The sequence below is a fragment of the Mchenga conophoros genome, linkage group LG1 (genome assembly GCF_057382185.1).
Source record: "Mchenga conophoros isolate Kocher_MC1m ecotype Shallow Benthic linkage group LG1, M_conophoros_male_GT1.1, whole genome shotgun sequence".
NCBI lineage: Eukaryota > Metazoa > Chordata > Actinopteri > Cichliformes > Cichlidae > Mchenga > Mchenga conophoros.
In genome coordinates, this window is record NC_140526.1 from 42701321 (window position 1) to 42770830 (window position 69510).

General features: G+C 43.4%; 7 protein-coding genes across 10 annotated transcripts in view; 3 read left to right on the plus strand and 4 right to left on the minus strand.

Annotated features, from left to right (window-relative positions):
* Positions 1 to 11626, minus strand: part of LOC146583913 (anoctamin-9-like) — a 21293-nt gene extending 9667 nt beyond the window's left edge. Inside the window, exons 1-13 of one of the 2 annotated variants that reach the window (XM_085279051.1) lie at positions 11440 to 11626; positions 9777 to 9836; positions 5938 to 6054; positions 5697 to 5836; positions 4318 to 4367; positions 4165 to 4223; positions 3575 to 3654; positions 2430 to 2564; positions 2191 to 2284; positions 1864 to 1924; positions 1689 to 1771; positions 1043 to 1147; positions 530 to 694 (exon numbers count right to left, since the gene is read on the minus strand). In XM_085279051.1, the coding sequence (XP_085135177.1) occupies positions 530 to 694; positions 1043 to 1147; positions 1689 to 1771; positions 1864 to 1924; positions 2191 to 2284; positions 2430 to 2564; positions 3575 to 3654; positions 4165 to 4223; positions 4318 to 4367; positions 5697 to 5836; positions 5938 to 6054; positions 9777 to 9836; positions 11440 to 11460 (1170 nt within the window). In that variant the 5' untranslated portion in view covers positions 11461 to 11626. The remainder of the gene's footprint in view (positions 1 to 529; positions 695 to 1042; positions 1148 to 1688; positions 1772 to 1863; positions 1925 to 2190; positions 2285 to 2429; positions 2565 to 3574; positions 3655 to 4164; positions 4224 to 4317; positions 4368 to 5696; positions 5837 to 5937; positions 6055 to 9776; positions 9837 to 11439) is intronic. The other variant, XM_085279061.1, reaches the window with a different exon arrangement.
* Positions 11627 to 15884: 4258 nt separating this feature from the next.
* Positions 15885 to 18755, minus strand: tssc4 (tumor suppressing subtransferable candidate 4). Of its 3 annotated transcripts, none has more exons than XM_085279090.1 (2): positions 18649 to 18755; positions 15885 to 17306 (listed from the first exon to the last, which is right to left on the minus strand). In XM_085279090.1, exon 2 carries the CDS (start codon positions 17278 to 17280, stop codon positions 16405 to 16407), a length of 876 nt encoding a protein of 291 aa, XP_085135216.1. In that variant the 5' UTR covers positions 17281 to 17306; positions 18649 to 18755; the 3' UTR covers positions 15885 to 16404. The 3 variants fall into 3 exon arrangements, with proteins under 3 accessions (XP_085135216.1, XP_085135210.1, XP_085135227.1); XM_085279084.1 differs by having other exon boundaries at positions 18480 to 18683; XM_085279101.1 differs by having other exon boundaries at positions 18381 to 18683.
* A 2840-nt stretch (positions 18756 to 21595) lies between these two features.
* On the plus strand, positions 21596 to 33400 carry shcbp1 (SHC SH2-domain binding protein 1). Its single transcript, XM_085279116.1, has 13 exons — positions 21596 to 21866; positions 22433 to 22639; positions 22724 to 22839; positions 24832 to 25040; positions 25123 to 25218; positions 25298 to 25528; positions 26551 to 26728; positions 27183 to 27303; positions 28071 to 28202; positions 30663 to 30781; positions 32037 to 32123; positions 32347 to 32485; positions 32562 to 33400. Exons 1-13 carry the CDS (start codon positions 21728 to 21730, stop codon positions 32891 to 32893), a joined length of 2106 nt encoding a protein of 701 aa, XP_085135242.1. The 5' UTR covers positions 21596 to 21727; the 3' UTR covers positions 32894 to 33400.
* Positions 33401 to 35453: 2053 nt separating this feature from the next.
* Positions 35454 to 49308, minus strand: spg21 (SPG21 abhydrolase domain containing, maspardin). Its single transcript, XM_085279144.1, has 9 exons — positions 49103 to 49308; positions 48900 to 48962; positions 43326 to 43487; positions 39513 to 39593; positions 37117 to 37262; positions 36931 to 37039; positions 36382 to 36489; positions 36151 to 36291; positions 35454 to 35944 (listed from the first exon to the last, which is right to left on the minus strand). Exons 2-9 carry the CDS (start codon positions 48960 to 48962, stop codon positions 35834 to 35836), a joined length of 921 nt encoding a protein of 306 aa, XP_085135270.1. The 5' UTR covers positions 49103 to 49308; the 3' UTR covers positions 35454 to 35833.
* pdcd7 (programmed cell death 7) lies at positions 49226 to 57073 on the plus strand. Its single transcript, XM_085279128.1, has 5 exons — positions 49226 to 51270; positions 51641 to 51779; positions 54138 to 54368; positions 54456 to 54543; positions 56643 to 57073. Exons 1-5 carry the CDS (start codon positions 50407 to 50409, stop codon positions 56785 to 56787), a joined length of 1467 nt encoding a protein of 488 aa, XP_085135254.1. The 5' UTR covers positions 49226 to 50406; the 3' UTR covers positions 56788 to 57073.
* Positions 57074 to 58261: 1188 nt separating this feature from the next.
* ubap1lb (ubiquitin associated protein 1-like b) lies at positions 58262 to 65642 on the plus strand. Its single transcript, XM_085279156.1, has 6 exons — positions 58262 to 58314; positions 59845 to 59965; positions 61265 to 61786; positions 62485 to 62691; positions 65018 to 65119; positions 65224 to 65642. The coding sequence occupies exons 1-6, from the start codon at positions 58262 to 58264 to the stop codon at positions 65356 to 65358; spliced, it is 1140 nt and encodes a 379-aa protein (XP_085135282.1). The 3' UTR covers positions 65359 to 65642.
* Positions 65643 to 65949: 307 nt separating this feature from the next.
* On the minus strand, positions 65950 to 67446 carry kbtbd13a (kelch repeat and BTB domain containing 13a). The gene has a single exon (XM_085281405.1). It carries the CDS (start codon positions 67444 to 67446, stop codon positions 65950 to 65952), a length of 1497 nt encoding a protein of 498 aa, XP_085137531.1.
* Between the last annotated feature and the right edge of the window lie 2064 nt (positions 67447 to 69510).

Sequence of the window (69510 nt, forward strand, 5' to 3'; positions counted from 1 at the left end):
AGGGCAAAAGATGCAGAGGCTGAGGCCGACTGTTCACTTGTGCTCTAAGTCAACACTCAAAGCACTTTATATTTTGAAAATGTACGTACAAATATATACAATGCATTTCCTATGATTTTAAGTGCTTTCTAAATATCACACTCTGACAGTGTCAGTGTCTGGCCAAAGGCCATTTGGAAATGAGGCAGCCCACAGCAGCCTGAGCCACAGCAGCCCAGACTAGAGTGCTGCTATAGTAGACAGCAAACACAAAGGGAGACCACTGTGTGCTCCCCAGCTTCAGCTGGCTGCAGCCCACGGCAAGATTTACAGAAGAAACTTGTTCAAACAGCATGTTTTTGGCTCTGTTTAAGCAGGGTGTGCAGGTTGGCTTTTAAACTTAACATGCTGGGAGATGTTGCAGTGTGCAACAATGACCAATCAAAGGGGTCCCCTGGTCCCCTGGATAGTATTTTAAGCTGGTTAAACGGAACATGCTCTTCCTGTTCATTCTGCCAACACTGAGTGATGAAGATCCAGGTATACATACGCGGGTCATGATCTGAATGGTGATGTAGTGCAGCACAGCTCCAAGAAAAACAGATACAAGGTTGGCGTTGTCTTTCAAAAACTCCCATTTACTCTCAGACATCAAGGGCGCAGCGACAACTCGAAATACCACCAGAGCATGAGCGAGGCCGATAATCAGCATCAACTGCAAAACAATCACATCAACACATACTTTTATTCAGTGGGCCACAATTTCATTTGGGTTTTTATTTTATTTTAAAAGTCTGATTTTTATTTTCCATAAATCAGGTTCATGTTCTTCAAGATCAATCCAGATTCTGCACCTGAGAGTTATATAGCATTACAGTTCTTGTTTCAGGACTTTAAAGTGGTTGTGAGCTGGTTTTAGTCAGCGATGTGTCCTAGAGTTTCTGAGAAAAATCACACCAAGGAATGCTGCACACAGGCCCCATCCCAAACTCCATCCACAGCACGTGTTCAGTTTTACATATTTAGAGGTTTAGATGTGTGATGCATGGTCCAGGTCTCTTACCATGAGTGTGACCAGGATGAGGACCAGGGTACTCCGTAGATAGGAGTGTCTGAACTGTTTAGCTTTGCAGTTTGGATCATTCACTAGTTCCATGATCAGTTCCTCCTGATGAGATGCGCACACACACAGATATTCACACATTAAACATATATAAAGGCAAGGCAAGTTTATTTGTATAGCACAATTCAACAACAAGGTGATTCAAAGTGCTTTACAGAGACATTAGAAACAAAAACAAATAAAAAGCATGATTTAAAATTGATTAAAACAAGCAAACAAACAAACTAACTAATTAACAAACAAACAAACAAAACAGTATATAAAATCAAAACAGATAAAATCAGTAGTTAAATGTAAAGTAGAAATTTGTGTTAATATAAGGGTTTTAACAAGAGCAGTAAAGGTTGAAGATGACAGAAATAACTTTATGTGACAAATTAAATGTCTTATCACTGCAGACGGGTGATGATTATCAGCTGATCAGAGTTCTTTATGCACACATGAAAGTCTTGAACTCTTCATGTGTGCATTTTGAGATCAGTGAATGAATGTTCGTGGTTAAGCCAAGTCAGTCATTATATGAGAGCAGACCCCAAACGACAGCATGTAACATTTTATTGTACGCAGACACAGCTAAAGGTCTTACCTCCTCTTCACACCAGTCATAGACCTTCCATTTAGAAACATGTTTAGCTCTGTGTCTCTTCCACAGCTCCAAGAACAGAGTGGCTAAAATGACACATTTTAATTCACCCAGAAGTACAAAAGAATCAGACATCAGATCCAATTTAATTACACATCACAGATGCTCAAACACTCACCCCAGATTGCCATGAACATTGCAAAAGCCACAGTGCCCTCATTGTCAAACAAATGTGTGACCTGTGCAGACACAACACGTGTGTGATGAAGAGCAAAATAATAACAATCACATCAAGAGCAGGACTGTTAGCTCTTCACTTAGCTCTGTATCATTGGGGGGGGAGGGGGGGGCTTTAAAGGGTTTTTGCAGCCAAGAAGAAGAACTACTGTTGGGAGGGGACTTTACAGCTGGTAGGTGTATTTTTGAATGTTAAATGATTTGAACTGTTTATGCATACACCTGAGACAACACATGAGAACAAGATTAACAGAAGAATTAAGGTCACCTTAGCATAGGTGCAGCTGTCTGACAGTTGCCATGTCCCACACCTCTTTTCACAGCGAGGACACATCGTGATGTTGGACTCGCACACTTCCTTACTGGGGACCAAAAGTATTATACATGATACAATATTAGGCCTTATAATACTGGTATGGCTCAGCCATGTATTTTAAATTTTTATCTTTAAGATTGTCTGAGATTCATCGTTTTGTATAGAAACAATATAGCACATGATGTTATTACATAAGAGGGTTGGTGTTGAAAAAGGCGAGGCCATAGAGAAACACTATAACACCCAGAATAGCAGCTGGTACCAGCAGTTTAGTGTACCAGGCAAGCCAGAGGTAGTACAGAGCCACCTTCTCCCCGAAGTACGACCTGCAAGGAGAAAGCAAACAAACACATGTTGGTACACTATAACCCTGCACTTTACCATTTACCCTTTAAAATAATGAACCAGGTCAAAGGTTCCCTTTCTGAAAACATGACAGTTTTCCTTCTCTGAAGAAATCCAGCGTAAAATCTATCATTGCTTTATGAAGCCAAGAGAAGTTGTCACGTTCTGCTAAAAGGTCCAGCAGATGTGCAACAGTAACAAGTGTCGGGTTGAAAAAAGGAGATAAAGCAGTAAACTTGGTAAATAGCAAAGAAACAAATCTCCATGCTCAAAAGGGGTTTTTTATTTTAAACTAATGTTTCTATTACTAATTAAACTAAAAGAGACGACCAAGCCGCCATTACCTTTAAAAGAGGGAGAACAAGAAAACCAGGCATGGTCAGTACACTGCAAAGCAGGAGCAACCAGCCACCAAGCACACGGCTCACTAACTACAAAACCAACCGGCCTGTCTCACACTAGAGTGCACATTCAGTGCAACTGGATAGTGTAGTGTAGTGCACTCCTTTGGAGTGAGAGTTGCGAGTTCCAGTCCCACCCTGTATCCAGTGAGGGTCCTGGCTGGTCCCCCCGTGCTAAAACTGAGCCCTGGAATGGCGCACCACGTCTGCAGCCTGCCCGCAGCTCGGACACAAGCATCTCACTACATGTTCACTACATGTTGTACTGTGTATGTGACAAATACAATTTGAATTTAACTTTCTTAATTGCTGGTTAGAGTAGGCTGTCCCTTATCAATAGTACATTTGTACAATGGCTGAAACTAGCATCACTGAATGAACAACGGGCTGTTAAGTCTCTTCATCATTAATGTGCAGATTGTCACTGATCAAAGACGACTGCACATTAATGATGGACGTGACTTGGCCGAGTGACGAGATGTTTCTCCCACTGAAACGCGACGTCCAGATGAACAGAATCAACTTTTGGGATCATGACGCTGTTAGACAGAGAGAGAAACCATCAAAAACAGTTACAGGGATAGACCGACTTGATGTCATTGACCGGCTGTCTGCTAAACAGAGCTGTCCATCGAGCCCATTTTTTCCTCAGCTCTTTCTGCTGCTTTCTCTGAAAGGCACAGGGAGGGGAGGGGGGACAAGGAAGCATCAGGATTTCTGTAATATGTAATACAAAGAAGATTTTATGGCCAATTCAAAGCACAGATTGAAAGCTAATGTCTTTGCTCACAGTTTCAAATACTAAATTGTTCTCAGACTTTCTGTACATATGTAAATATTTAATAAGGATCTTTCATCTGTTTTGTATTTTTATGAACTGATGGAGTTTCGTGCTCACAGAATCAAGTATGTTTGGCATTTATCAAGACCAAACACACTTTGAAGAGCCATAAACACGAAGACAATACTTGTATTTCTATTACACAATTAGTCATTTAATAAAATCTACAGTGCTATTAATGCTCAAATTCTTAGCCAGTATTCAGTGCTTGTTTCGTACTTTGTTTCTTTACTGTGCTTCAGAACTGAATCTGATTTCCTAGTGAGGCTGTAGTTTGAGTTGCTTTGCACGTTGACCGAGAACATGGCGAGTAAAGAGCAGCAGGTTAGTCTTACTCACTTCATGAAGACAGAACATCGTTTCAAACACATCCTTCATTAACAGCTCTTCCAGGTTTTCTGACACAACAAAACATGTTTACATGAAAAAAAGTTGCACATTAACATACATACAGTACTTCCACGTTAGCTAAAGATTTACAGATTCTCTCACCTCCTGTGTTGATGTACGTGTGATGAAGGATGAAATGAACAATTCGGATCCTGGGGAAAAGATAAAAGGCTCAAATGAACACAGTGTGGATGCGTGGCGTTTTTAGGATTTATTTTTGGGCCTTTTTGTCTTTATTTGACAGTTGTGTAGTGAAGAACAGCCAGGACAGAGGGGAAGAAGTAGCAGGGGAAACACACGGGCTGCAGGCCAGACTCACACTCAGGCATTGCTGCATTTCGATGTGAAACCTGACCCTCAGATTAGCACAAATGAAAGAAGACCTTCCACGAGGAGTTTTATTAAACGGTTTCATTCTTGCATTGTGTAACAGTCCACAAAGAGCTCTCACACTAGTGTGCATTCAGAAAGTATTTGCATGCCACTTGTTTCACATTTTGCCATCGCAGCCTTATTCCACCTCACAATCCTACACACAACACCCCATAATGAGCAAACGCCTGCTAGGTGGCTGGGTTAATCCAGAGTTCTTTTGGGTTTGAGAAGGATTATGTTATTTATTGGTTCTCACCCCAACCGGTCGCAGCAGATGGCCCCGCCCCTCCCTGAGCCTGGTTCTGCCGGAGGTTTCTTCCTGTTAAAAGGGAGTTTTTCCTTCCCACTGTCGCCAAAGTGCTGCTCATAGGGGGGTCATATGATTGTTGGGCTTTTCTCTGTATCTATGAAGCGCCTTGAGGCGACTTTTGTTGTGATTTGGTGCTATATAAATAAAATTGAATTGAATTGGTTAACAGTGTTTTGTATTTCTCTGCGTTTGAGTTTTCTTATTATCCTGACCCCTGGTATCGCTTTCTTATTTTATCATTTGTGTATTTCATCTTAGTTAGTTATTGATGGTTTAACAGTACATCTTTGTCTTTCCTTGCGGTGTTCTTAGTCTCATCTTTGTGTCGGTCTTCTCTCCATGGTTGTCTGTCTGCCTCCAGTTCATGGACCCTGAACAATGTTCAGTCAGGTACAGTAAGGTAAATCTGATTGAACATTGTGTTATTGTATGTTTATCTCACAATATTAGGAACCATGAGGCAACTGTTGTTGTGATTTGGTAATAATAATAATAATGATAATAATAACTTTATTTATAAAGCGCTTTCAAACAAAGTGCTGTACAACTGTTTAAAACTGTATAATTGATTTAATTAAAAACTGAACATCTTTGGAGAGATCTGAAAATGGCTCTGCATCGTTGCTCCCCATCCAACCTGATGGGACTCTGATGGAAAAGGGCTCGGCGGGGGGTGAGAGAGAGAGAGACAGTGAGAGAGCGCAAGAGAGAGAGAGCGAGCAAGAGAGCGAGCGAGCGAGCGCAAGAGAGAGAGAAGAAAGCACCAACATCTCCTCCTGCAGGAAGAGTTTGTCACCTGGTTGCCTGGGTGACGGCTCCTTTCTCATCTCCACAACAGTTGCAAGAGTCAGAAACTTTCAGCAGGTACTGGTAGACTTCAAACATCTCACTGGGAGCACGTATGCCAAAAAAGTCTTTGTTGTCATGGGTAATCCTCTGAAACACACACATATACACATGCATGCGCACACATTATCATCACTTATTCATTCAGCTGTTCGTGCTTTGTTACATCAGAGATTTTTGGAGAAACTCACAGTGATGTGTATGTTTTTCTTTTTCAGCTGTGCTATGAAGGCTTCCTGTCTCAAAGTCTTTTGCTCATTGTCCACTTTATCGGCGACCAGCACATAGTCAAATGTTCTGTGGGTGGGCTGTTCAAAGACAAAAATATATACATGTAAGGATGTGTCGAGGGGAGTCTTGTGGGAGTCTATGAAAGCCTATATTAGGGGCCAAGTTATTTCTTATGTGGCACACAGAGACAAGGAGCGCTCTAAACAACTTAAAGAACTGGCTGACAAGATTGCGGATATGGATAGGCGTTACGCTCTTTCACCTACGCCAGATCTTTTTAAGGAGAAATTACTGTTGCAAACTGAATTTGACACGCTTATGACATGGAGAGCCGAAAGAAATATTTTTAAATCCAGGCAGGTATATTATGAGCATGGAGATAAAGCGGGGAGGCTCCTTGCACTTCAGCTCAAACAGCGGTCAGCTGAGCGCGTGATTTCGGGAATTGAAATAGGTGCTGATTCGATATCTCACGACCCCCCGAGTCATTAATGACCAGTTCAAATATTTTTACTCTACCCTATATAAATCAGAGGTGGGCAGTAATTCATCCGAGATCTACTCGTTTCTTGACTCGCTGGATCTTCCCAAGCTCTCTCCGGACGCTCAGTCGCCTTTGGAACAGCCGTTGTCGATTGAAGAGATAACGAACGCTATTAAATTATCTCAGACTGGAAGGTCGCCAGGTCCGGACGGTTTCCCCATGGAGTTTTACAAGGAATTCTCTTCGAAGCTCACACCTATTTTAGAATCAGTTTATGCTGAATCTTTTGCTACTGGCAATCTGCCACAGACGCTTACCCAGGCCACGATCTCAGTCTTACTAAAGAAAGATAAAGATCCTGTACAGTGTAGCTCATACAGGCCAATAAGTCTTTTGTGCTGTGACTATAAGATTTTAACCAAAACTCTTGCACTACGGTTGGACCCTATTATTTCCACCATTATTAATGAGGACCAAACGGGCTTCATTCCCGGACGGCAGTCATTTTTTAATGTGAGACGACTGTTTAATGTGGTATTCTCCCCCCATTCGACAATACAACCGGAAGTTATTCTGAGCCTTGACGCTGAAAAGGCGTTTGATAGAATCGAATGGTCCTACCTTTTCACAGTTCTGGAGAAATTCGGCATGGGACCTACTTTTTGTAGATGGATTAAAGTCCTATATTCAACGCCTATGGCTGCAGTCAGGACAAATGGTCTGATTTCGGAATATTTTTCGCTCTACAGGGGGACGAGGCAGGGCTGTTGCCTGTCACCCTTCCTGTTTGACATTGCGATCGAACCGCTGGCAATTGCTATCAGATCTGATGAGAGGATTAAAGGTATATCCAGGGGTGAGGTAACTCATAAAACTCTGCTTTATGCTGATGATCTCCTTTTGCAGATATCAGACCCAATTGGGAGTATGCCCCACCTTTTCCGCTGGCTGCGGGAGTTCAGCAACATATCGGGGTATAAGGTTAATTTATCAAAATCTTTACTGTTTCCATTGAACAATCTGGCAAAACAGACCACTTATGACGATTTGCCTTTTAAAATTGAAAATGACAAATTCACATATTTGGGACTGGAAATAGCTGGCTCGATTAAGACTATTTTCCAGTATAACTACAGGTCTATTCTGGACAGTACTAAATCTGATCTGGGTAGGTGGTCAAAACTTCCACTTTCGCTGGCAGGACGGATAAATGTGGTGAAGATGACTGTAATGCCCAGGTTTCTTTATCTATTCCAAATGATCCCCATCTTTCTCCCCAAATCCTATTTTGCCCAGCTGGATCGCTTTGCCTCTTTGTTCATATGGAACAAAAAACCTGCACGCATAAGGAGAGCAAGCCTGGAGAGAGCTAAAGCTGATGGTGGTTTGGGCTTACCTAATTTCTTATTCTATTATTGGGCTGCTAACATTGTCAAGCTGACATATTGGATAACCATGTTTGCGGATGGGGAGGGTCCAGTCTGGGCAGATATGGAACTGAGAGCTGCACTCCCAATCTCTCCGATTTCGATCTTAACTGCCCCTCTCCCACTGAATGTCAAAGCATCTGGGCTGAACTCCAATTTGGTGGTTCAAAATTCAATTAAGATCTGGGGTCAATTCAGGAAACATTTTAACTTGACAAATACTTGTAGCTTTTCTCCGATAATGTTCAACCATCTTTTTACACCATCTCAAATAGATCATTCATTTGCAGTCTGGCACAGAAACGGTCTGGTTTTCTTTCAAGATCTCTTCACTGAGGATGGCTTTGTCTCATTTAAATATTTGTGTGAAGACCATAACTTACCAAAGTCTCACTACTTCAGATACCTTCAGGCTCGGAGTTTTGCCTCTAAATTTCTCCCAGGGTACCCGTCTCTGCCCTCTAAGGACCTACTGTATCTAGTTCTTAATGTGAGTCAGCCCACTAAAAGAGCAATATCGAAGATTTATGCATTGATTCTTGAAAGCTGCCCTCATACATGGGACAAACCTAAGGCGGCGTGGGAAGGGGAGGTTGGAGAACTCATATCAGAAGACATCTGGAAGAAAGCCATACAGCGTATACATACGTCTTCTCTCTGTATTAGACATGGCCTGATTCAATTTAAGGTCGTCCACAGGCTCCACTATTCTAATGACAGACTGTCTAAACTGTACCCTGATGTTGCACCGAATTGTCCTAGATGTGATTACTCTCCTGTTTCTTTGGGGCACATGTTTTGGTCATGTCCCTCCCTGTATGGTTTCTGGACATCAATTTTTCAATCACTGTCAGCTATATCGGGTGAAACACTGCGGCCTGACTCTTTGATAGCTATCTTCGGTGTACCTCGGGAAGAGCTGAGACTCTCTCCCCTCCACAAAAACGCAATAGCCTTTGCCTCGTTGCATGCCCGCCGTCTGATACTGCTGAGCTGGAAGGCGTCGAACCCTCCTTCCTACGTCCATTGGATTAGAGAGGTGATGTTGGGATTAGCTCTGGAAAAAATTAGGTATACCGTGCGCGGCTTGGAGAGTAAATATGACAAAACCTGGTCACGGTTCATAACTCATGTCAAGAGTCTGTCTTTTGCCTGATTTATTGTTCTTTACTTGTTGGTAATTTATGCTCTTGCTCTCTTCTCGGACTGCTGTCCATAGTCTCCTCAATGCCCGTACTTTGACTGTTGGGATTTCTTTATTCCCTTTTTCTTCTTTGTTTCTTCTCTCATGTGCCGGGGTCCGGCTGTTGGTGCTATAATGACTGTCACAGATTGGTTTGAGTGTTTCTCCCCTTTTTTTTTTTTTTTTTTTTTTTTTTTGTGTTGTGTGTATTGTGCTTCCTGGTTGTGGGGATGCCACCTGGATGGGGGTGGGGGGTAGGGTTCGCAACTTTTGTAAGAAATTCTGGACTGTTTTGTTGGAAAACTATAAATAAAGTTGTAAAAAAAAAAAAAAAAAAAGAAAAAAAAAAAAAAAAAAAAAATTATATATATATATATATATATATATATATATATATATATATATATATATATATATATATATATATACACACACACACACACAAATATATATGTATATATACACACACAAACAGAGAGGGAGAGAAATGGGAACATTGCACCGAGATAGAGCATGCAAACGAGACGAGAGACACAAACCGTTTCAGAGTTTTATCCTGAACATAAGCAGGAGATAAACCTGAATGTTTCCACGTCTGATGTCACACAGCTTTGTATATTTTATGTCTGCATGTTACAGACGACATTTGTCTGCTGTTATCTTGTTAATGTAGGGAAGTTTTAGAGAGCGACAGCAGATTCTTACCAGCGAACGAAGTAAAGGCTCAGCGTCATCCTTCTTGCTGCCCCACAGCTCCATATTTTCCTTGCACACAAACACACATACACAGTCAGTACTGAAATATACTCCACCACATGACATCATACTACACACATTTCCAATATATTGGAGACAAATTAAAGCAAAAGGCCTCTTTCAAACTTTTGAAACTAGAATTCATACATTTTGAAGTGAGAGTCAAACTCATAAAGTACAACACAGTTTGTCACTCGGTGCTCTTCTGGTAGCTCTTACAACAGCGCTGCTATGAAGCAGTCACTGGCTCGGTACCTGGAACAACTTTGTAATGTGTTATGCATCTTCACACTATGAAACAGGGAGGCCATAACCACATATGTAATGAGTTGTAACACACTTACTCATGACTAAATACTGGAAAAGCAATGCTTACAAGCACAGCTGCCAGTTATCCTGCCTGGAGGATTTTCTTTCTTTAGCTAAAACACTATGAATGTTTTTCATTTCCACAATTTTGGAAATATACGTCATTGTTCATCTGTAAAACATGCAACTCTGCACCTGTCCATGTCTGAGACGGATCATCTGCTGCCAACTGCACCTTCTTCATGTTAACACACACAAACCATTTTAATCACAATTGGATTCAACATTCAACACCAACCTGTTTCTGCTCAGCTTCTACAGTTTGTAGCTGGCATTACCAAATATACACCTAAAGGTACGATGTGCTTCACAAAGTCTTTAAGAGCTCCAAATGAAGTTCCACATTTAATGTTGAAATGGTTTATTATTAACGCCCTTTCCTTTTCTAATATCTTTCATGTACTTAGTTAAAAAACAAAGAGTACTAAGACCAGTGTGTATTTATTGTAGAGGGAGAGCATTCACAGCAGGTTGGTCTGGACCGATAGCCTGCTTGTCATTGACCTGACAATTACAACCAGTTTCATTTTCCTTAATCAAGTCAGAGTGCAGAGTCCAGCTGACATCATTACTGATGTAAATTTAGTTTCACTAAATCATCCAACACACGTTTATTATAGTCACCGTTTGCTATGAGTGGAAGCAGGATGTCAGTGACACATTTCTAATAAACATCTGTACATTTGTAAAGTTTAGAAACATGAGCAGAGTGTCAGACTCTGTCCTCTCCGGCCTGTGGCTGCATGCAGGCCCAGACCTGCCCGGAGCTCCTTTGTTTCTGCTGCTTGTGAAGCTCGTATCAGTGTTAAGTGGCTCACAGCATTCACACAGTTACTATCTGTCAGTGGCAACCTTTAGCATGGGTGTGACCCAGTGCCCATCCTAACCTGAAACTGATTTACCAGCTATTGGGTTACTTTCTTTAGGTGCAACCCTTGAACATCCTGCTTCTCAAATACAAACACCGTGTTTTTATTCGGTACTACATGTCAAGTCAGTACAGACTCGCCTGGCATTCTTCACACTAAACTGAGAATCAAGCCTCACGACAACAGGACAGGATTTCAGACTGTTGAAATAATCTGAGAGTAGCTAAAAACGTTTCTACAAATCAATAATAAAGCAGTATTTTCTTCGTGGACATGATTTCATTCAGCTGCATTTCTATCCAGGTCAGTTTCCAGTAAAAAGCCAGAGACGCCCCATCTCTGTCAGAGGATGAAAACACAGGCGCTCCATTTACCTCGACCTTCTTGAAGAACATGCTGAAAGGTGCTTCAGAGCAGATGTGGGTTCCGTCTCTCGACACTTCTCCACCCAGCAGCTCAGCAGTGTCTCTCCATCACTGCCGCAGGAACTTTGATGGAAACTCTTTCTAAACCAGCTCGTAGCGCTTCACTTCCGCATATTTTAGCTCCGTGTTTGTCCGTGTGGCGGTACAGGTGTGCCTTTTTACCTGTAGCACTGACGTCACATTTCAAAACAAGACTGTTGCGTTCAGGTTCCCCGGGAAGTGTAGTTCACTTGAGCATTCAAATCCTGAGAAAAACAGTACCTGTTCTCTGATCTGTGTTTGGCACGTTTTTAATTCCGTCTCAGTCAGTGTACGCCACACTGCACTCGCTTAAACTGTAAACGGGCTTCTGCTCTTGTTAATGCTTTAACTTTGGTTTTAAATGTCATATTTATCGGTTTTTCCGAAAAATAATGATATATGACACATCGATATATGTGCGTGTTAACTTATCAAATTTATACTCACTGTAATTCATTCTGTTGTGATCTAAACTGGCCACACAAATTCACCAAAGTCCCAAACTAACATAATGACTGGTCTGTAGGTCACCTCCTCAACCATGTAAGCAACAGCAGCTGCAACAGAAGGGCTCAGCTGGAGAGCGACATTGAGAATATTCTTCAGAGAAACCCTCAATCTTTTATTTTGTTTCCTCACTTTGAAATTCACAGCACAGCTTATTTATATCTGATCATTTAAAATAACAAAAAGACTTCCTCTTGTGTCCTTTGTGAAGGTGTCTGCTTCTCGACTACATGCAGCCCAAACTGCATGGGTGTAGTTTCACAGAATCAAAATAAAATGCAATGACTGATTCATGGTTTCAGTTGGGGAATCTGTAGCTGTGACTCCAGCCTGTCTGATGAAGCCTCAGCAAAGTGAAACTTGGAGCTGGTCTGTTTACATGCCATGTTCCTGTCCATGAGTTTTCTTCAGCAAGCCAAGCTACTTCTTGGAAAGACAACCTGAACACACCTTAAACATCGTCGGAGTTACTACAAAGCAGCCTTCCTTGTTTTAAAAAACAGAATCACATTTAAACTTTGCCATGAGTCTGTAACCATGACACAAACAGCAGGAACACTGTTCCTGCACAGCAGCACACAGTGAAAGGCCTCTGTCCTTTTCATGTTTAACAACACATTTCTAATTTGCAGAAGATAACAAAACTGCCGTCATCCCTAAAGTTGCCATGCAAAACTCCAGTTATAAAGCCTGCAGGTGAAGTACAGAACCATTACAGCATCACTGATACAGTCTGTATGCAAACACAGGCTGTTAAACGCTGAGATATGTAGGAAAAACTGTAACAGGGAGTGTGCACAGACACACTTTGTAATCATGGTATCCAGCTGTGCAGGATGTAGTTAAACTTAAAGGTGTGTTATGTAAGGTGTGTTAGCTAGTCTCAAAATGAAGGCTGAGTTTAATGTCACAGCTTCTTATTCACACTGAAATGTGAGCTCTATTTTTGATGCAGAACTTTCACACTTTTACACACACACAACATGTGGGAAATAGCGCACTGTTACACTGATTCAATACAAAAAGCACCTGTTTGTCACCTGTGCAGCTTAATGCAGAACAACGCAACATCTCAGGCACAAATTCTAACCAACATATTGTGGCATGCAGAAAAGTGTCCATGTCATCTCGTCTTTATCCCCGAGTTCAGTAAACCAAACTTAGCACAAAAAGTAAGAGAAAAACAGAATTCACTTTCGCGTCCCATTTATGGATATAATTCACTTCATGTTTCGTTCAGTTTATGTTCTAATTCTACTTCAGTTAGATTTGTCTTTGGCACATTTTCACATGAACATTTATAGTAAAATAATCCTATTTAATTCAAATACAGTGGAATTCTTACTTCTCCCTTTTAAAACTCTGGAGACAAGCCGAGGATGAGCCCCTCAACTCTGGACCTGGGCCCGCTGAAGGTTGCCAGGGATTGCAAGTGGACTTGGATCAGAGGCTAATTTTTCCCACAGAGATCGTAACAACTACTCTGCGACCAGACCTCGTCCTTTGGTCTAACTCCTCAAAACTCAGTCGTTGAGCTGACGGTAACATGGGAGGAAGCAATTGAGGAGGCATTTGAGCGTAAGAACCAGCGGTATGCCAACTTGGCAGCTGAGGCAGAGGACAGAGGCTGGAAGATCAAGGTGCGTCCAGTGGAGGTGGGGTGCAGGGGCTTTGTTGGCAGTACAACAGCAAAGCTGCTCTGAGAGATTGGGATCAAAGGACAGGCACAACGGCAGGCTGTAAGATAGATAAGATAAGATAAGTCTTTATTGTCATTGCACAGTCATACATAGTACAGTAGTACAATGAAACTGGAAAACTGTCCTACGTCGGCACTACATATAACAACACGACACGATATGACACATCACAACGCAACACAAACAACACAACACAGTATATTAACTTAGTAATAAAAAAAGAAGAAGAAGTGTATTGCACACTGTTATTATTGCACATTAATTATTATTGCACCTCGTTATAAATGTCCATCCATCCATTCGCTTCCGCTTCTCCTTTTCAGGGCTGCGGGGGGCGCTGGAGCCTATCCCAGCTGTCATAGGGCGAGGGGCGGGGTACACCCTGGACAGGTCGCCAGTCTGTCGCAGGGCCAACACACAGGGACAGACAACCATTCGCACTCACATTCACACCTAGTGACAATTTGGATTATCCAATTAACCTATCCCCACAAGCTGCATGTCTTTGGACGGTGGGAGGAAGCCGGAGTACCCGGAGGGAACCCACGCAAACACGGGGAGAACATGCAAACTCCACACAGAAAGACCCCGGCCTGATGGTGGAATTGAACTCAGGACCTTCTTGCTGTGCGGCAACAGTGCTAACCACCGTGCCACCGTGCTACCGTTATAAACATAAATATTATTATTGTTATTGTTTTAAACATTGTTACCTCCCCCCTAAAAAAGTCCAGGGAGGTAGCCAGTCAGGTCAGCTGTTAGCATTGATCAGGGCTGTTGTGAATTAGAGAACTAGCTAACACTGCTGAGAGGACCAGTCACTGGTTATGGCTAAAAAGGGCTGACATCACTTTGGCAGCTAAGGCAGTCAGCTAACCGCGAGACAATTACCATTTATTTGTATTTATTTTATGCAACTTCTTGCATTAAGTCATTTTAAAAGTCAGACATTTGGAGGTTAGTGGCTCCAGTCCAGCTCTACACACACACACACCTGGATACACCAAGGTCAGGCTCTGAGTGAGGCCTGTCACTATCATTATCACAATTATACTACACTATTATACTACTACTATATACTACATTATACTGGATCATAATAATGGATTGCATTTATATAGCAATTTTCAAGACCCTCAAAGCGCTTTACAATGCCAGTATTCATTCACTCTCACACTCACACACTGGTGGAGGCAGCTACAGTTGTAGCCACAGCTGGGGCAGACTGACAGAAGCTGCCATATCGCCCATCGGCCCCTCTGACCATCACCAGTAGGCGGGAGGTGAAGTGTCTCGCCCAAGGACACAACGACCAGGACAGAGAGAGCTGTCGTCCCACATTTAACTTAAACATATTTATTTTTTTATTTGCACTCAAAATGAATCAACTTTCAGCAAAACCCAATAATTACAGTTCTGTGTTAAACAATTACAAAACTTTCAGATTCACACACACCACCACCAAACTCAGACATTAGAACAGTTGTTTCTACTACTCAAACTACATTTCTTATTTATATATTAATCAAACTAATTCTGATTTATATTTGACCAAAAATGCTTTATTATTAGGAAATAGAGAAAAGCATTTTTACTCACATAAGGCTGGATATTAAGACCTTTTAACCTCTCTGAGCTGTGTTGTGGAGGTGGCTAGTTGGAGGATTTCAATCTCTTTCTACTAATGCATAGCTTGGGAAACAAACAACAACGTGTGGGACTAATAAAGGTTATCTTATCTTATCTTATTGGAGAATTCATTAATGAAGCAGAACACGTGAAGTAGGCAGAATCTGGACTCATCGTTGAGAATAACTTTCCCCCACATGTTCAGGTTCAGTGGACATGTTGCTGATATTGTCACGATATTCATGTTCGATGTTGAAATACCTGCAGCCCACATGCACCCCATCGAGGCAGGAGAATGCCCGATGGTAACAGAATATGACTAAGTGCAAAGTATTAACTTGACCTTCAAAATCCCCAGATCGCAGTTCAGTCTAGTCTGCAGGAAGAATGAGTGATCCACGAGGGCCCTGCCTATAAAAAAATCTGGATTTACAGGATCTGTAACACAGGGGACTCTCAGAAGTCTCGCAGAGTCGGGTCTCCCTGGGTCAGAGCTGTTTCAGCAGCCGGAGGAGCCACACAATTTTAGACGAGTAGTTTACAACTTTACAACAGTTTTATTCCAGAAGATGGCAACAGTGTTAAATCAATGGTTAAAACTGACTTATCCAAACATTTGTAATTTGGATCCATTTCTTCAATTAAAAAAAGGACAGTTTATTCAGATTGGAAGATGTAGCAAATAATAAACCCTTCATTTTACTTAACATCTCTTTACATTTTGTGTACTGCCTGTCTCATTCATTAATGTGTTGGTGAAACTGGTGATGAAGGTGTGTTTATTTGTTTTTAATGGTAGTAATTACTATCACTGGGAAAACTTTCCATTTCTTATTTTCTCAAAAACCTTTGAATTCAACACTTGATCTCACAATACCAAATACAACAGGAACTAAAATTCGACAATAAGGAAACTGGAAGTATGAAGTGAAGCACTCTGGAACATCGCTGCTGGGTGAAGCAGAACAAATACAGGCATGCGGAGTAAGAGTACAGTTCACATATGACCGTACGATGAAACACTGAGCTGCTGACGGTGAGGACGTCACTGCCGTCATCAGTTGTCCTCACAGCCGGGACGCTTCCTGTAGTTTTTAGTCATCATATTCCTGAAGGAGGTGAACTGGCACCTGGACTCTTCTACCTTCTTTTCTTTTTGCACCTCTTTCTTTTCCTCTCCTTGACCCATAGCTCCACTCGTGTCCTTCTCTTCATCTTTTTGTCCTTTCTCAGTTTTGTCTAGATGTTCTTCTGTTTTCCTTCCTTCTGCCTCTTCGTCCTCCTCCTCCAGTAGGTGACTGAGATGCATTCCTGTCTCCTTTGCACTCACAAGAGAAAGCTGATCATTAGGTTGTTCCTTCGGCAGTTGCTTGGGTCTGAAGATCATCTTGTGCTGGAGGTCACAGGGGGAACTGCCTCTTGCCTCTTGCCCCAGGCTGGACAGGAACTGATAAGCCACCCTGCTATTTTCCTGATCGCTGCTCTCATTCACATCCTCCAGACTGTAATGTGTCCAGCGCTCAGGATGCACTAGGTAGTCTGGGACTAATCTCTTCTTTGGTGGTGTGGGACAGATGGATGACGGATGGCTTGTGTTTTGACTGTGAAGTGAGGATTCGTCTGCAACAGTGTTCTGATTTAGAGAGGAGAAAGTCTGCCTGCCAATACTGTCTAGGCAGTCAAAGATACTGTGGCTGCGGTCAGAGAAGGCTGAGGTACCTCCACTCAGACTGAATGAACTCTGAGATATGGGAATAGCTGCTGGTGCACACACATCATCATCATCATCATCATCACTGTGGTCTAGGTCTGGGTCAAATGGAGCTCTGCTGGGTTGTTGTTCAGGCTCAGATTCATCACTGGCTGACAGCTGGTCGCCATCGTCACTGTTTATCATATCACCGTGCTGTCTGACATGCTTCTGATCACACATCTTGACACCAACACTCTGACGAGAACCTGATGAGGGAGAAAGGAACAGAGCTGTGCTATAAATAACCATCACAAGGCCAACAAGGCTCAACTGTTGTTCCTCAAAGAACATTGCAAAATCAAAAAAAGCATTTCATGCTATTGTTTTGTAATTATATTTAAACTTGTTCTCTTGACGCTGCAGGGACTCCTGTTACAATGACAATAAGGATATACAGATTCTGGACGAGTCAAAACTGGATGCCAATACTTTGTGTTTTCCACAAACTCTCCAAGTTTTCAAACTGTTTCAATGTCTCTGAGCTTCTTTACTGGAATGCATCATTACAACGGTGGTAGAAAACCTACGATTGTACACTCGAGTCTGAAATCCAGCTGTGGCAGCCACAGCACACTACAAAAGAGGGGGTGAGAGGTGCACGACCGACTGAAGCACGTGACACAGGATGTGATGTCAAATTCAGCATGCAACACCCTCGACATGGCGATAATTATTAATAACAATATTTAAGTCATGCCACTAATACTGTAGAGTGAGCGTAGGCCATAATAATACACTGACCTTTATACTTAAGTGAGCACTCAAAGCGCTTTCTGCTGCAAGCCTCATTCAACCAATAACACACATTTCATGCAAGTGCTTCTGTTTACATTATAGAGGCTTCCTTCATACTGCCATCATTAGTATCATTCCCAGCTCTATCTGTCAATGAGCAGAGACACCACCCATCAATTAGTTTAAAAACAGGAATGTCTCAAAGAACTGGATGACCTCTAACTTTCTGCTTCCAAGTTCAGCTCAAACGGAGATTATTGTACTCGGCCCTAAAAATCTTGGGAATATCAAACCAGATTCTTCCTCTGGAGAGCATTTCCTGCAGTAACACTGTGAGGAATCATGGAGTCATGTTTGACCAGGACATGTCCTTCTCGCCTTCAGTACTCAAGTTAAACATTGCAATCAGTGGCTGACAAAGTGACTGCTATACATCCTTCACTTATTCGGGTAAAGAGTGGCACTAACATAAATTCTTTTTAAAGAGAGATGCGGCCAAGAGGACAACAGAAACTGTAACCGTAACCGGTATAGCTCTGACTTACTTTATATAACCTTTTTGCAAACCCTGTTCTCCACAGCCTATCTAACAACAGAAGTAAATGTACTGCACGCTGGAAACACAAAGAAACATCGAAAATTACTTTGTGGCACAGCGCTGCGCGGATCTCCCGGGTTACTGATTCTGCGCAGTCCCGGCTCCTGTCCAGCCAGCTAGCACGCTAATGCTAAGTGCTGTTGCGCTGCAGAGCAGCGGTAAGAGAACTGCCGGGGATCATTCTCAAAAAACATTTCACCCTGTCAGTGGTTTACCTGACTGCTGGCGCTAACACCGACCCGGTAGTTTACAACGACGCGTAAACATCGACTTCCTCTACGCTTGCGTCTCAGAAGCTGCTGCCCCCAGCGGCCACAAACTGTGGCTGCAAAAGGATCAGACGAGCCTCCCGCGAAAAGTCTACACAGAAAAGGCGCGTTTCACTCGGGAAGCATCCTGACATATACTATGCACCGTTTTATGTTTGGAAGGAGAGTGCGGTGGCTGCCTTTTGTTGACACGGAGAAAGCTTATGATATATCGCGGAATGTTTTTAATAAAATTAAAGGAGATAGGCATTAATAGTTCAATGTTTGTTTGTTTTTATATTTTTTACATGATCGGTGAATACAAGTAAGAACAGCACAAAGTGTTTCAGGGATTTGTTTTGTTTTCTGAGAATGGTTTCTCCCAGGGAAGTATAGAGAGTCCACATTCTTATCTATTACTGGTAAGTTTGAACATTTGGAGAATGGATTGGGCTTTTCTGATGATGGCATAATCTGGAAGATTGGTAAAATGTAATGTTTGCTTTTAAAAAGATAAAAGAAGAATTTAATAATAATGAGGATCATCCATGTCAAGAGATTTTAAAACTACGTTGGGGAAATGAAAAAGGATGCAATCAAGTCATTTTGGCTGCACAGTAGACAAGATTACAGGGATTAATGTTAAGGGTCTGAACGGGATGATGGGAAGGGCCAAATGTACCACTGTCCAGTTGACTGTCTGTCCTTTGCCAATAATTTCAATAATTTTATACTCGTTTTGATGCTGCAGATTTTAAAGAAAGGACAATGGACTGTGATGGCTGACGTAGCCCAGAGCACTACAATTCATCTGTCTGAGGAAATGGTTGGCAAATGTTTGTCTATGATTGAGCCATATAAAGCATTTTGAAAGCTTGTTAAGCACAGTTGAAGGGGAACTTAGGATCTTGATCAAACTGTTTTGGTTTGTATTAAATACTTGAATAGTTCCTAGAATACGGAAGACTAGTGTAATTAAGAAATAATTAAGCCACTTCTCAACAGGCCGGGTTCCAAAGCCCTTAGTGAGTTTCGTCCAGTGGCCCTGACCCCTGTGCTTAATGTATGGAGCAAGTGGTTAATAAATAGCTCACCTCTTCAAAAGTGGATCAGTGGGAAAAAGTCACAAAGGGCACAGGAGGTGCAATGTTGTTGATTTGACTTCTGCCTTCAATGCAATGAGGAAATACATTTTACTTCAGCGAGTATTTAACGTGTGTGTGTGTGTGGGGGGGGGGGAATAATAACCTCATTTGTTGATTTATCTTTGCAAAAGATAAGAGCTTGTCCCAAATGCACAGGCAAGAATGCACATCAAAAGAATCCATATAAAGAATCCTGCAATCCATGTTGCAGGAAAATGAACTTTTTTTTTCAAGAAGAGGCAGTATAACATTATTGTTCTTTACGAAATATGAGAGAACTGTTACATAATTTACAAAACAACAAATTGCAGCTGGACATAAAGATGTTTTGGACAAATTTCTAGTTCAGATGTTCTTTTTTGTTGAGTTAATAGAGAGAATATAGTTTATAATTTTATTATTATATATTATAAATATATGGCTTGATGTATACTCAATCATCCAGGAAAGGAAATCCCAAAGGGTTGATTCTGTGTATCTGGATGGAGCATTTTCAGTGGGAAAAACGTTTCATCACTCATCCAAGTGACTTCAGTCTCAGCTGACTGCAGGTTTCCCTATAACCGTATCAACAGCACATTTACACATTGACTGAAACTACCACTGGCAAACAATAGGGTGTGAGGTCAGTCCTAGATATATATGTAGAAAGTTAGTATACCATTCACACTTCACTCCAGTTGGTGGAGGTACTGCACCAAAACGTTGCTTGCTAACCGCCAATAAGAAGCCGAAGAAGTCCGCTCCAGTGTATATTAAAAACTCAGTGTTCAGTTCTTTTTTAATCAATTTAATCAAGGGACTCTGACACAGATAGTTGAGCATTGCTGAATTACTCTGAATTTATTTTTTTTAAAATGTGGCATTCGCAGAATCAGTTACAGATGTCATTCCCTCTTCACTCTTAAAAAATGGACAACCTATCTGTCTGGACCCTATAATGACATCAGTGTCCTCTTCATTAAAACAAAAATAATTGCAACATACAGTCTGTATCACCATATTTTCCAAAACAGAGGACACTTGACCCAGTTTTTAACATATTTAAACGATGCCTTCGTTTAAATATGTTAATTAAAAATGAAATTAAAAAATGGAATTAAATAATGGTACAGAAATAAGGCCTCATCTGTATAAGAAAAATACGACGGTACGAGGGAATTTTTTTTGCAGTTCGTCTGAAAAGCTGCAGTTGTGCTTTGGCATTTTTTAAACATCAATAGGCGCTGATGCACGCAGTCTGTCCCGTCTGTGAGCGCAGAACAACCACAAAGCTGCTGCTCAGGGATGAAGTCACACATATGAGTCCTCTGTGGGAAAATCCGGACATTTTCATTAGTCTCGAAAATCCCCCCGGTTTTTTGCTGTTTCACCATTACACTGACATTTCCCAGTGCTGATTTGTAAAACCATTAAAATACAAAATCTTAAAATACAAAAATACAAAATCACCAGACCCGGCATGTGTGCAAAATTTCATGAGCATGTTTAGGCCCTCAAAAAGGCCCTTGTTTTTCCTGAATAATAATAAGAAGAAGAAACGGAGCAGACACAATAGGGCCTTCGCACTCTCAGTGCTCGGGCCCTAATAATAATAATAATAATAATAATAATAATAATAATAATAATAATAATAATAATAATAATAATAATAATAATAATTATTATTATTATTATTATTATTATTATTATTATAAGAATCATCAGGGCGGACGCTACTCGACACGTCTGCACTAGGGGGCGGACCATCCCGCAGCTGCCCTGTTGTGATTGGTTGAGACACTCCAAACCGGGATATTTTGAAAACAGGGTGGCTGCTGCTAGTTTTGTGACTGTTTTCCGAAGAGACGTTAGTGGCTTTCAGCCTAAACGTGCAGAAGAAAAGATTTTACAAGTTCTTTATGGAGCAGGATTCGCGGGATGCTGCGTGTCCGGGGAACGACGCGTCAGACGTGGTCGTGGTTAATCTGGACTTGGGTAACGGAGACACGGACAACGGCCCGGCCGGTAAAGGCTACGGCGGGGCGGATATAAATCGAGGTGAGGTCAGCAGCAGTGATCATCCACGTCCGCGTTGTAATCTTTTAAAACAGGAACCAGCTTGTAGGCTTCCTGCCGTGCATTTGACTGCTCTAGCACTGCTTAACTGACCCATGTGTGCTAATGACAGCGCATATGTGTTTGTAGCAGGCCTGTCACGTTAACACTGTTAGCTTTCATGTTTCGCTCACGCGACGCGTCTACGCAGACGGTTCTGCAACAGTGATGCAGATAAACGTGCACACATCGTGCTGTAGGCTGAACCTTCAACACTACTGTGGCACTAAGCTATGCTTACATTTTGAATGGCTCTTTCAGCCCTCTGTGCAAATGTACCACATGCTAGTATACGCTCCAGCTGTTAGGTGTCGCAGATTAAGTGGTAACGCTCAAACAGATGTGTGGTAGACTTGCTTTTCAGGAGTCCCTACAAACCAGGAAATAAACGCTGAATATTTCATTTATGAGGTTAATTTAAACACAGTCCGTCAGTCTTATTGCTTTTGACCAGTAAAATAGTCCATGTGAACAAAGATTTTCCTCCATGGTGTTTCCGTCTTTAACAGCCTTGTTTAAAAACGAGGAGGAGAAGAAAGATGAAGATGGCAGTGATGACGACAGTGGAACATACTACTATAACACTGAAGCGTCGGGGACTGGGCTGCAGAGACGTGAGCCACCTTCGGGAGGAAGTTCAAGTCTTCCTGACACGTTCCAGACCAGCCACCTGTTGTTCTACGAGAGGTTCAAGGCCTACCAGGACTACATGCTCGGTAACCGACGTCTGCTAATATTAATAATCGTAACCCTGAGAAATTAGACTGCTGATCTCAGTCCTTGTGTTCTTGTGTGTGTAGGAGACTGTAAGCCTTCAGAGGTGAAGGACTTCACAGCAGACTACCTGGAGAAAACGGTGGAGCCATGTGACTGGTTGGCTCTTTGGTCTACTGATATCTTTGATGTTCTGGTGGAGGTAACGTAATGCTTTCATTAACCTGTGATCACACAGTCTAGTCATAACGACGCTGTAAGGACTGCTTTCCATCCCTCTCTGATGACACGTGTGAAAGCGGAGTCTGCAGGGTGATGGCTGTAGCTGTGTACTCCACTCTGCATCATGTTTAGCTGCGTGCAGCAGTGCAACAAGTGCAAACAAAAACCATCTCAGCTTTGTCAGCTTTATCAAACACCGATTGCATCTTGAACTTGTGACAGGAATGATGTTTGTGGCTCACACTGACTTGATGTCATTCATGACAGAATGTAGGCCAGCGAGTCCTTTACAGCAATTTAAATGCCTACAAACGATGCTGGCTGCCGTTCAGCTGTAGTGGTTGTAGGCTGTCAGTGCGCCGTCTACCTCAGCTGTCAAAATGTCTGTTGTCCACATCATTTACTCTGGAGGGAATTGTAAGTGTGAAAGGAGTCGAGATGCGTGGATCAGTCACTTTTGGCTCATGACAGAGATGTTGAGGATATTCTGAACTTTTCTGTCACTAAGTCTTGCCTGTTTTATTTTTGTGCAGTCTCTGTTAGGAGAAAAGTTGCTTAAAGTGGATCTAACGTTGCCAGACTCTGACATTTAGTGAAAAAACTTTTATATTGTTTAAGAATGTAATCTAAGTGTTTATCAGAGGGAAAGTGTGATTTGTAGGACACTAGAGCCTGACATGCTGGCATGATGTTAGCTTATGACCAGCTGGTCTTTATCTGGCTTGTAGTCAGCTGTCCTGAGACAGAAGGGCCAGATGTGTAATCTGCTGTGACAATTTCAGGAATAAACAAGCATGTTCATACATTGTCAAAGGAGCTTGCAAAGAAAAGCGTCTGGACTTCTTTAAGTTGCTTGAAGACGTTTCACCTCTCATCCGAGAAGCTTCTTCAGTTCTAAGGTCAAATGGTGGAGAGTCCCAGATATAAACCTAGTGGGAGTTTCCCCCCACAGAGGGACAAAGGACCCCCTGATGATCCTCTAATCACATGAGCCACGGTGTGAAAGAGGGATTGGGTCACAATCAGCCAGGGTTTCGGGTGAGCTCATTGTGAAACCTGGCCCCACCCTATCATGTGATGTCCTGAGGTCAGATGGCCCTCACACCCACTCAGGGTGGGTCCTTGGTCCCTCTGTGGGGGGTCACTCCCACTAGGTTTATATCTGGGACTCTCCACCATTTGACCTTAGAACTGAAGAAGCTTCTCGGATGAGAGGTGAAACGTCTTCAAGTAACTTAAAGAAGTCCAGACGCTTTCCTTTGCAAGCTCCTGAGGCTACGATGACCTGGATGACTGAGAACCTTCACAGATACATGTTTATGCAAGTTTTTCTGTGTTGGAGCCCTGACTTCAGTTCAGGAGACAAGGCATGAGGTGAGGAGGAGGGGCAGAAGACAGAGGCCAGTGGTGAAGTCATGTAGGTTGAGAGTTAGGCATTTGTCATCTTTAAATTTAAAAAGTACGTATCTGGCGAGTCTCCAGTGACATACAGAGGTCCAAGCGCTGGATTCGAGGTGGCGGGCCAACATAACCTGTGCTCCAACATTGCTCCTGTGAACTCTTAATGGATAAACGTTTTTAAGAACACATCAATTTGTTAGGAAATGTTATTGCACACTAATCAATGTATATTTATGAGTGCAGCAATCTTTTTTACTAAAAACATTACTTTCTCTACCTTTTTAAAATTTCTTTAGTTTTTCTGAAAGTGCTCAGTGGTTATTTTATAGTTTGGAAACACCACCCACAGTGCTATAGTGTTACACAACTATAGTGCACTGTAACGCTGTTGATGCCATCAGTGACTGTAGCTCACTGGAAAAGGACCAAAGAGGGGGCTGCACAGTGTCTGCTGCCTTTACAGAATGTAAATGCACATAATCAAAGGCGCAGCAAACAAACGTGCGTGCTAATGTAGAGCTTGGAGGACGTTGGTTTGTAATCCTTGGGTTGTGGCTGCTGGTGGTTTCAGGTGCGAGACGTGGAAGTGAAGGACCTGAAGGCACGTGTGAGGCTGGTGCTGCCTCTGCAGTGTGATACCAGAGGCGTTGAGCTCCATGAAGAGGCCATGACGTCTCTCCTGGAGGCCACTCAGCACAAAGTGCCCCTGCAGGAGCTGCAGGTGGTCTACGAGGAGTCTGGGGACATTGATCAGACTGCCCTTGCCCTTGAGCATGTAAGGTAGGACTTGGAGGCCATGGGGAGATTACATGTTGTTGTTTTGCCCTGACGTATATGTGACATCCTTTCCTTTCATCTGCAGGTTTTTCTATAAACACATCTGGAGGGAGTGGGATGAGGAAGAGGAGGATGATGACTTTGACTACTTTGTCCGCTGTGTGGAACCCCGGATACGACTGTGAGCACTCTAGGATGATCCTATATTAAGAAGTGTTGGTTTGTGTCCGTAGCCCTGACTAAAACATGTCTTATCGTAGCTACTACGACATGTTGGAGGACAGAGTCCCAGCAGGCCTGGTGGCAGAGTACCAGTCCTTACTGGAGAAGTGTTCCAAGTGCTTCCAGCAGTTCTCCGCGTTGCGCAGTGGCCTCAGTGCCGACTCGGACTCGGAGCTCGACAACGTGTCCATGGTAGAGGGCCTGAAGCTCTGTGACCAGCTGGAGAGCTTCAAACGCAAGCTGCGCATCATTGAGAACCCCCTGCTGAGGTAGTGTGCATCAGGGCTGGGCATCGTCACTGATTTCTAGAATCGATTCGATTCAGTTCGATTTGAATCTGGGAAAATTGCCTCAGACAGTCAGAAATATTATAATTCAGATCAGTACATTTCCATATTTCTGTATCAATAAAAAGGAAGCTGACACACGCAAGACTTTATCAAAGGTGTGAGCATCACAGCAGAGGCCTTTGTGTCAAAGTAGCTGAGCATAAAACACAGAAAAACATGAAGGAGATTTTCCTGTTCTGGATTTCATAAAAACATTCTGCAGTAGATCAAAAACGAAAGAAAACCATTAATCAACATATGAACGTTAGCTCTGACGTTACAGCGGTTTTATTAGAGATACGACTAACAGGCATTTTGTATAATTTTAAAGAGTTTAAATTTGTTCAGTAAGTAAGTTATTATTAATCCTTTATTTATCCAGGTAAAAAATCTCATTGAGATTAAAAATCTCATTTCCAAGAGAGTAAAGGGGAAAAAAACAGCGTCCGACAGGCTGTAAACAACGGTAGACTTGTGTGTAACAAGCAAGCGAATAATGCAAAAAAGGTTAAGAGGTGAAGCGTAGTTTGGAGAGAGATCAAACTAACAGCGCAAAAAGGGCGTGAACACAAAGCGCCGACCCGCCGACGGATCAGAAACGGCGAGCTGTCCGCTTTCAGCCCCGACCGTGTCCGTGCTGTCGGGTGAGAAAGTCACATCTCACTGATTCTGATCCGTCGGCGGGTCGGCGCTTTGTGTTCACGTCTCTGTGCAGAAGCCGTGTTCCTGCTCTCATTACTGTCTTAGCTGTTTGGTGGTTGTTGAAATTTTGAGGTTTAACCTGAGATTCTGGCATTTCGGGCAAAATAAATTTATATTAAAAAATCGATTCAGGATTTTAATGAATCGATTTCACGTTATCCAAGCCAGAATCGATTTTAATCGATTATTAAAACCCTCGTGTGCATGTCCTTCATTGTTCCTTCTCACGCCCAGTGTTCTACACCCCTCCTCTCATGTAGATACGTGCTGGCCTATAAAGGAAATACGAGGCAGCAGTGTGTGCAGAGCAGAGGACCTCGAGCATCAGGCGCAAAGGTGGTTCATGTGGTTACTGCGTCCTGCAGCACCGTCCAGCTGCAGTCTCTGCTTAGTGCCAGACTCATTCCTCTATGCTCATCTGAAGACACTGAAATTCAGGTCAGTTGCACAGAAGCATAGCTGCGTGTCCAAAGATCACGTCAGCGAATACATTTGGAGTTTGGACCGGATTGTTTCTTCTTCTTTTCTACTCTACCTGAACTCAAAGCGCTTTTTACAACATGCCTCACACCCACAAGCACTTCTTTCTATCCGTTCTTTCCTTCTTTTTAACGTTCACACTCCGATTGATGCATCAGAGAACAACTTGGGGTTAGTACCTTGCTTAAAGGTATTTGGCATGCAGACTGGAGCAGACGGGGATTGAACCACCAACCTTCCAGTTAGCAGATGACATGCTCAAACCCCTGAGCTACAGCCACCCAAACCTTCACCTTAACCCCTCGCACTGACAGCATTCATGCTCTATTACACAGCAAATTTTAATGTTGTTGTCTTGTAACCATAGTGAGGCGACTGTAAGCTGCTAATGGTGACTGTGTCATGTACGTAGTTCCACAGAGAGCCGGTATCAGCTGTGGATTCGTGCTATCAGGGCGACTTGGTGATTGTTCTCCCAGGAATGTACAGTGTCAGCAGCTCCATCTTCATACCAGACTCCATCACCATAGAAGGTAGGACACTCACGCCATGCTTGTGTAGAAGTGATGCTAATACATGGAAACCAAAGATGTCAATTCAGATGTTTTATGCATGATGTGCCGTTCCTCTTGAAGAGCCCTGTTTGTGTGTCCATCAAATTAAGAAGTACATGCAAGCTCGCCATGGTTGAAATGAAGGGGCCACTATGTTTTACGCAAACGTTGGTTATAAGTTATTAACCTGGGAGCTTCACAGTGCACTTCATAGTTGTATGTACAGGTAGACTGATCTGTGATGGTCACATGCAGCTACACGTCAGGACCCCTCGAACATTGACACCATCAGCGGAGCTCCTGAGCTGCAGCTGAGCCCAAACGTTCGCAGGTTGATATATTACAAAAAAAGACAGCACATACGCTGGTGCTGTGATATCATATCACCTGTGATAGCACTCGTACATTAATACAAACATTATTATTGCTATAGCAACACCATTCAGGGAGACGAGATGGACATCAGTTATGAAGGTGCTGACGTGGAGCCGGGTGTAAATGCCTGCACCTGCTGACACGTCTGAGGGTGGATCGCACACATTTCCATCTTTGTCACATTTTCTTCATCCTGAATGCCGCGGTCTGTTTGCCAACTCAGCTGAGATCTCCTCTGATCGTGGTTACAGTTACATGCAGCCACCATTGAATGGAAAGTGTGTGAAATGCAGAGCCCCTTTGTGTGGTTTCAGGGGCTTCTTTAACTGTGTGTGTGTGTGTGTGTGTGTGTGTGTGTGTGTGTGTGTCAGGCTTTGGGTTTCCTGATGAAGTGGTGATTGAGAAGAAAAGCAAAGGTGACTCATTTGTGGAGTCTACAGGCGCTGATGTCAGACTCTCCAACATCAAGTTCATCCAGCATGATGCCATTGAAGGCATTCTGTGTGAGTATTACGTGCTCTGAGCTGCCATCACACTAACGCATTGTGTCATATTCAAACAGGCAGGGACACAGGAGCTAACCTTTACGCTTTAAAAACCCAGCCGCAAACACTAAGACAAGTGCAGACGTAGGCTGATTACTTCATTTTGGGTGTTGTAGCTTTCCTGAACAAAGTGTCAGATCAGAAGAACAGTAAATGGTAAATGGTCTGTATTTGTATAGCGCTTTTCTAGTCCCTAAGGACCCCAAAGCGCTTCACACTACATTCAGTCATCCACACATTCACACACTGGTGATGGCAGCTACATTGTAGCCACAGCCACCCTGGGGCGCACTGACAGAGGCGAGGCTGCCGGACACTGGCGCCATCGGGCCCTCTGACCACCACCAGTAGGCAACGGGTGAAGTGTCTTGCCCAAGGACACAACGACCGGGACTGTCGGAGCCGGGGCTCGAACCGGCAACCATCCGATTACAAGACGAACGCCCAACTCTTGAGCCACGCCCAGTATTCTGTATAACTTTCAAACGCACACCTTAAACAGATAATTCTGAGGAAATGATATCTCGCTAATTTAGAAGATCATCATTTAGCCCGGAAAGCCAGTTTGCTGCGTTATAAAAAAAGCTCTCCTTAAAGCTACAACATCTGACTGATTTTCATGACTAATTGAAGAAAATATAAGCAGCCCTAGGTTTGTCTCTAGCACTGTAGCCAGGCTGACAAAAAGTCTGTACCACAGGCCTTCAGGCTGGCAGTAGTTAAACCGTTACTTCACTCAAGCCATCACCTGACCCGGCGGTCTTAGCTAATTATAGGCCAATCTCCAACCTTCCTTTATATCAAACATCCTTGAAAGAGTAGTTGTCAAACAGCTAACAGATCATCTGCAGAGGTTTATTTGAAGAGTTTCAGTCAGGTTTCAGAGCTCATCACAGCACAGAAACAGCTTTAGTGAAGGTTACAAATGATCTTCTTATGGCCTCTGACAGTGGACTCATCTCTGTGCTTGTCCTGCTAGACCTCAGTGCAGCGTTCGATACTGCCGTGTGTGTGTATATATGTATAAAAGCTGCTGCTGGTAATCAGAAGTATAAGAATATTTTGTAGATATTTCTGTATATTTTTGAATTGTGGTGTAGGACGAAGAAGAAAATAATCCTATAAAAGTAACAACAACTTAAAACAAAAACCATCATTACTGTTTAATTTTAGCTTGTTAATTTTCACAAATACTGTAAAGGTGTTTAAAAATAAGCAACTTTTGATGTTTTCAGTTTAGTGAGGAAAAATCCAGTCTGTCTTCAGCTTGAACAAGTGTATTGAAATCTGGCTGAATGTCTAAGGTGGCTATTCAAAGTACAGCTAAGAGGTGATCATCAGTGACAGAGGATCTGGATTTGTTGAACTTCATCACTGAGAATGTGTGTTCACATACGTAGGTAGATCCTAAGTGGAGTAGAATCCTCTGGGCTTGTGTGGAAAGTCTTTGAGTGGAGAGTGAAACTCGGGCAGTGGGACTGACCTAAACTGCTCTGCCAGTAGTGTGTCAGACTAGGGAGAAGAAACTGTGTGCATTTCACTCTTGGCTGTGTTGAAGTCTTGAAATTGGCTTGAAAACTCACCATGCAATGCTTCCAACATGGATGAGTACCTGTGGAGGTGATCAGCTGGTGGTGTGGCTTCCTTGAGTGTTGGCACGTGAGTGAGAATATTGTCCCACATTTGGCTTAAGAGAAGCTGCAACTTTCTCTTGAAAGCCCTCACTGCTCTGTACGTTGCATGCACAAAAAGGCCCTTGCTTTGCAGTTTTCCCACACCGAGCCTCCTGACAGCTGTGTGGTAGCTTACGTTTTCCTCCAAAAGTGCAACAAACTGTCTGTGATTCAGTGCTCTGCTCTGATGAAGTCCAACATTTTTAGCTGTCAGACTTGGTCAACCATCTGTTCTCACACCTATCGCTTTGTCCCATTTCACGCCCAGCTTCTCCAAGCATGCATTTACCTTTGTGAAGAAATGACTCCCTGTCCCTTTCATTGACTGCATGGCTGCCAGCTCCTCCGTGATTTTGAAGTCTGCAGTGATCCCACGTAAAAAGACGAGTAGCTGGGCAGTGTCACGTACACCGCAGCTCTCATCCACAGCCTGGGAAAAGTAGTCAAAGTCAAACATGACCGTGGGGGCCAGGGGTAGCTGGCATCACCTGACGCTGTGCAGACAGAAGCAGATAATACGTCGAGGGTTTTCAAAATAAAAGCAACACAGTTGTATTGCATGCACAGCATAAACACTTGTTAATTTGTGCTTACAACATACCGTATGTGGCCCGTGTAAAATGCCCAGGTCTGTTTTAGGTCGTGTGGTCAGTTGGACTGGAGGTTGTGTTTATCTTAGGTGCGTGGTGTTGTGTTGAGGTGTGTAGTAATGATGCCTTTCTTCTCGTTCCGGTTTGACTGCCAGGTGTGCGTCAGGGGACTCTGAATATGGAGAACTGTGTGCTACAGTGTGACACCACTGGAGTCATCGTGAGAACATCTGCCCGTCTCACCATGAACATGTGCGACCTGTATGGCTCCAAGGTGAGACCTGAACTCCACCCATCACATGGTTTTCTGGAAACAAAAGATATGGCCAGTTCCTCCATGCTGTGAAGTAGGGCTGCCACGATTAGTCGACTAGTCACGATTACGTCGACTATCAAAATCGTCGACGACTGATTTAATAGTCGACGCGTCGTTTGAAGCTTTGTAAGATCACAAAAGACGCAGGAATAAGTAGCAGGATTTAAGAGTGTAATAACGGACTGAAACAGAAGATGGCAGCACTGCATGTACAAGGATGCCAGCTGCCGTTAAACCCCGAAGAAGAAGAAGCTGTGTCCCAGAATTCATAGCGCAGCTCAGTTTCCAACAATGGCGGCAGCTAGTTAGTTTTAATATTACTCTTATTATTCTTTCTGGGTCACAAAATAAACGTTTAACATATTTTCAGGCGAGAATGTAGCTGTGTAAACCTCAAATATCTGCTCAGTTTATCAGGACACCACATATTTTCAAAAGCGCTCCGACGTTTTCGGAGACGTCTGTTACCCACTAGCTCGATAGCTAGCCGGAGCTAGGTCACTAGAGCCGTGAGAACAGCGGACTCCCGGCAGATCGTTTCCAAACCCACCGCCGTCTTTCGCTACTCAGGTTAAACATGATATATGAGTCACTTAGAGAACTTAAAAATGTTATTGTTTGGCTTTTTTTAGTATTTTATTTGTTCCTGAGTAAATCGGTTTGGCTGAGATTAAAGTTACAGTTTTTACACAGCTGAATAAACGTCAAGCAGACAGCTGATTATCAGAAGTGTGAGATGCTCGAGAATTTACTCCGGTGTCCTGTTATATTTTAGATAGCAAGGAGTTTATTAAACTTCACCAAAACAATCTGCAGATTTCATTAAAATTTAATAAACTATCATCTTGTCTTTATTTTTAGTTAGCACAGACCTTAAACACTTAAAGCTGTAAGCTAGTGATAGTTATATAAGAGCAGATGCTGCTGGTGCAATAAGCTGTAGTTTTACGTCCAATGGATGATGCTCTAAGTAGTCGACTAATCGCAGAAATAATCGGTGACTAGTCGACTATCAAAATAATTATTTGTGGCGGCCCTACTGTGAAGTATGTGTTACACTGGAAACTATGCTGACCTGCCAGCTAATGACCTGACACAAGATCAGTAAAGCTTTGTGTAAAAAAACAAAACAACCCTATGTCCCAGTGTTCTTGTTGTGTGTGACGGTTCTCTGATCAGCTGACTGGTTATGCTGCTCCTTGTCTGTGTGCAGGGGGCAGGTGTGGAGATTTACCCCGGCAGCGTTTGCAGTCTTGTTGGTAACGGCATCCATCATTGTAAGGATGGGATCCTCATCAAGGTGAGATGAGATTCATCTTGCCAATATTCATATTTCTGCCAACTCCATCGTCCTGACTTTGTAAAGCTGTTATCACTGATGCTGTATTGTTAGTAGGCCTTTTACCCCCATTGTGGACACAGTAGTGCTTGTGCTTTGAGTGGCAGTGATGCAGTGGTTAGCACTGCTGCATTGCAACAAACAGGCTGCAGGTGTGATGCCCAGCATGTGCGTGTGCGTGTAGGACTTTGCTGATCAGATGGATGCAATGCCTTCCATCACCATGGAGAACAATGTGATCCACAACAATGAAGGCTATGGGGTGATTCTGGTGAAACCCAACAGTGGGGAAGAGCCCAGCATCCCTGTGGGCAGAAGTGAAGGTGGGTAAGGTGGTAATGTGAGGCAGCTTTGATAGCCCAGTGCACAATCTATAATCAGCTGCCCCTTTCCTCGCAGAGCACCCTGATGCACACACACAAGAGGAAAAGCAGGGAGGATCTTTAGACCATCACTTGATCTCCACCTCATTTTCAACACCACCTGTCAGCACCACGTCCAGCAGCAGCCCCTCGCTACCTCTTTTGGCTGGGTCTGCTAAGAACAGCTCAGACGGTGATGCGGCTGCGTCTACAGGCAGGAAGTGGCAGTTTAGCCGTCAGCTAAGCAGGAACGTGGAGATGTCCAGCCAAGCTGTTGAGGATCTGAAAGACCACCAAATCTTTGTGTCCTTTCAAGGAAACCAGTTCAAGCGCAACGGCATGGGCGATTTTGGCACCTTCTGCTACTAACACTGTGACCTAACATTGCCACGCACCCCTCGGCATTTCTGCCCAGTGTGTATGATGACACTAATCTTTTTGCCATAAAATAAATGTTGCAGGAATGTGTTGTTCTGATTCACGTGTGTGGAGCTGTGCACAGGCAGGTCTAAATATCAGCTCTGATGTTAACGTCCAGTGGCTGTGGATCAACCCTTCCTGTGGAATTTGCACAAATTCTTTTATCCGTTTTATTCCTCTGAGCTTTTTAAAAAAAGAATTTAAATCCACGTTTGGTTTCTGTTTTATTCTGAGGTGGTGGCTTGCAGAGTGCTGAGGTTCACACAGATGCTTTTTAGAACAATGAGTTCAGATTTTTCAGACGTGTATGACAAAGTTAACAGTTTAGAAAAGTTTTATTTGCCATGTTCTGAAAACAGAATAAAAATTAACTCTACAGTTTAATATTTAGAAAGAACCAAGTGTGGTTGATGATGCATTTTGTGAAATGGATGAATAAAATACATTTTAAAGTCATATTTCCATCCTCTTCTGTCTGGATGTGCACCTCACCTGGGACAAAGAACACATGTCGGACGGGTCTTTGCTGGCAAACTTGTGTGGCCGTCCTTGACCAGTTCTGTGCAATTCCATTAATGAAGAACAAAAACAAAACGTACAACTCCTTTTTAAATGCCATGGTTTATGTAGTTAGGTCCTTATATATGTTTAGACACTGACAGGGGGGGGGGGGTTTAACCTCTTTACTGAAACACTCCAAATATAGTTACATAGTTACATAACAGACATGTTTTTGAGTCTCAGCTTTCAGTGTATTCTTTCAGGATATGTTCTGTCATCAATGTCATAAAAGAGCTGGAGCTGATGTGAGGTGTGGTGCTTTCATGTGACAAATTTTGCTGTGAACAGGCAACAAGAGGTCAAAGTAGATCTCCATGCAGGTGAAACAAGCCATCTGTTATGTTGCGGGTAAGATTGACCCAGAACAGAAGTGATGTCACATGTCATCTGCATCACTACAGAAAACGGAAAAAAAATCAAAATTATAAAAGAAAATAGTAAAATAATCAATGCCAGTGTTTCTGACACTTTTAAATGAGTAAACATGCCCAGGGAACATAATTGGTGTTCCTTGAAACCAACATAACAGAAAGTCAGAGTGCTGGTGAACATCCACAGGAGACAGCAGTGGTAGATGATCATTTCCATGGTCAAGAGAAACCCCTTGACAACAACCAAGTGAACAAAACTCTCCAGGAGGAATAACAATATCCAAGTGTACCATAAAGACAAGACTTCCAGCTCTGGAAAAACATCCTTTGGCAGATGAAGACAAGATCAATCTACCCGAGTGATGGTGTGGAAAACCTCATGATCCAGAACATGCCACAGCCCCTTTAAACACAGTTCAGGCAGTGTGATGGCTTGGGCATGCATGGTAGTGAGTGGCACTGGCACACTGGTGTTTATTGATAATGTGACAGAATTCTGAGGCGTCGATTGCCTGATCTTCACTTATTGAAAGGAAAGGCCCACAAAAGAGCAACTGGAACTGCAGTAAAGGCCTGGCAGAGCACAAAAGAGGACACCCAGCATCTGCTGATGTCCATGAATCAAAAACTTCAAGGGTTTTCTACCAAGTATTAGAAATTTCCATTTTCTGTCATATAATTTGTCCGATTACTTTTGAGCACCTAAAACGAAGCGATTGGGTTACAAAGAAATGTTTTAGCTCCGCAATTTAAAATTCATCATGTACAGAACCCAAATTAGAAAAATGTCCGTCTAAATATTTCTGGACCCAACTGTATTTACAGCATCTAGACAGCTGACACTTCACAGCCTCACCTGAAGTGGCTGTAGTTGCCAATGTCACTGAAACGTGCTTATTTCAAAGTGTAATCGTCTCCAGGGATGCGTCTCCTGCTACAGTGACTGTAGCACCACTACTCCAGCACTTACTGTGTCGCAGGCCTTTTAGAAGCAAATCCCGCCACGTCGCTTCATGACATTTTTCAGGCAGTTACTTTGAAAAACAGATCGAAGTAGAGGTGGGGGGCAGGATAAACTTCAACCCTGACCAGTGGGACATGAAACTGGTCAGCCACCTGTCAGATCTGATAAAAACCAACTAAATGTGCTTTTCCCTGCAGGTCTACTTACAGCACCATGAGTGTTTGCACAGATTTCAGTGTAGAAGTATGTCTGGTTTATAAAAATGCTATAAGGCACTGTTAGGCAGAGGGCAGGCCTCAGGTTGCTCCACACCAGATGCTGCTGGACTGCACCACAGATGACTGTTCAGACCTGCACGGGGATGGATTCCTGACTCGGCATGTGCCCAGGCTGAGAAGCACTGCGTCATCCTCGGGTGATTTCAGAGTCCACATGATAACGTTTTCATGGCTTGGGATGAGCTAGAAAAGCTTTGCGCATTAGTGACGCCTGAAGTTGTCCACAACATTTGTGTCACTTAAGAGTCCAACTGCTCACATTGTACAGAAACCATGTAAAGTGTATTTTCACGTCCATGAGACAAACAAACAAACAGCTGCACATGTGACAAAGACACTGGACAAAAACGTCATTTTATCTTAAGGAGTTATACAAACATTTCATGAATCCTTCTGTTCATCTTGCTATTAACATGACACCAGTTTACTGCTGGTGGTGTTAACTTTATCCTCCGTCCCAAACAGGCGTGAACACAGTCCAGGCAGTACAAGTGACACAGAATCATTCCACATAAGGCAGAGTGTTAGATGTTTTTAAGCAAAGCGCAGTGCAAAAGTCCCATTTGTGTCCAGGTCTTCTTTAATCAAAATATTGCTTCATGTGTTCAATAAAAAATAATCTCAGGTTACGTGCTGGTTAGCTGTTGAACTCCACAGAAAATCTGCCAGCGTCCTGTGAAACCTGCTCAGAAAGACCCGAGCTGTGGATGCCAGCTCACTGGTAGTCTTCAGAGTCCTGGTTACTGCTCATCTCCAGCTCCTCAGCGCTCACCATGGCAGGGTTTATAGCAGCGTACCTTGTCCCGTGAAACTGGCGCATATGAATCTGTAGACAAGTTAAAACAACGTCAGCTGACAGCGTACGACACACAACGACATGATCAGTGAGCGAGCACAGCTCATCCAACATGAAAATCATCCTCCGTCATCTAAAGCTGCAACAGACTATCCTGCCTGCAGAAGACGAGTTCGGCTAGAATGTGTTTGTGGAGAAGTGCTACACAGGAAACAGACCTGGAAGAAACAGCCTACCTGTATGTAGAGGTTGACCTCAGCGCTCCTGCACAGGTACGGGAAGTTTCCTCCCGTTTTCAGGTGCGCTCTTCTGGCGTTAGGATACAGCTTATACATCTCCTCTTTGGCTTCCAGTGACAGAGCGCTCTGATCAAACACCTCAACATCCAGAGGAAACACCACATCAGGTGACAGGAGCAGCTGAATGGGTTCTGCTATACTTCATGACAACTCTGCTTTAACACTTACATCTATGATGGTCACAGCAACGTCCTTTATCTTGTGTGGCTCCACATACGAGTTCTGACAGTTGAGCGTTAGTCGCGATGCTAACTCACTTTGGTTCAAACTCTCCAGCTGCGGGACCAGGAGGGGAGACAGGAGAGAGGTGCACAAGGTTACACTGCTGTGTTCACAGTGGGCAGTCGGAGGGTCACCCACCCACCTCTGGCTCTATTCAGACACGGCTGATGGAGCACAAGGATGTCACTGCACTGGTTTAAAGAAAGCTGTCGGCAGCAGTTCAGGCTGTGTCGATAAATAAAAGGTGTTCAAATCAAATATTGAGGTTTAAGAATTGTATACACTGAGTTTCAGCCTCATATACTGGGTTTCCGTATATATTTGTATAATTGTTGCACCCATTTTCCAATTTCTTAATTAAATGGTCCTGTTCTTCAGCCTGAAAGAACACCGTGTTTAGCAAAGTGAAATATCTCTGCCTTGGAAAAGCTGATCGAGCAGTAAGGTATTCTGTGGTAACAACACTGTACAAGTAACAGACGCGCACACACTTACCCTGTCTACCATGAAATCAATTGCATCTGCCATTTTAGGGTCCACAGGTCCTTTTGCAAAGTTTCCCAGAACAATCTTCTTCAGCAGGAACGCTGGCATCAACCAGAAACTGAGGGACAACACAACACACATGAAATTGACCAAACACTTTGATCCATCCACCATCCATCCATCCATCAAAAGCACCTGTTTGCAGTCCATGTCTGGTTAAAGATGGAGGTGTCGCTGAATGAGTTGCAGAGGATGAGCGAGTGCACTCGGGGAGACTTGTGTGTATACTCAGCAAACTTCTGAGCCAAGAATCCTCCCAGAGATGCTCCAAACAGATGTACCTGAAGAGTCACAGCAACACCGTCACACACTCGAGGCACACCTCGAAGCGGCCATGAGCTCTGCACCTTAATACACGTTCAGTTAAAAACAACATGTGAACGGTAACCAGCAGGAGTGAGTGAAAGCTGTCCTAGTTTTGGGTAAACATCTGTTCATACTGTGGCCATGATGGCGAGTGCCAGCGGTGTCCAACAGCAGGTTTCACGAGGTCGCAGTTCCAGCCATTCAGATGTAGCTCTGCATCCATATTCATGTCATGATTACATCCACACGCCTGCCACTGTCAGCAGTTCTGCTCTGGTGTGAATGGACTCCGCTACACACACTTTCTATCACAGTATCTGCAGAGTGCAGGAACTGCTTTCCCCACAAGGGGGCACTGTGGTGGTTCCTGAAGCACACTGCTCATTAGCCTAACCTGTGTTTTAGACCCTGGCAGAGTTCTGCATGACCTCCGTTTCTGCTCTCAGCTCACGGTCAGGGTGCTCGCACTCATAAGCTGCGGTTCTAGTGCTTTGGCCAAATCCACTGAGCGGGATCAAAGCCGACTGAAGCCTGACTGACACCAGCATGTAGGGATTTCAAAACCCGACAGCCTTCCATAATATTGTTTGTGTGTAGGCATTTATGAGTTCTTACTGAGATAAGGTGACAGCGCAGTTTAAAAACAATGATTATTACAGAGCCCAGTGCAGTCAGAGCCCTCTCTTTCTTGACCACGGTTGAGGTAAAGTTGTCAGCAGGAGGTGGGAGGACTGTTTGATCACAACTAGGGCTGCCACGATTAGTCGACCAGTCACGATCACGTTGACTATCAAAATCGTCGACGACTAATTTAATAGTCGCTAAATTGAAGCTTTGTAAGATCCTGAAAGACGCAGGAATAAGTAGCAGGATTTAAGAGTGTAATAACGGACTGAAACAGGAGATGGCAGCACTGCATGTACAAGGATGCCAGCTGTCGTCTAATGCCAAAGAAGAAGAAGCTGTATTGTAGCTGTGTCCAAATTTAAGGGCCGCATCTTTTGGAGGCCGTTACGTTACAGCAGGGGTCTCCAATCCCAGTCCACGAGGGCCGATGTCCCTGCAGGTTTTAGATGTGTCCTTGATCCACCACAGCTGATTTAAATGGCTAAATTAGCTCCTCAACATGTCTTGAAGTTCTCCAGAGGCCTGGTAATGAACTAATCATGTGATTCAGGTGTGCTGACCCAGGGTGAGATCCAAAACCTGCAGGGACACCGGCCCTCGCGGACTGGGATTGGGGACCCCTGCGTTACAGTGACGTGACAAAGGCCATCCAAGTTCAAAGACTCATCCAAATGCGTCCTCCTTTCCCCCAGATTGGAAGGATGGCTCAGGTGTGTCCTTTGTGGCCCAACCTATCCCACAATTCATAGCACGGCCCAGCCAATTCCAGTTTCCCACAATGGTGGCAGCTACTTAGTTTTAATATTACTCTTTCTGGGTCATGAAATAAACTTTTAAGATATTTTGCAATATCTTAAATATCTTTCTAACATCTTAAATATGTAGCAGTGTAAAATTAAAATATCTGCCCGGTTTATCAAGACATCACATGTTTGCAAAAGCGCTCCGATGTTTTCGGAGACGTCTGTTACCCACCAGCTCGATAGCGAGCCGGGGTTCAAGGCTCCTTAGAGCCGGCAAGAACAGTGAACTCCCAGCACATCGTTTTCAGACTGTGCGCAGTCTTTAGCTACTCAGATTAAACTTGATATAGAAGTCATTTAGATAACTTAAAATGTTATTGTTTGGCTTTTTCAGTGTTTTATTTGTTCCTGAATAACTCTGTTTGGCTGAGATTAAAGTTTAAACACAGCTGAATAAACGTCAAACAGAAAACTGATTAAACTGAAGTGTGAGATGGTCGAGAGTTTACTTCAGTGTCCTGTTATATTTTAGATAGCAAGGAGCAGACGGCCGAGTTTATTAACCTCCAGAGAGACAATCTGCAAATTTCATTAAAGTTTAATAAACTATCATCTTGTCTTTATTGTTAGTTAGCACACACCTTACACACTTAAAGCTGTAAGCTAAGGATAGTTATATAAGAGCAGATGCTGCTGGTGCAATAAGCTGTACGTCCAATGGATGATGATCTGATTAGTCGATTCATCGCAAAAATAATCATTGACTAGTTGACTGTCAAAATAACCGTTTGTAGCATAATCACAACTCTGGTCTACATACAGATCAGTCACCGTCAACACAAAGTACGGCCTTACTTTATCCAGTTGCAGATGATCCAGAAGCTTCCTGAAGCCATCGCAGAACTCCATGAGATCCCAGTAGACGGGATACTGCAGCTGCAAATCACAGCACCAAAACAACGCCATCACATTCAGTTAGTGGTGTCAGGCATATTCCATTATCTGGTTAGTAAGTTTGTACTTGGAACAAACTGTGTGGGGTTAGCAATGAACATTTCAAGCAGGTCCATCATGTCCCCGACTCAGCGGCAGACACTCCCACAGTTTCACAACTTCCTGACTCGGGCTGGGTATCGTCACTGATTTCTAGAATTGATTTGATCCCGATTCACAAGGTCCCGATTCGATCCACGACTCAATTAGATCCAATTTTAACTCAGACATTCAGAAATATTATGATTCTGATCATTTATCAGTACTGACACTTGTGAGACTTCATCAGAGGTGTGAGCATCACAGCAGAGGCCTTGTGTCAAAGTAACTGAGGATAAAACAGAAAAACATGAAGGAGATTTTCCTGGCCTGGCTTTTTATAACAGATAACCTTAAAAACATTCTGCAGTAGAACAAAAATGAAAGAAAACCATGAATCAACATCTGAATATTACCTGATGCTGCTGAAGTGAAGCAGAGCAAAGTTACAGAGGTTTGATTAGAAACACAGCTGAGCGTTTTGCAATTTGGCATAATTTTAAAAAGTTTGTATTTCTTCAGTATGACACAGCAGAAATGAGGCTTTGTTGTTGGAAGTCATTAAAAAAAACAAAAAAAACAGCGGTGGACAGCGATGTTTGACTGGTGGGTAATTAGCAAGTAAATAATGCAGAAAACAGGAAACTGAGCTGTTCAGGGATTTTACCGTGGTGGCAGCAAAGCAGCAGAAGTCAGAGGGAATTCATGACGATGTTATCAAACATGAAGTGTAGTTTGAATCTTTTGGTTTCGTGAATGTTGGTCGGAAAGTGAGAAAACCTGCAGCATCAGAATCTGTGAGCTGTCGGCTCACAGATGCACCTGATGCGTCAGGTCCACGCTTTGTGTTTGTGCTGAATCCGCTCACCTGCTCTCATTTACTGTTTTAGCGGTTTGCTGGTTGATGAAATGGTTTTGTGAGGTTTAACCTAGGGCTGGGCGATAGGACCTAAAATCCATTTCACGGTATAATTTGAAGCATGTGCGGTAATGACTTACATCGTGATATATTCTGTTCTTCTGTATAACGTGTTTTCCACACTACAAGGGGCAAAAGCCTTTAATTTTCTCAAAGATCGACAGTGCGCCTCATGTATGAATTCTGGTTGTGCTCACTGACCTCGAACCGATTTTATGCAGTACCCGCTAGCTTCCACCTAAACATGACATAGCATGTTCTGACTGAGAGATTTCTGAAGCATTCAAACGTACAGCTCTGCTATCACTTCCAACATAAATGAAGACAGGAAACTAAACAGCAGTGGCGTTTGCAGGGTTACTGAAGTTGGGCTAGCTGCTATATAATGATGTGCTACGTGATCGCTAGCTACACAGCTATGTTAGCATAATATAAACAGTGAAGCTGGAGGATGAACGCTAACTTTTTTTCCCCCACTCGATAAAATTTAACGTGGGGGTCTGATGGTCAGGGACAAATGTAATCGCATGGCAGGATGCTGTAAACGGACCAAACTTCAGTCAGGAGAACAACTGAGATGATCCATCCACAATACGAGGTTAGTCATTAATATACTGCAACAACATGGGAACAGAGAGGAGAATTCAGCATTAATGAATCGATGGTACGGAACTGGAGGAAGCGCAGTTTTTGGCTTTCCCCATATTTCAAAAGTACTTCATCTCTTTGCTATGACTGTCGCCCGGCATAATTTGCAGATGATACTGCTTGCAGCCGCTCCCATGCTTTCGTCCAAAACAGGCGCAGCTTAATGACACCATCAACATGCGTTATCGCGGTAGAGCGGTATAGTCAAAATCCGTGGGCCAGATTTATATAGTTTCTGCCGCCCACCTGTAGTTTAACCTGAGATTCTGGTGTTTCTGGCAAAATACATTTATATTTAAAAATCGATTCAGGATTGAATGAATCGATATTGCTTTATCCAAGGTAAAATTGATTTTAATCGGAAAATCAATTATCAAAACCCACTCCTAATCCCGACTGAGGCTTTGTGCTACTGTGGCAGAGCGTCTCATCTTCCAGTAGCAGGGCTCGCAAAATTTCAAATCCCTGGTAGCCCTTCGGGCAGGGACTCTTCAGTTTTTGGTAGCCCAAAATAAATTTAAGTAGCCCGAATAAAAAAGAGAGCAATTTTTTGATTGATGTTTTGTTTCCTGTTTTGTTCTGTTACAATATTACAATTATACATTAAAGTATAATATTGTAACGGAAACAAAACATTAATCAAAAAATTGTTGAAACACAAATTACAACATTGTATAAAAATTACAAACATCAGCTTAAATACTTGGTTCTAATTGAACAGAAATTTCTATGAACTTGTAAGAACTGTGTAGGACATGAATCAGTCTGTGTCAGATCCTGAATTTGAAATTTCCACTGAAAAACTGGTCCCAGTGACAAAGGCACTTGTCGACTCAGAAATCGAGGGAAAACCAACGACACACCCGGCAGAACATTATGTTATTTACACGGGTGCACATATGTGGTCCGCATGTGCGCATTCGCTGTCAAAATAAAAGACGCGCACCAGATTAGAAGTTGCAACGCGTGTTTGCGTCCATATAAAAGCACTGTTTTTGTCCGCTAGAGTGGGATTTTCACGGCACATTCTGCTCCACATCTCTGTGCGTTCATCATTTGTTTGAAGCCAGCTCACCTCCTGCAACTACTTTTCCGAGAATACGTGCTTCTTTTGTGGTTCGGACTCCTTCTGACATTTGTTTGGAGGTGGAGGAACATCAAAGTAATTGCTTAAAGGAGCTTCTTCGACATCTTTAAGAGTTCTAAACAAATGTCTGTCCTCCTCCAGAAAATCTTATGTACGCAAACACGCGTTGCAACTTCTTATCTTGTGCGCGTTTTTTATTTTGACAGCGAATGCGCACCTGCGGACCACTTATGTGCACCCCTGGTTATTTAGCTCGTCATATTGCAGCCACAGAAATTCTTTGTCCATGAAACCATAAAGCTGCACTTTATTTTTGCCTTATAGTCTGATTTGTCATAACTTCTCCGTTTTGCAGTAAGCTTTTCTTTGGCTGTCACTTCTTCACCCTGACCTGTCTTATTTGGCTCAGCAGAACTGAAATATATATCCTGCTGCTTTTACACAGGCACTCACATAACGCTCAGCGATTCTCTGCGCGATCAACCTCTCACATGTTTAAGCTGCGGGAGAGTTCACTTGTCATGTTTGCATAGTAAGCTAACGATTGATAAGACGATGTCAGAGGAATTGGTGCACAAATTATCATCACTCACAGATCAGTGCTGTCGCTCTCTATACACAGTTCGCGCGATTGCAAAGTGAAAGCAAAAAACAAGCGCAAATTCAAACGCGATTTCAATATGTCACATATTGACAGTGGCTCACCGATGCCAATGACATAATTACCCAGCTACATTTCCGAAAGAATGCAAAAGCATTGACATATATTTTTCCTTTCTATGATAGCCCGACGGGCAGGGCAGAGATAGATTTTGGTAGCCCGACTGGCAAGATCGCTAGCCCCGGGACGTCGGGCTAGCGATTTTGCGAGCCCTGAGTAGCAACTGGACTTAATATGTTATTCAAAGAACTGCCAAAGAAATTTGAGGCAGACTATCCTGTGCAGAGTTACTGCACACAATAGTCCACCGGGATCGCTCACCGAGATGACTCTGTAGCCCCAGCCCGTCAGAGCCAGCACCTGCTGGAAGAACACCTCCGCTGTGCCGCTGACTGGAGGGAGGAAGATGATGGGACAGCGGACACTCTTTGGTCCAGCGTCGTACAGTGACCACACCTTACTGTCATCGTCATCAACAATAATCTGAGGAGAGAAACACATGACAGAGACCAGCTGCCTATTTAAAACAACATGCCAACAGAAAGACTGCAGCTCTTAAAGGTTGTGATGGAGACTAGGGCTGGGCGATATGACCCAAAATTCATATCTCGATATTTTTTTTTAAGTTTTAAGTTAAGAACAAAAAGAGAGTTCTAGTCACACTGTGTCCCAGATGTCACACGGGCACTTTTATTTACATACAGCGTAGATGTACATGAAGAAATTACTCAAAAATAAATTATCAGCATTTATTAAATAATCATGGTCCATAAATAAAAGAAAACAATGTTGTTTTTGTGCATAACAAAAAGCTCACAATTGTGCAGTCAAAATGTAAACTAATAGACGCTGAGCATAATAACAAAGAGACAGATTTCACAGCTGCACCACGTCTCTGAACAGGAGCCATTTGTGGTCCTTATACACACAGTACGGTAATATTACGTTGAAGCACAGAACGTATCACTCCGCGAGGCTCCTCCTCGGTAGCTGTAATCCTCCGACAATCCATCAAGCAGTGCAGCTCCGTAGCTTAGCAAAGTCATATTAAAACATTTTTTGACAGATTGCTGAGCGCCATGTTCCACATAAAATCGGTTCGCGGTCAGTAAGCACAACCAGAATTCATACATAAAGCGCGCTGTCGATTTGAGAAAATGAAAGGATTTTAGGCCATGCAGCCCCTCCGGGCTGCATGTCGTTAGCGCGGTTAGCTCGCTAACACGTTGACACTGTCCAGCCCCACGCACGGGGCGATCCGCGGTAACTCGCTAACGGAGATTTTCCTCTTTCATCTTGTCATTGCCTGCAGGTGAAGCTATGGGGGAGGGGGAGTTGTGTTCAGTGAAGGAGAGGCGAGGTCGAGTAACGTTGCGTAGAGACAAAAGTGGACGAAAGAGGCAAACCTGCGGCTCCACAAGTATAATTATAACGTAACATAGACTATATCGATATAAACGATATTATCACATCTTATATCTCGTATGAAAATATATCGATATTTTTAAAAAACTCGATATATCGCCTAGCCCTAATGGAGACCAAACATTTTACAGTTGCCGTTTCCTGAGCCCATTCAGTCACATCTCTGTTTTTCAAAAGCATTCATTATATGTTCTGATTTTTGTACATTTTATATTCATTTCATCATTCAGCGTGAATGTGATGCCAGGTTCTTTGTTGGCCATTCTACGTGCCGCCCATCTGTGACTAAATGCTCACTACATGTATCCATGTTGGAGTTTTATTACAGCGTTCACTAAATACAGAATGATGAGTGCTGCAGGCCTGGCTCATGTTACATATATGCTGCGGTAAACGGACTGCTTCTACTCTACCCAAACATTTTTCTATGCATGTGCTTTCTATCCAGCATTCATTCTGTTGGATGCCTCAGTATATGCTGTTATTTTTGGGCCTCTATTCTGAGTGCGCCTACATAATTTTTGCAAATACAAATGTTGCATTTTGAGGAGAAAATTATTTTGAGTGAAGAAAATTCATTGCTGCTTGCAAGAAATGTATTTCAGTGTTTGCTATTATCCACACACACACACACACACACACACACAAATTCTGATTGGCTGTTTTGGTGTCCAATCAGCTCGCTAGCTACTGCATTCCAGAAACACTGTCCAAAGTGTAGCTGAATCCAGTGGAGTGGTTTGGTTTAAACTAGATTAAAACCCATTTTTGGGTAGTGTCTTTAATTATTTTAATTTAAAATATATAATTTTTAAGACCATTGTTGGTTTTATTCTAGTTTAAACCAAACCACTCCACTGGATTTGGCTAGTAGCTAAATCTTTATCTAATATCTTTTATCCTGTCTTTCTCTTCTCACCCCAACCAATCACAGCAGATGGCCCCGCCCCTCCCTGAGCCTGGTTCTACAGGAGGTTTCCTCCTGTTAAGAGGGAGTTTTTCCTTCCCACTGTCGCCAAAGTGATTGCAATAAGTTTCTTAATTATTTTGTGGATAAGGTTGCTAGTTTGAGACCTCCGACTCTACCTATTGCTGACCCAGCCATGCATGGTTCTTGCTCAAGTCTGTTCTCTGCTTTTCTACCAATTGTTTTATCTGATTTAGAGAAACTTGTGTTGAATGCTAAACCGTGTGGCTCTCCAAATGACGTTGTTCCTCCCCGTTTTCTTAAAAAGGTATTTCCTATCATCGGACCACATATTCTGAACATTATTAATACTAGTCTTTTGTCTGGTCAAGTACCTAGGGAATTTAAGCATGCAGTCATACATCCTTTACTTAAGAAACCAGGCTTAGACAGTTCAGTCATATCAAATTTTAGAACCATCTCTAAGCTTCCCTTTCTTAGTAAGATTCTGGAAAGGATTGTTTATACTCAGTTGATGGACTACTTGAATGACTCTAAATTGTCAGAAATCTTTCAGTCCGGCTTTAAGCCATTCCACAGCACGGAGACAGCCCTCGTAAAAGTTATGAATGACATCCTGATAGCGACAGACCGTGGTAAATATGCAGTGCTGGTCTTGTTGGACATGACAGCTGCATTTGACACTGTGGATCACGATTTGCTGATCTCCCGCTTACAGCACTGTGTGGGAATTACTGGTTCGGCACTTTTGTGGTTAAAGTCCTATCTTTTAAATAGGACATTTTGTGTTAAGTTGGGGTCGGCCTCATCCTCTGTGGCCCCTCTGCTTTGGGGTGTTCCACAGGGATCTATTCTTGGGCCGTTATTGTTTTCATTGTACCTCTTGCCTCTTGGCGCGATTTTCCGAAAGCATAAAGTGCCATTCCATCTATACGCAGATGACTGCCAGCTCTACTTACCTCTTAGTCATTCTGATAGTCTCCCAACTGGACCTCTGCTTGACTGCCTTACTGATGTCAAAGCATGGATGGCAAAAAACTTTTTAAATTTTAATGATCGGAAGACAGAAGCAATTTTATTTGGCCCAAATCGTTCTTCTCATACTCTGGATGTTGATCTTGCAGCTTTGACTTCCCAACTAAAGAGTTCGATCACAAATCTCGGAGTTAAAATTGATTCTGCACTCACCTTTGATGACCATGTAAACGGGGTGGTAAAATCAGCATTTTATCACCTCAGACGTTTATCAAAGGTTAAGCTCTTTCTTTCCAAGCGTGACTTGGAAAGCGTTATTCATGCCTTTATTACCTCACGTTTAGATTATTGTAATTCTCTTTTAACAGGGGTTGGGCAGGGCACTTTGTCACGCTTGCAATTAGTGCAAAATGCTGCGGCACGATTTTTAACTGGTAGAAGAAAATTTGATCACATCACTCCGATTTTGGCCTCTTTACACTGGCTTCCAATTGAATTCAGGATCCGTTTTAAAGTCCTTTTATTGGCTTTTAAATCCCTAATGGTCTGGCACCTGTTTATTTGTCTGATTTGTTGAAGCCCCACGTCCCCACTCGTTCCCTTCGGTCAGCTGAGCAGTTGCGGCTTTCGGTCCCAAAGTCACGGCTGAAACTTAGAGGAGACCGAGCGTTCTCTGTTGCCGCGCCGATGCTTTGGAATAACCTTCCTCTCCATATTAGACAGGCTGCATCAGTGCCAGTTTTTAAGTCTTTATTAAAAACCTATTTTTATTCCCTGGCTTTTAACTCTGTGGGTAACTGACATTTTTATTTTATTTTTTTTATTTTTTATTGTTTTTTAACTTTATTGCTATGTCTGGTTTTATTACTATGTGCATATTAGTATTGTACAGCACTTTGGTCTACCAGGTGTGTTTTTAAAGTGCTATATAAATAAATAAATAAATAAATAAATAAATAAATAAATAAATGATGATGGCTTATGGGGGAGGGGGGGGGGAGGTCATATGATTTTTGGGGTTTTCTCTGCATGTACTATTGTAGGGTCTACCTTATAATATAAAGCACCTTGAGGCGACTGTTGCTGTGATTTGGCACTGTGCAAATAAAATTGAATTGAAATTGAACACTTTTTACTCTCTACTGCACAAATATGGGCACTGCACAGCTGTGGATTAAATGAAGCTTGGAAACAAAAGATTTTTTATCGTCCATGCCGCCCTAGTTTAGCTGTCCGAGCACGTGATGCTGAAAGCAGCGGCCCTGTGACTACTGCACACAACATCAGTATAAATGTGACCATGTGACAGATGGCTGACTGACCAACATGTGTTAAGGACAGAAGCCTTCAGTGCTCACATGACAACAAAGCAGGAAGTCTGCAGTGGCAGAAAGCCTCATGCACACCAGATCTGAGGACAGCCAGGCATTCAGTAGCTCACAGACTAACCACTTGGAGCCTAACTATTTCCTGGCACGGCGACAGAGTGAACCCATGTTCAGACAGCACCACCAACAGCAGTGTGTTAGTGTGAGCAGAACTAAGCTGCTGTGACTCTCCCTGGAGGAGTGTCACTGGAACTAAAGAGAAGATATCGTGATGAAGAGCAGCTCTAACACATGGACGGGGGAAACGTGGTACATACTAGCACATAGTAGTACTAAAGTACTAATGTAGTAAAACTAGTTTGTGGTGCAACTCAAATGCGGCTGCACCAAAATCCTGTGGATCATATGAGATGTTGTCATGTTCAGTGCCAAAGGTCACACCGAGCACACGACTGGTGATCTGACCACAAGAATGCTTGTGCATCCACGTGTAACCCTCCATGTATTCATGTGCACTGTCACAATCACTATGACATTTCAAAATGAAATACACTGCCATGTCAGAAACACATGTATAACAACATAAACAACTCCAAACAACGTTTTTAGAGCGTTTCCTGCTCAGTCATCTCTGAAAACTCAGACATGGATGATGATGATTCTGAAATTATACCTTCATATATCACATACATTTACTTTTAAAGTCCTATCCACCCACCTTTCCCCACTTTAAAGTCCGAGGCCAAATTTGAACATGAGCATTTAAAAACTATTAAAGAAAAAAGTCTAAATTGTCTTACATCAAAATCAGGGTCTGTAATTTAGAACAGACGTTAAAAAAACCTCAAAGTTGTGTTTCTAATGCCACTTCCTGTAAACTCTCCCCGACTCCTCCAGGGTATGCTCGCAAAAATATTTAACAATCATTTTGTAATTAGTCGAACTACATGTGCAAACTCTAGACTGCCTACTGACATTTTTGTTTTCATACTGCTCAATCCAGCACGAAAGTTAAATAAAAATGGCTTTTTCTTCATGTTGTGGTTCAGTGGAGCAGAAGGCCTCGGTGAGCTCGGATCATAGTTTCGGTTCCAGCCCGCCTCCGCCATGCACCTGTACTAAACAGTAACCTGGCTTCTAACCGCAAGCGAGTTTGTTTTTCCTCGCAGGCACAGAGAGGACATAACAAGTGTGTACTTCCTTAATGACGCAGTGGGCCGAGCAGCTCTGTGTACTCACTCTCTTCAGTGGCACCGTGCTTCTGAACCAGTTGTAGTCCGGAGACACTTTAATCTCGTCCATCTGTGGACACACAAAGTAGCAGTCACAGGATGGCGGCGTGCTTCGGCCGGGGGAGGTTCGGGGAGAAAACACCACCCGCCGCGGCTACCTGCTGTTAGCTCCGCGGCTAACTGCACGAGAGCACCGGCTAAATGACTTACCACAGATGTTCACCGCGGCCCGAGACGCCGTGACGCCGCTGTTCCCGTGCTACCCGTGGACGTCAGTCACCGTATTCGAGACTCCAGGTCCATGTCGGGGTACCGTTTCTTAAGCGGCCGCCTGCTCATGTGACTCTGCTTTCACACACTTCCGTAAAAGCTCCTGGCTGCCGCGTTCACCTCCGTGCCACTTCTTCTATTGGTTTAATGAAGAATGAATCGAAAGCTTCCAGCGCAGCGCCCCCTGCTGTTTCCTTTCAAGCTAATAATCTAATTTATCTAACGCAAATATGGCGTAACTGCTCCAGGTTTGTATTATCTGCAGTGATGAGGATAAAACACAGAAAAACATGAAGGAGATTGTCTTGGCCTGTTTTTATAGCAGCCAACCGCCTTAAAAGTATTCTGCAGTAGAGCGATAAGTAAGCAAATCATGCAGAAAACAGATTTTTGATGGTAAACTGTTCTTGGAGCACAACGAGAGAGAGAGAGAGAGAGAGAGAGAGAGCTGTGCAGGAAGCGTGATATTATTGCGGTGGAAGCAAAACAGCAAGAGTGAATCTGTGACGATGTTTTTCAAACATGAAGTGTAGTGTCGTCTCCCAATTCAGGGGGTGAATCTTTCGGACCGATTTGAAAGCTGATTATGTCACAACGAAGGCTGCTGCAGAAGCAGATGAAGAATATCGAAAAACTAAATGTTAACCCTTTGCACATTTCATGTAATTTTGCTTGGCAGTTTACTTATTTTTACTGTTTGTCCTTTTTTGTGCTCCTTTATTTCATCTGCACTTGCCTGTTTGTGACGTCTGCACTGTGCCGTGTTTTTGTTATTCAATAAATGCATTGCAAAAAACAACAACAACAAAAACAAATGCGTCCTCCGGATTTGAAGATGGGTCGGGGGTATCCTTCGTTGTCCACGCTATCCCAGGATTCATAGCATGGCAGAAGAGTAAGCTTTTAATAGTAAGTACTCAGTTTTATGTCACTCATTTATGCGGCGAAACAAACGTTTTAAGAAGCCTTGCACTTCCGGCCTGCGAAGGCCATGTACGTCGAAGGATGCCCCAAGAGCACCTGGCTGCAGCCACTGTGGAGCTCCACAGTACAGTGTACCTTCTCAAGGATGCGGCCCCTGAGTGGCTGAGTTCCACATTTCCGCCTGTAGGTGGCGATGATGCAGCCGCAAGTTGGTTACTACACAAACATCTAGAACTAAAGAAGAAAGTCGCCGCGTACTGTTCTGTTTCAGCGGTGTGGTTCCGAGTTTTCTTCAAGGATACGGTGACTGTTACCAGGCCATGGATAGCTCGTACCGCTCAGACACTTCGGGCTATAACAGCAGCTATGTGCACTCGCAGTACAGTCACCCCGGGCTTCACGAAGCGCGGGAGCCGGACCTCACGGCTCCACAGTGGACGCCTCCGCCGGCTTACGACGCTCGTCCCTTCGGTGTGGGTTTCACGGGGCCACCTTTTGCCCAACCTTATGGATTTGACCCCTCTGTGCCCCCGCCTGGTTTCGGCTGCCCACCCCCCGGACACCTCCTGAACGCGCCACTCCCAAGCATCCCCGGAGCCCCCCAGCAACTCCAAACACGGCCTCACGCTCCTCGCTGTGACCGTGAGCTAGCGTCAAACCGCAGCCACACGGAGCACCGCGGCCCGGTAGCGACACGGGATCCGGACGATGATGTGACCCGGCAGAGGAAGCAGGACACGAAATGGGTCAGACAGTTCTTACAGGCCACAGGGAAGAAGAGCTGCGGGAGGCTACAGAGCCAGCACTCGCCGCAACTGAGCTCCATCTCCTCCCTCAGACAGGCTCTGTACGGGGCAGCTCAGCTCATTTCACGGCTGGAAGACCTTTGTCACACTCTGACTCACTCTCTGCACGGTGACGGTGAGTGGACGCACTCATACTTAAGGGCTTTAGGCATCAAGGCAGAGCTGGCGGACAAAGCCAGACTTCTCGCCGACACCTCACGGTTAGGTGAGCTGAAGGCTCAAGTGTCCCGGGCTGCTTGCAGGAGGCTCCGCAGACTCAGAGCCAGGAGAGAAGCAAAGACGGAGGAGAAAGACGCGGAAGAGCGCAGGTCTCTCAAAGAGACCGCTGTAGACAAATGGAGGATGAAACTGATGCAGGAAGTGGAGGAGAAGAAAAAGGTATGAACGATTTTGTCAGCCACGTGTTTAAAGAGTTAACTGTTACACTTCCCGTGGCTGTAATCATGGCCAGGGTTTCATATTATGAAGCCAACTGCATGTTTGGGACAGTTTGTTCCACTTTTGGCTCAGATCATAGTGCTGCAAAGACTGTGTTTATGAGCGGCAGCCAATCAGACTGCAGCAAGCTTAAAGAGCGGTTGGTACTGAAACAAGAGGTGCTCCAAAGCGCTTGTGTCAGGGCTGCATCAAGTATGGAGAATGAAACGCTCTGAAGAGGGCTCATTATGGCCACAGCTTGTTCCGGTCATAGCGCCTGTCGTCCTGTGTGGTGTTGTTCCAAATGCTAACATCAGTGTTTGTGTTGCAGGAGAAGGAACTGAAGATGGCTGCAGACTCTGTCCTTTGTGAAGTTAGGAAGAAGCAGGCGGATGTGAAGAGGATGCAGGACATCCTGAGATCCCTGGAGAAGCTGCGTAGGCTGAGGAGAGAAGCGGTATCCAAGAAAGGTGGGAGTAGGTGTTGTATCGAGCTGGATGCACTCTCAGAGTGGACTCTCCCCCTGTCTATCAGGTTGCAGCAAACCTGAATCTTTCTTATTAATTTATGCTGGAGTCTTTAATGCTTTAGTATTGAATGGGCTTTGCAGACTTCACCATGGTTACAGTTGGACAATTTTTCCATGCCTTAAAAACATTTGACAGACCCCCAAAAGTCGTTGGTGGCGTTTGAATGTGTTCTTACTTAAAGACATGTTATTTGCTATAATGATTAGGGGTGACATACATTTTTTTTCCTGAGATGACACAAAAATGGGTGTCTGGTGGGATGCTACGAAAGAATATTTGAGGACGAGGATTATTTCCTTAGCTTCCTTTTATGAAGAAGACAGCTAATGAAAATATCACCACACAGGAATCTCAGCTAAAAGGAGGCTTTACATTCTTATACTAAGAACAAGGCTATGTTAGATAGCCTTTGATTGTGCTGAATGGGATTATTTGTTTAAGACATTAGAAAAAGTTGGCTTTGGCCTTCGTTTTGACACATGGGTTTATATTGGTTGCATTTTATTCACAGAGATCCATGAGACAAGGTTGCCCCCTCAGCCCTGGGTTGTTCACAACTGCCATAGAACATTTGGCACAAAAGTTGAGAAACAACATGAAAGTTGCTGTGGACAGCAATCATCATAAACTTATTTTATATGCAAATTCATAACATGACATGGGCAGAATAATGCCCATGTTAGGACAGTCCCCTTATACTTTATTCAAACAGTGGCAATTTTGGTGGTCCTCAGATGGTCTCAGATACTCCTGTATACAAATTGCCTCCGACTATACTGATATGGTCAAAGCAAACATGAGACCAATGCTGGAAAAAATTGGTAGATTGTTTAGAATAAACCTTACACAATGATGACTGCACATTTGATTTATTATATAATATCTAGTATCCCACTTATATATTCAAGATTCTTACTTTAAAGAACTGGATAGTTTGATTCAGCAGTTTCTCTCGGGCAGGTCAAGTCAAGTGGCCTTGTTGTCAGAAAGTTCCTCCGAGACCTGGTGCTACATATTACATATAACAGGCAATCAACAAAAGACTATATAAAGTACAAGTGTGCCAAAATTGCAAAACAAACAGTGCAACACCAGAACTATACAGACACAGGACAGTGCAGTCACAACACTGCAACAATGACAGTGGGTTGTGCAAAAAGTGTGTGTATGAGGAAAAAAAAGTGCTTGTGGTAGGTGTGTGTCAGTCCACTCATTGAGTGTTCAGGAGTTTGATGGCTTGGGGTTTGGTTCCCAAACTTTTTTTGCTGGGCCCCCCTTTGTTTTGCAAGAAAAATGTTCGCCGCGCGCGCACGCACACACACACGCCCATATTTTGGTTTATTTCACACCTCAAACATTTAGTAAACAGTTAAGCAAATACAAGTAAACAGCAATAAATTACAGGTAGTAATAAAATAAACTACTAACTCTTTCACGCTGCGTCCGCACCTACACGGGTGATTTTGAACACGCAGCTGTTTCGTCCACGTAAACGACGTTTCGAATCAAAACTGAAATTTTTTTTAAACTCTTTTGCTGTAACTGCTGTCCTGCTGTAACTTTACTGTATAAAGAGCTCACATCTCCAACATGTCAGGAGTAGTTAGTCATTATGAGAAGTGTTTGTGAACTAAAAATCAAGAATGTGGGATCCTGTTAGTCCGTGATTTAAACAGCCCAGCGCTGCTCCTGACGCAGGGAAAAGCAACCCTGCAGGGAGACCTACCTCTGCACCTGTGCAGGTGAAGCCAAAGGGCAGATTTGCTTCACCATATTTTCTAGTCTTTGGCTTAGAATGAAGTTGGTTTGGAAACATATTCAGTGACGCTTCATCTCCTGCTTTGCGTTTGTGTGGGCGCCCCGTGCTAGCAGTGTCCAAGCGTTTTGTTTTTGTTTTTTTTCCCCTTTTCATACTGCGTCCCCCTGCAATGGCTTTAAACTCGCACATAGATTCAGACATGAGACATGTGACTCCATTTATGCCAGGTGTCGTGGAAGTTTAACACTGAAAAGTACAGCACTTCTTTAAATACAGGTCATCCTTGACCCCTCAGAGAAAGAGAGAGTGTCACCTAAAGACTGTTTCCTGCCTCATCCCACCACTTCCTGAGAGATATTAGAACAAAAATCTCCACCTGTCGAATCCCCCCACACGGCCCCTGGGTGTCTCCAATGTCCTCACGAAGCCTAGTTGAGCATGCAATAAAGTTGAAACTAAATGCTGTCCCGCATGAATTCAACTGAGTGACACAGAAGCGAAACGTGTGATAAATAATAAAATACATTTCCATCACACAGGCATTGTGACTGAGTTGCAAAACGATGAGGTGTTCAGCAGCACCCTGGAGCAGCTGAGACTGGTGATAAAGAGGAGGACTGTAGTTTACTCGGCAGAGGAGAAGGCCCTGATGGTGATGCTGGAAGGAGAGCAAGAGGAGGAGAGGAGGAGAGAGCGGGAGCGCCGAGTGAGGAAGGAGAGAGAGCGACAACTGCAGAGGAAGCACAGAGTAGACTCCATGCTGTTTGGGGGTATGGCTGTGCACGTGTGTGTGCGTGTGTGTGCGTGCACAGGATATGACTGTGTTGTCATCCACTCCTGTTGTGTTTGTTTGATAGAGGAGTTCCCAGGCAGCTGTGCCCTGCAGCCCTTCAGAGACTATTACAGCCAGGCGGAGCACTCGCTGCCTGCGCTCATCCACGTCAGGTCAGTCTGCTCGTCACACATCTTTGTACACTTTGCTTTCTCTGTTGGGCTCTTTGTGAGGAAAGTGTAGAAAATATGAATAATAATATAATAATAAATTTTATTTATAGGCGCCTTTCAGACCCTCAAGGTCACCTCACAGTAGCACGTAAACAATACCATAAAAAACATAAGAAAAATGTACATATAGCAAACATGGTAGATAAAATCTAGACATAAACAGTCATAAAAGTATAAAAGCAAATATAAAAACTGAGCAGGTAAAAATGGCCTAAGACAGATCAGGTGTATGCAGTTCTAAACAGATGGGTTTTGAGTAGTGATTTAAAAGTGGTGAGACAGTGTGTGGTCCGGAGAGCAAGTGGGAGTGCATCCAAAGTCTCGGGGCAGAACAACTAAAGGCTCTGAGTCCAATGGTAGTCAGGCGAGCAGGTGGAACTGACAGAAGGGAAGCTGAAGAAGAGCGGAGTGTACGAAGGGGCGAGTATGTGTGGAGAAGATCGGATAGATATGGAGGAGCGAGGTTATGAAGCCCTTTGAAAGTGAGAAGCAGGATCTTGACACGGAGGTGAACTGGGAGCCAATGGAGCTGTTTAAGAACAGCTGTTATATGTTCAGTGGATCTAGTTCTGGAAATAATACGAGCAGCTGTATTTTGAAACAACTGCAATTTATGGATGATTTATGAGGTAAATCATAGAGAAGAGAATCACAATAATCCTGACGAGATGTGAAAAGAGCATTGACAAGTATGGCGGTACTGTGTGGTGTGAGTGAGGGACGAAGACGGTTAATATTACGGAGATGAAAGTAGGAAGACCGAGTGATATTATTTATATGTGCTGTGAAGGACAGAGTGCTGTCGAGGATGACACCTAGACTCTTAACCTGAGGGGAGGGTGTGACATCAGAGTTATCAATGGATAACAAAAGACTGGTTGGAACTGGAGTCAGTTTTGATCTGGAGCCTATTAAAATTCTGTTTTATTGCCATTAAGTTTAAGAAAGTTGTGAGTAAACCAGAGCTTGATTTCACTTAAACAGTCAGAAATGGATGTGGGTGGGAGAGTAGCTCTGGGTTTGGAGGACAGGTAGAGCTGGGTGTCATCTGCATAGCAGTGAAACTGGATGTTATGCTTCCTAAAAATATTACCTCGGGGTAGGAGGTAGATGATAAAAAGTAAAGGACCCAGGACAGAGCCTTGGGGTTCACCGGAATTAACTGGAGTAGATACTGATCTGTGACGGAGTAATTGAACAAACTGTGAGCGGCCAGAGAGATAAGAGGTAAACCAGGCGAGTGCTGAACCATTGATGCCAATAGATGCTAATCTGTGAAGGAGGATGCGGTGGGAGATGAGTCCAGAGTCAGCTGCAAGCAGAAGATCATTGGAGATTTTTACCAGAGATGTTTCTGTGCTGTGACATGAACTGAAGCCAGACTGAAACTGTTCGTACCGGTTATTGACAGTGGTTAAACTGGCATCTTATGAAAACATGGCTCGTGGTCTCTTAGATAAATATTATCAGTATAACTGTATTTGGTCTTCTTTCACCAGTTGGCTCTTTGCCACTTGATGTACATGTAGGTAAGTGAGTAGTGGTTGGTGTGTGCAGAACAGAGTACAACAGTGTCCCAGCCTGAGTTGGCTGGGACGTCCACTCTGGGGAAGCGTGGCAGCGGTGTTGAATGTGGATGATCCTTCTCGCTGCAGAATGAAGGGCTTGGGAATGACAGCAGCTGCTGACATCCTCTTCCTCGGCACCGTGTTCAACATACCTGAGTGCTGCAGACCTTCAAACTTCTGCTTTCCTCGAGGTGTTCACACTGATGATGATGAGCTAACTAAGTGTGTGTTACTCCCACTCTTCATTCCAGTGGCAGCAGCAAGGCTCGTGTGGGGACGTAACAGCTGCAGTTGCGTCTGGTGTTTGCATTTATCATAGTTTTGAATGTTCCCACATGTATAATGTTAGAAGTGACAGAGAGAGGACTCGTATGGCAAAAACAGCTGTTCAGTAAGAGAACGAGCTATGATTCGTATACCAGCAGTTTGACTAATAACATGAGTTCTGCCACCCACGTATTTGTGTTTCAGAAAAGAATGGGACACATGTTTGGTGGCAGTAGATCATCCTGGTAGTTCATCCGTTCCTCAGAGCTGGGTCCTGCCGAACCCCCCATCAGACCAGGCCTGGGCCTCCGCCCTGCAGACGAGTGACACGGACTGTGAGAACCTCTGACTGGTCCTCGGCTGCACAGTGCAACAACCAGGTGACGGTGACAAAGATGGCCGCAGCTTACCTGGAGCTTTCAACGCGCTTCCATCGACACTTAGACGAGAGGAGCAGCAGTCTCTGCATTTGAAACGGATGTAAGCCTTCTTGGGACAACAGGAAGTGTTTTATCTGTGAGGTGCAGCGTGGAACAGCCCACAGTATGGACTTATGCCTGTTTTCTTTACTCAGTAACAGTTTGTATTTTACTCTGATGAATTTTCTAAAGACAAAATAAAATGAACAATATGAAGTTGTCACGCAGTTTATTATCCACAGCAACATATTACTCATGGTTCAGTGCCCATGTGTTTAGGAGAAAGTGTCACCTGTAGCCCGACTCACATGAGAGGGGTAAACGCTGCTCGATCACAGAGGAGTGGGCACAGCAGGACGGTGTCTGCGTCCTCTGATCGTGGCTTTTCTCAGCTCTGTGGTGTGCAGCAGCTTCATTTCTATTCAAAGACTTTACACTATATTGTTAGCTACAAATACTACAGCCCCCCTTTAAGACGTCTGGTCTTCTGATTAGCTGCCCTGTATAAACATCGGAGCCAAGAGCTGAAAAGGTGTTGATCTCACAGGGATCACGTGTACTTTCTTTGACCTCTTCGGTCATGTTGCCATGTTTAATGATTGTCCTCCACTGTGAAAACACGTAATGCACCTAATAAAGTGACCGGGAGGTAAGTGTGGCCACTATGTTGTTAGGTATAATTAGTGTGTGTTAAGTCCTTATTGACTTCAGAACAGCCTTAGTTGTCACGCTCAAGAACTCAGTCTGACATTATTTGGGCTTTACCTCACAACGGCTTATCCTAAAGAAGATGCCTGCGCATCAGCAACAATACTTGGGTAGACTGGCGTTCAACAGTGCTGAGGAGGCACTAAGGAGCTCTTCTGCAGACAGTTTAAAGCAGTCTGGTCGTTCTCCCCTTATTGCTGCCGCAGCTGCTGCCACCAAGCTGCTCATTGTGTGTGTGTGTGTGTGTGTGTGTGTGTGTGTGTGTGTGTGTTAAAGATGCCATCAGATCATCAGTTTCTGAAATACTCAGGTCAGCCTGGCACCAAGTCCCTTCAATCACCTTTTTTCTTTGTGCATTCTGATATTTAAACTTCAGTAGTGCGTCTTGATTGGGTCTAGATAGCTAAAGGGATTAAGTTGCTGCCGTGTCATTGGCTGATTATATACTTGAACACCTAATAAAATGGTCTGTGTATATACACATATACGTTCAGACTCAGACAGGTGCCCTGGAGTCTAACATTTGTGTGACTTCACACAAATATTAGGGACATGTGGGTGTCCTTGTGACTGCAGGCACCATCTGATGTCCTTACTTGCTTCTCTTGAGCTGTCAACTGTGTACACAGTAAGTCAGCTGATGAGGGTTACTGGAGATCAGTGGATTAGTGTCCCAGGTGGTTCTCTAAGTGATGAATGATACATCACAAACTAAGTGACTGCAGCTCTGACCACACAAAGACACAAGGGTAAGCTTTTTTTCTATTTTCAACAGTGTATTTCATTAGATCTCTCTCTGTGTGTGTGTGTGTGTGTGTGTGTGTGTGTGTGTGTGTGTGTGTGTGTGTAGGGAGAGTGGGGGATTTAGAGCACATTTTATTGTATTTATGAAAGGCACGTAGTCTGCTATGTGACTTAAAGAGTAGTGAGTGTGCAGCATCAGATAATTATACTTGTCTTAACAAGTCTTGCACAGCTTTTGAACTTAGAAATAGTCATATACACATTTGTTCTTATTCAGCAGCAGAAAGCGTCAGAGGTGACACACAAAGCCTTCAGCATCTGTGGTCTTTGGTGTTACGAGTCCTCGGCCATCTGTCTGCTGGCTGTGTCTTCATGCTGCACAAACCTGATTAGTGCTGAGTGCACAGTTGTGTGTACCATCTCTCTCACACACACACATTAACACCTAGAGACAAACTGTAGGTTTGTTTGTTTGTGAAAGAGGCCGTCCATTCTCTAATCTGAGCTCGAGATGACAGAAAGGAAAAGCTCATGATGACGGTTTTCTAGGAAAATCCTTTCTCGCTGCTTCATGCTCTGTTTATGAATGTGATAAACACTTCAGCAGAGCTCCTCTTCGTCCTTGTTTTCCGGATAGGAGTAGTTTCTATGAGCCTAGAGGAGGATAACAGAGGCTGCATCATTCCTACCGATGCAGAGTAATGATGGTGTCGTGGTACCTGTGTGCTGATGACTGAGAAATGGATTGAGCGTTGTTGGCAGTCTGACATCTTTATTCAAGCCTGACTGAGCATGGAGAACACAACCGTACCTTACAACAAAAATTGTACTGTTTGACAAAAAGAGTAGTTGAAGGAAGATTTATGGATTGATTGTGCTGATGAGGACAACCTGTACTCACTGAACCGCTTCGACGTCTGATGTGCATCACCTTTATGAAGATGAAAATCGCCTGCTGAAGTTGAGTGGAATCCCCTCTGAGGAGGACAAGACTGGACTTGGACTTTGTAGCACAGACTTATTACTGTAGAATCTAAACATTCGACAGTTGTTGATCCAAAGTAACACTCAAAGCAGTGATGCTCTTACCTTTCTTCACATGCTGGAAAAAGTAAATACAAAAAGCATTAAAAGAAATTATAATAACCCTGTTATCACATAATGTTAATTGTTTTTATAACCTTATTGAATATATTAGCGATAACAATAATGTTTGACAGATTACAGAGAGAAAAAAGAGACGGTGTTCTATTTGGCCTAATGGAAATCTTCAGGCTTCTCGTGGGAGGAATCATCAGGGACTCTAATATAAAAGCAGAAAATATCGAAAGGCCAGCAGAAGTGGAGTGCACACTTCTGCAGTTAGAGCGGAGGGGTTAGAACAGGGCCACTGCCTGAACGCTGCAGCTCTCTGAGCTTGTGGAAATACAGATTGTTGTGTTTCCTTTCAGGGAGCACGGCGGTCCACATTACAGGTCCACAACTGGAGGGATTGTGTGAGTTGTTCTATGGCTGACTTATCTTTGTTTTCTCAGTGGACTGAGCAGTATGGATGGTGTACCTCTGAGGGTGCCTCAGAGTGCTTCCTTTCAGGAACTAAAATATTCTGTCAGTACGACTGTCCCTGACTACTTCAACATCCTGCAGGAGACAGAGGTGAGTGTGTTTCTCTCTCTTGTGTTTCCCTGTTTGTTCCTCCTCCTTGCTGTTCTGTCTGTTGTGCAGTGTACCTTCTTTGCTGCACTGCTTTGAGCTGTCACCATTATTTCACTCCTTTAAAAAACACCAAAACAAACAAACCCTATCACACTGACAGGTGATAAGTTACAGGAAGAACCATGGCTCAATATCTGACTTTTTATGTTTTTTGTATGTATGTGATTAGTACACACTTACTAGCACTGCCAAATAAAAGACAACATTGCTCTTTACAGCTTTATGAGTATATGAAAGATGAAGGTCGATCTCGGACAAGAATGTTACAGCTGATCAGATTCCATACACAACATCACAGGTCTCTGTGCAGAAGAGTGCAGTCCTAGGATCAGCTGAGATACTGCACAGAACCCTCAAACTCGCAGGTAGAGGGCCTTGCACATACCACTAAAGGATGTACGCTTTAACAGGTAGCACTGGTATGGATCTGTCTTAGATTCAACCAGGTGCTGGAAACATTTCGTAGATTTTGGTCCATATTGACATGACGTCAGAACCCTGCACAGGAGGGTAAGCCACAGAAGATCACAGAAAAGGCTGGATGCTTGCTGAGTGCTACATCTAATCACTTTAATAGAAAGTAGATTAAATGGGAATGGGATAGAAAAGGTGGTCGTGACAATACAGAACATAGTCTGTCTGTTATTTTTATTTATTTATTTATTTGTATACCACTTTGGTCTACCAGGTGTGTTTTTAAAGTGCTGTACAATACAAATTTAAATATAATAGTAAAATAGCAAAAACCAGACATTGCAAAAAAAAAAGAAGTCAGTCACCCACAGAGTTAAAGGCCAGGATGGAAGATAAGAAACATCTGACCCCAAAATAAAAACTGTCATCAAAGCTACCTGGGCTTCAAATCACCTCCAAAGGGCTACGAGGGGATTGTCTCCATGCCACATTAATGCAATAATTAATGGGAGAGCATCCCTATCAAAGTATTTTTCATCCTCATTACTGAGTACAAATCAACATACTTTCCAGATGTTAGACATTTCTGTATTGTAAATGGTTTTTAGAGTAGTCATTGGTAATAATGTGAGATGCTAGATGCTACCATAAGTTTCACAAGCCTTACATTAGCCAGTCAAGTGTTGTTTACACTCAACTGGCTAATGTTAGCAAGCCAAAAGACTAAACAATAAAATAATGAAAAGCCTGTCATCATTGAGTTGAATTTAAAAATGTAGCTTCAGACCTACAGAAGGACTTACACGATGTTTGCATGTTTGACAGTATGGATTCAGTCTGGAGAACTGGGTGCTAACTGGGCTGCAAAGTGGCTTTGCCACCCAGCACCAGCTTAACCCCTCTTCCTCTTCATCAAGCCTGCTGTCATCTTGTCCACCATACTGGATGCTGTTTAGCAGCCCTCGACAGCGGTCCCACAGCCTCAACTCCTCCATCCTGCGTACCAAGGCTACCATCTCACCTTCAGATGACGAAGAGGGCACTACACAGAAAGCCAGGACGAGTTCCATAGTGACAGTGAGTCCGGGGGAACAGCGTCCTTCTGCAAACTGTCAGCGTGGTCAGAGGAAAGCACAGAAGGCCTTTGTCCCTGACCTGCTGAACCCCCCGGCCTGTCTGAGCAGCCTGCCCCACCAGCGCAGAAAGAACCTGCGCCAGTGTTCACTGTCAGTGCTCGACACGCCCACACAACAAGATCCCAACACAGAGACTTATCCCCAGAGCACTTCATCACACACAGCCTCGGACACGAGGATCCCTCCCAGCAGAACCAGCACAGCCAGCATGGTAAGAGGAACACGTGAGCTGTGTGTTTATGTGTGCGTGTGCTTTTGAAACTTTTACTGCAGAATGTAATACACAGTACAATACAGCTGATGACTGTGATACAGCATCACTGTCCAGGGAAAAAACACTAAATTCATACAGCCGTCTTCCAGCTTTACTTTGTGTTTATTGTCATAATTTCAGTATGTGGCTGTTCATTCACGAGGCCATGTGAGTCGGCAGTGTGGCGAAGTCTCAGTAGTCTAGACTATTGATAGTTCTATTTCCTGTCTAAATATAGCTTGAAGCTCATGGCAGTACCATCACCTGAGCTGCACGGTCAATCTCGAGTATAACTAGAACCAGACAGGCTCAGCATGATAACAGGTTCACTCTGTTTATGGTCAGGATTGTGACTATTGAGATGTGTCAGATATTCTCATGGGATTACATTTCTTTTAATGTCAGCACTATTAACTATGAAAGGAAATAAGGTCTTCCTATCCAGCTTTTCTCCATTTTGCATTTTCAAAATGTTTTTCATGGATTTACACTCTAAAAATAATCTGCGTAAAGTATGCTCTCTGAATGCAGCCAAGGTGCAAGAGCTTCACGAGGATTAGCTAGTGTGAATTCTCACTAAAGCTGCATGTCAGGTCTACCATGCCCTGTTCTTTCTCAGCCACTCGCTACATTCACTGCAGTCTGCCATTTCTTAGATATTCAGACCAGACACCTGTAGAAACCCCCCTGTCATGTCAGGCCCCAGGGGTTTGTCCTCCTCTGCTTTGGACTCTACAGCAGAACTCCTGTCAGCTCTAAACCCAGCGGAGAGAGAGTTGCTGGAGGCCATCACTGCAAGGGGCTACTCTCTTCATACTGCCATCACTGCCCTTCAGAGGACAGGACAGCAGACCCCAGATGAGGTCAGTGTTATATCCAACAACAAGGCAGTGCTGCTCGAAAACACTTGGTCAACTTTTGGCTCCAGCTGTCGGGATCATGCAGTCTGTTCTATAAACACTGATGCAGTACAAATACAGCTACTATAAGTCAGTGTGAAAATAGTGGTCACACTTGGACCTACAGCATTATGGGTCCATGAACCAAACAGAATAAATCTGAAAGGACAAGAAAGGATAGGTGAGAAACCAGGATCAGCCTTAACTGTGCATGGATTAAATAGCTTTAAAGAAACAAACTTAGTCCTTCAGCAACATTTGTTAGTTCTGATGCTGGAAGATTAAAGACTAGTGTATTTCATGATTTCACAGAGCTCACACTCTGATCTGAACTCTGTGCCTCAGTCAGTATGAGGTTCTCTATCATTGGCTTCGTCTGCTCACCCCTAACTTGTCGTGGCAGATGGTTGCCTTCCCCAGCCTGGTTCTGCTGGAGGCTCTTCCTGTTAAAAGGGAGTTTATATTTCCCACTTTCACCAAATTTCTTGCTCATAGAGGGTCACATGATTGTTGTTGTTTTTTTCTGTTTTCTCTGTATTAATGATTGGTCTTTACTAGAGATGATGCGATACCATTTTTTTTTATGTCCGATACCGATATCATAAATTTGGATATCTGCCGATACTGATATGAATCCATATAGTGTGTTTTTTAATCAATATTTTATTTTTTAAATATTTTAATCAATCAATTTTAATATCTTGCTGCTTTTTGTATAAGTTCATACTCTGTTATACCTGTATGCAAAAAATACACTGCACCCAAAATATTTCATAGTTCAGCAAAATGGATCAATCTAATAAACTTAAACCTGCAGCATCCTCCCTATTCTGGTATTTTAAAGAGTAAGCAACCTAACTAATAGGGTTGCAAACTCCCAGCAAAAAAAAAAAAATAAAAATAAAATAAAATAGGGAACCACCCCTCACGCTCCACCTCATGATGCTTAATCAACGTAATCAACTTTAATTTGATGCAGTGTGAAAAAAATGCACAGAAATAAATTATTTTCCAAGAAATATTAAATAGATTCAACATCTTTGGGTGTAAGATTCAGATAATTATTTATTAAAAGCTCGACATTTTAAATGAGAATAAGAAAGAAAAGTATGTCTTTGTGCCCCCTTTTCCCTGTTCATGCCCTATCGGCCCCCCTGGCTAAACTTTGCTAGATCCGCCCCTGCACAGTTACCAGCCGTCAGCTGCGTAGAAAAAGATCCTGGTGTAGAAAGTAATATTAAATAAATTCTAACAGCAGCTTATCAAGCTTAAACGTGCTGCTGTCGTGCTGCTCTATTACATTTTTTATTTCTCTCCGATATCCGATCTAGTAATTTACGTCAGTATCGGACCGATACCGATACGTAATATCGGATCGGTCCATCTCTAGTCTTTACATAACAATATAAAGCACCTCAGGGTGGCTGTTGTTCTGATTTTGCACTATAAATGAAATTGAATTAAATTGTTATCTTCTTAATCACAGTAATAAGAAATGACTGCCTTACAGAGCATATTATTGTGTTCCTGTTTGGTCTGGACACTGTGCTTTGTGTATGTTAGAGCAGAAACAGGTTGCAGTAATGTGTGGATGGTGGATTAGTGTTAGTCAGAGCATTACTAAAGTTTATATACGTTGTAGAGGAACATCCACAGTTTCAAAGGCCTGTAACAGAAAAGATGACACATACGTTTTAACGAAATGGTTGGTTTGGAAAGTAAGTTGTTGAGAAAGTTCTACAGGAAAGTTAATTTTTTTTCCCCAAATCACTTTAAACTTACTCTCAACTTCACTGAATATTGAAAACAACAACTGGCCCTAATATAATCCTCAGCTGTCGCACTCATGCACCAGGGTTGTGTTTTTGCTTTTATTTATCACCCATCTGTAAACAAATGGAAAATATAAAATTACATTTTACAAATTAAACTACACATATTCATACTACTTTTTAATTTATTACATAAACCTTACCCAATGAATCAATCAACTGACTAACAAAAAATTATTTGGCCGTTATTTTGGTTAATAATGGAGTTCCACCGGGTTCTGTGCTAGGACTAGTTCACCCAGATACCCAACTTTATCTATCCGTAAACCCAGATAATGCGCAACAATTAGTTAAACTGCAGGAATGTCTTAAAGATGTAAACATATGGACTACTCAAAATTTCTTGTTTCTAAATGCAGATAAAACTGAGGTTGTTGTATTAATTGAATCTGATTGGAAACAGTCAATAACTTTTTCCATGTGACAGCTCTTCTCTTGTATGAATGAATATTTGGCAGATCTTGAGTTATCTGGTGGCGTGTGACCACTTGTGTCAGCTGGGTTATGACATGTCCCAGGTGGAAGAGGCCTTGGAGATGTTTCAAAACTGTGAAACAAAGGTAAGTTTTTAAAGTTATCGGAGACAACAAAGCTTGGCACTTTTTGTCTGATGAAGTCAGTTCGATTAGAAACTTTAAAGAAAGTAAATGTTTTCTTTCTCGAGGCAAAGGAGTTCCTACACCTGCTGAATCAGTTCAATGAGATGGGCTTTCAGAAGAATGCCATCAAAGAAGTGCTGCTGGTTCATGAAAACCACCGAGATCGGGCCCTGGAGGAGCTGATGATGCGTGTGTCCTGATAAAACACACACACTTTTCACATTGATATCTTGCAGACAATCATCTGTATTCTAAAAATTGCAGTCATATCTGACCTTGTGCTGGTATGAAACAACTGCACACATATAGTTGATGCTGACACTGCATTGTTAGATGATCTATTCATATTTCTGAATTAACCCATATCTTCTTTACCACTTTTTTAGATTCGTTTTGGAACAAAAATACTCTGATTAAAGTCCTGCTGTGTCTAAATTTTGAAGTGACGTAAATATTTGTAGTAATTGTGAACAAACTTATTAAAAGTGTGAAATTAATTTACACCATGACCATCTGTTTTCTTCAAGGACTGTGCAATAAAAAGTGTATATTACAGGGTGGGTCCCACAAACAAACACGATAAAAAGCTACATTAGTGCTAGCTTTGCAGCTTCATCCATCAATCCTGCTTTGATTCCTCCGTAGACAGTCTGAACAGTAAACAGTCTGAAATAATAGTTTGGGCAGACTAAACCAATTCTTTAGAGGTGCGATTGAAACAGCTGCAGTGTGGGCTGTAATCCTTTGCCACATATTATTAGAATAGAAATCAGAATGATGATCACCAGCTTTTAAATGTGCTGAGAGCATCCCAGGGGACATCTGTGACAGACATCAGTGTCTCTCAGGTTCTGGCTTGGGCAATTTCCTAAAAGGGAGGGAGTGGGTTTAGGAAGCCTCATCAAAAATGTATATATGGATCCAATCCTGCCAAAACCTTTCATCTCACGCCGGAGCCTCCATTTGTTCTCCTCTATGGTGTACTCTGTGGTCACGTGTCTGCTGAGCGTGAACACAGAATCTCCTCTGACCGCTGCCGTGAACAGAGAGCTCTTGCTGTTCCCGTACTGACCGGACATCACTGTCCACTGATCTGAAGTCAGGTTGTAACAGTCCATCACACATTGTAAGAAGTCTTCACATGGTCCATTCCGCATCACATAGAGGTTATCCCTGTGGGCCACCATATGAAGACCATAACTGTGCTGGCGGATGAGTGTAGTGACCAGATTCCACCGATTGTGTTCAGGTACGTACTCATGGATGTCTGTGGCCCCTTTCCCTTTCCAAAGACAGATATAGATCCTCTTCATGGCTACAGTGGACACCACTGAGGCTGCAGGGCACGGGAGGGAGGAAACAAAACTCCAGTTCTGATCAGACAGCCCATATCTCTCCACTGATGACAGAGCCTTCTTGTTATACTCCCCTCCTATAGCATAGAGACATCCCTCATGACCTATCAGAGAGAAGTTGTAGCGTAGCTGCTGAGGTCCACAAATCACTGACCATGAATTGGCCACGGGATCGTAGCAGAATCCAGTCTCCACCACCTTCTTGCTTAAATCATACAATCCTCCGATTATGTACAGTTTGTTGTCGAGGACTGCCACGCCTGCCATGATGGTGCTGGTGCTCATAGGAAGATGTGTGAGGATTCGCCACTCTTTTTGCTCTTCATCCAGATGACACACTGTCCTCTGGGCATCCTGGAGCAGCTCAGTGGATGGAGAGTGACTGCACACTGCCATGTAGCTACTTGGGAGAAGAGACTCAATGTACTCCAGCAGCTTACTGGGTAAGCTACGAACCTCCTCCCCTAGGTCAGCGTAGATGTCTCTGATGAATAAAGCTGCTCTGTGGAACAACTCCCACTCTCCGTAGGTTGCAGCTGTATGAAACATGAGCAAGCAGTTTTGGGAATTTATAATATTGATCAAATGCTTGGTGAGAGCTGGCACCTGGAGAAAAGCCGTACACTCTATTGCTTCGACGATCTCGTCACTGTTGAGGATGGGTCGCTTCCCATCCAGCACCTGCAGCAGAACTTGAAATCCCAGATTCCCCACACATTTCAGCTGGACCTCCTCCTGTTTAGACTCTCTCATTCCTGACTGGAACAATGCTCTGAAGTACTCACAGTTTTTGACTACAGTGGGTTTATCCACAGTGAAAACACAGTCTTTAATGCTGACTCGCAGGCTGTCTGCTCCCTTATATTGTCCTGACTGTTGGCTCAAGTGTGGGCAGCTGCTGGACTCCATGACATCTGTTCCATAAATCTTCATTTCATCTCCGGTGGAACTGGAAACGACGAGAAAAGTTTGAATCACGCCAAACTACAGCACGTAGACTGCGTCGTACCACAAGCTTGAGCGAATCCCTCTGATCCAGACCAAGGGTATCTGACACTGTATAAACTATTTGTTTGCAGAGCTCTGACAACAGACTCTATACATAGCAGCTAGAGGTGTGTCACAGTTCAAGTACATTATGAGGACATGCAGCCAGAGCAGAAAGAGGAGCTGGATAGTAGCTGTCAGTGTGCTGATGATTCACCCTTCATTTGTGGCTGACAGTTCTGGAACAGCTGAAGCTTTGTCCTTGATCGACATAAGCAAGAAAACTAAAACAATGGGCTTTTCCCCAGGGGCAGGACCTCCACTGGTATCTTTATCTTATGTTTATTGTGTCTTTTTCCAACGTGTTTCCAACACTACAGTCGACATAAAGGCAAATGTACAGGTCTACACAGGTTATAGTAAGATTCTGCTCATAATTTCAAAATTAGAGTGAAGTTACTCACCCCGGTTCTGTTAGCCGTCAGGGCTGGGGGGCTGGGAGGAGGTGCTGGCCGTCAGACTGGGGTCTGGGATGCGGGGCCTCCCTGGTGGTGTGTTGGTGGTCCTTGTCGTCTGGGGCTGGGCGCTCATGTATGTACCGGCTCACTCCTGGTGGCCGATTGGTGGGGCCGGGCGCCTGTGGCCCGGCTGGGCTCCTTCCAGGGGGTGGGATGCCCTCAGGCCTCTGGTCTCAGGGCCTGAATCTCGGTCCTCTCTGGCACAGCTGGCTGCCGGCAGAGCCCGCGGGCACGCCACTGCAACCCCCTCTGGTCTCTACTCCGCAGCTGCTGGGTGACCTCTCCTTTGGGGCTCTACTCAGCTCTTCCCAGGAGGGTGGCACGGTTCCCCCCCTTTGGTGGTGCTCCTCGGGTCCTTGTACTCTGGGGCCTCTGGATATCTGGGGCCTGGATCTCCTCCATACCTGCTTCATACCCTGGTGGACGGGGCTGTGGCCCCCCCACACTCCCTAGCAGATCGTTACATGGAGAAACCTTTGGAATGCAAGCATGCTGATCCACACAGGTATGCACACAGGTGTACACACGGGTGTTCACAGACGCGGACTACAGCTTTCTTGGCTGCTGCCTCAAAGCACATTGTGCGCTGTCTATCCTGCGTGCTGCACAATATCATTTATTATTTAGTATCTACTGTTATCTACTGCTAGCTAGTTTATTGTGATGGTGCCGTTTTTATTATGTTGCTCTTTGTTGTTTGCTTTCTCTTCTGTTTTTTTCTCCATACAGGTGACCCAGGTGTTTTGTTTGTTTTTCTTTCTTTTTTCTCCCCCTTCTCACCGTCTCTTCTCCCCTTTGGTTTTCTTTCTCTCCCTCTCTTTCTTTCATTCTTTCTCCCTGTCCTATCCCCCAGTCATGTCTGTCCCGTTTGTAGCAACCGAAAATAAAATAAATTCATAATTATATTAAAGGTCAATCAAATGGACCAATATGGCAAGGCCATGATGATCCACTTGGTAAAATAAATCCGCTTGGCATCTTTCTTGGCCTTAAGACAACAATTCTGATGCTATAGATCCAAACGGGACACAAAAAAACAACAAAAACAAAAAAACAAAATTAGAGTGAAGTATAAATATCTTGATCTCACTTTGGAGCCTACTTTAAAGGTTAAACACGATCATGCTAAAACTTGTTCAGCTTTCTAAAATTTATCCTACAGATTTTTAAGTAAATTAGGCCTTTCCTAACAGGAAGGAAGCTAGAGTACCTAGAGAGAACCCACAAGGACAACATACAACCTCCACACAGAAAGGTGCAACTGCAATCACTACTGTGATGCCTGTGTGTTAATGTTTGTACAGTAAATGTCTAAGTGTGTAAATTGCTGCTGAGAGGTCCTGAAGCAGTGTCTTGGTGATATAATTTAGCCTAGTCAGGGCTCTAGACTAACTTTTTGCCATGGGCGTACCGGTACGCCTAACTTTAAAAAGTTGAACGTACCGGCACAAAAGTTAGGTGCACACAAATTTTATAATAATTTATATAATAT

What these genes read in the sequence shown, in the direction of transcription:
- tssc4 (XM_085279090.1), bottom strand. Translation starts at nt 17,280, where the DNA reads ATGTGTGATCAGAAGCATGTCAGACAGCACGGTGATATGATAAACAGT.
- shcbp1 (XM_085279116.1), top strand. Translation starts at nt 21,728, where the DNA reads ATGGAGCAGGATTCGCGGGATGCTGCGTGTCCGGGGAACGACGCGTCA. An exon ending in TCTTTGATGTTCTGGTGGAG is followed by an intron (nt 22,840 to 24,831) that starts GTAACGTAATGC and finishes TGGTGGTTTCAG; the next exon opens with GTGCGAGACGTGGAAGTGAA. An exon ending in AGGATGGGATCCTCATCAAG is followed by an intron (nt 32,124 to 32,346) that starts GTGAGATGAGAT and finishes GTGTGCGTGTAG; the next exon opens with GACTTTGCTGATCAGATGGA.
- spg21 (XM_085279144.1), bottom strand. Translation starts at nt 48,962, where the DNA reads ATGGACGAGATTAAAGTGTCTCCGGACTACAACTGGTTCAGAAGCACG. An exon ending in TTGCTGTGACCATCATAGAT is followed by an intron (nt 36,292 to 36,381) that starts GTAAGTGTTAAA and finishes CTGGATGTTGAG; the next exon opens with GTGTTTGATCAGAGCGCTCT. An exon ending in AGGTCAACCTCTACATACAG is followed by an intron (nt 35,945 to 36,150) that starts GTAGGCTGTTTC and finishes ACTTGTCTACAG; the next exon opens with ATTCATATGCGCCAGTTTCA.
- pdcd7 (XM_085279128.1), top strand. Translation starts at nt 50,407, where the DNA reads ATGGATAGCTCGTACCGCTCAGACACTTCGGGCTATAACAGCAGCTAT. An exon ending in AAGTGGAGGAGAAGAAAAAG is followed by an intron (nt 51,271 to 51,640) that starts GTATGAACGATT and finishes TTTGTGTTGCAG; the next exon opens with GAGAAGGAACTGAAGATGGC. An exon ending in AGACTCCATGCTGTTTGGGG is followed by an intron (nt 54,369 to 54,455) that starts GTATGGCTGTGC and finishes TTTGTTTGATAG; the next exon opens with AGGAGTTCCCAGGCAGCTGT.
- ubap1lb (XM_085279156.1), top strand. Translation starts at nt 58,262, where the DNA reads ATGATACATCACAAACTAAGTGACTGCAGCTCTGACCACACAAAGACA. An exon ending in GACCACACAAAGACACAAGG is followed by an intron (nt 58,315 to 59,844) that starts GTAAGCTTTTTT and finishes TTGTTTTCTCAG; the next exon opens with TGGACTGAGCAGTATGGATG. An exon ending in ACATCCTGCAGGAGACAGAG is followed by an intron (nt 59,966 to 61,264) that starts GTGAGTGTGTTT and finishes CATGTTTGACAG; the next exon opens with TATGGATTCAGTCTGGAGAA.
- kbtbd13a (XM_085281405.1), bottom strand. Translation starts at nt 67,446, where the DNA reads ATGAAGATTTATGGAACAGATGTCATGGAGTCCAGCAGCTGCCCACAC.